Below are 72,089 nucleotides of genomic sequence, written 5' to 3'. Positions count from 1 at the left end.
TTGCCATTGGTATGTTACTTGTCCGAGATTCGATCGTCGATATCTTCAAACCTAATTCAATCTCGTTATCGGCAAGTCTCTTTACTCGTTCTGTAATACATCATCCCGTAACTAACTAATTAATCACACTGCTTGCAAGGCTTCTTATGATGTGTATTAGCGAGAGGGCCCAGAGATACCTCTCCGATACTCGGAGTGACAAATCCTAATCTCGATCTATGCCAACCCAACAAACACCTTTCGGAGATACCTGTTGAGCATCTTTATAATCACCCAGTTACGTTGTGACGTTTGATAGCACACAAGGTATTCCTCCGGTATTTGGGAGTTGCATAATCTCATAGTCAAAGTAATATGTATATGACATGAAGAAAGCTATAGAAATAAAACTGAACGGTCAATATGCTAAGCTAACGGATGGGTCATGTCCATCACATCATTCTCCTAATGATGTGATCCCGTTCATCAAATGACAACACACTACTGCAGGTTGCAGCTAACGCGACACTACAATCAGAGACCCTTCGACGAAACTGTGTGCGATGCATTAATCGCAAACGGTGGTGTAAAAACCCATCAAAAAAGGTGCAAAACAATTGCGATGGAGGATGCATCAAACATGGTTCAGATTATAGTTGTGTGTGCGATGCTGGGCATACGGTTCAGTTCAATTAACTGTTTGCGATGTGGCAACACAAAAGAAACGGGCAGCCAGATGAAGGCGTGTGCGATATACGGCTTACGGTTCACTCGGATGAACTGTTTGTGATTAGGCAACACAAAAAAGGTCAGCCAGATCAAGGTGTGTGCGATATACGGCATGCGGTTCACTCGGATGAACTGTTTGCATTGAGACAAGAGAACAGAAACGGTTCAATATATCAAGATGTGTGTGATACGCGGCAAACAGGTCTGTAATCAGAAATATGTGCGAAGACCGATAATAACATAGACGATTGCTTCTAATAAGACGTATGTGATATGCTCTGTCTACACAACATCTATTGGCCATTGGGCAACGGGCGGTCATCCGGGTACGCTATAAGGATGCGAAGAGGGCATCCTATATCAGGAAGGACTAGTTGTTCCACCAATAGCTCATCTAAGAGAACTCTCAAGTTAAGTGTGCTTAGGCTAGAGCAGCGATCAGATGGGTGACTGTATAGGAAGTTGTCTTGATGTTAATTTAACTGATGGGATGGGTCATCCCGGTCAAATTAAATTACCTTTGTCCTGGATGATCCATCCCATGAGTTAATTTAGCCTCGAGGTCCTTGTTCTATATTTTTTATATTTTTTAACACATGTTAAAGAAGGTCTACCGCATTACTTTTTGACAATGTGTGATATGTGGCATACAGTTGATCCATCCGACCTGTTTGTGATGGAATAAGCCATGTGTGTTGTGGGCAAACGCTTGCTAGTATTCAACCGTTTGCGATGGATGAATTCATCACCGATGGGTTCCCTGGTGTGGTCCGTGTTCATCTGATCATCATTTACTTTTTGTGCTAGCTTGATGTTCCTTCTGTGCTAAGTTTCCATTAATTGATTGCATTTTATGAACACGCCACCGTTTCCCGCCATTTCCTCACCTGTTTCCCGCCACCCAGCGATATTGCGCATAAACCTAGGTGGCGCGCGACGCACGGAGGCGACAAGCACAGCCTGTAGCACATCCACCTTTTCCAAGCATGCCAACCCACCAAACTGCCGCCTCTGCCATCAACCTCATCCACGAGGAAAACGAGCAGGCGCCACGGCCAGTCGAGGCCGAGGCGCTCCCCTGCAACGCGATGGACGATGCCATGATGCGCGTCCGCGCCAATAGGCTGCGGCTCGCCGCACGACGAGACCGTTGGAGCGCCACAGAGCGAGAGGCGCGGCGCGGCGCACAGCAAGAGCGGATCCATCGGCGCTTGCCTGCTGTCGACACGGCGTCGCAGCTGGGTACACGTCCCGTCAGTACCCCCATTCCTCGCCAGGAGTGGTCAGAGATCCTCAGCGCCGTACATGCACCAGAGGCCGGCCGCGCCGTACTTGCACCGGACACCCACCACGCCATTCGCATGGGTGGCACCGTTCGCCTTGTCCGCGGCCCGTTGGATGCCAACGCGCTGGTTCGTAGGCTCGACCGCCTCCTTGGCCCAGGTGTCCACCTGGGCGTAGTAGAGGAACATGGCCGTCGCATCCTCAAGCTGGTGATCTCTGATGAAATAGCCAACTTGGAGCTCGAGATCGCGCTCCAGATGTACCGTGAGCGTGTCGACCACTTGGACGAACGCCTGCACGAGTTCAGGCAGAGCCAAGAGCTATCATAGGCAAGGGGTGCTGGTCATGGTCTCATGGACGCATTTTATTTTGTCGAGTCGTTTCGAAGTGGATAGCTATGTATTCACAACAATCATAGTATTGTTCTGTTTATTCCTCTGTTTCAATGTGTGTACTCTGTTTTCCGTTCTTATATGTTCTGTTTCAATGTGTGTATATACGCTTTCCATTTTGTATATGTGGATGATAACAGCTAGATTCAAATTAGTATACAAAAACAGATAGAAAATGGAATTCATAATATATATATATATATTAATTGTTCATTAGTTCATCACAGAATATAAATATATATATAATATCATCACATATGCGCGATGATACTTAACTACTAGGTACAATGCATAAAATTGAAAATGAACAATACTAAAACTAATAATCCCTCCTGGGGCCAGTATTCCGGCAGCCCCTCGCCAGCAGCTCCCTGGTGCGCGGCGTCTTCCCTGTGCGGAGGCAGTACTCCGCCTCCTCCGCCTCGCAGCGCTTGACGTACCGATCTGCCACTTGCTGGCGGACGCGCGAGAACGATCTTGCCATTTCGTTGGGCACCCACCAGAGCTCCTCGTCGGTGGCACGCTGGAGCTTATCGGCCCACCTCCACGCAGCGACGAGGCGCCCAGCACCTATGACCTTCCTCGCGAAGTACCCGTCTTCGTACACCTCCTCGGCACGACGACGCGCCCGCCCCCAAAGCTCCGCCACCTCCTTTTTCCAGGCGGCATCACAGGCTTCACAGGCCGCCTGGTACCTGGCTTCCTCCTCTACCATCTCCTTCTTGAACGCCACTTGCCTGGCTTTCTCAGCCGGCGGCAGCGACTTCCACAGACAAAGATTGTACTGGCCCCAAAACCAATCCAAAGTTGGGGGGTCCGGCACAACCTCGTCCGGCGGCGCGTAGGGGTCCTCGTCGCTGCTATTCGAGTGAGCGTCCTCGGGGGGCGGCGACTCCTCGTCGGCGTGTGCACAGACCGGCGGCGCCATGGCAGAGATTTGAGAGAGAGAGGGCGAGCGAGGGGAGGATGTAGATGAGAATGCACGCGGGACGACGTGAGCATGGTGTGGAGAGAGAGTGCCAATCGTGTGGGGGCCGGTTATCTTGCCAGATCTTTACATTTTCTTTTTTGAACACCAGATATTTACATCGTCTGATGATTTTTTATTTCGCACACAAGTACACAAAAATATGATTTTTCAAACCGTTATGGTTAGGCGTTGCATGTAGATGTAGTTCAAATTTGAATTACGGTCATTAACTGGCTAGAAAATCACTTAAATGCCTTTAAAAGGCCAAATGACCCCTGAAATTTTCCAAATTTTCAAATGACAGTTGTATTAGTGCATGTTAAACGTAGAAAAAAATTGAAGGCCGTAAGAGGAAGCTATCTCCCGTTGGTCATCAAACATGCATTGTTCCCTCTCAGAACCACGAACCTTCTAGTGAGTTGCTCCGGTTTGTCAGGGGTGTGTGTCCAAATTTTTGTCAAACAGGCCAATTTTTTAACCACATCATCTTGGTGGCATGACATTAAATCAAGCAAGGTTTCATGTTTTTCTGATCATTTTTTAATTTTTTGGAATTAAAATGCCATGGCACTCCATGCATGTGCCCATGCCGTGAGACCAATATGTTTGAAAATTCCTTCTAATTTATTGCACATGGAATTATCTTGCACACAAGTACACAAATATGATGTTTCAAACCGTCATGGTTAGGCGTTGCATGTAGATGTAGTTAAAATTTGAATTACGGTCATTAAATGGCTAGAAAATCACTTAAATGTCTTTAAAAGGTCAAATAATGGCTAGAATTTTCCAAATTTTCACAGTACAGTTGTCGTACTGCACGTTAAATGTAGAATAAATTTTGAAGGCCGTAAGAGGAAGCTATCTCCTGTTCGTCATCAAACATGCATTGTTCCCTCTCGGAACCACGAGCCTTCTAGTGAGTTGCTCCGGTTTGTGAGGGGTGTGTGTCCAAACTTTCGTCACACATACCAATTTTTTACCACATCATCTTGGTGGCATGACATTACATCAAGCAAGGTTTCATATTTTTCTGATCATTTTTTAATTTTTTTGGAATTAAAATGCCATGGCACTCAATGCATACGTATGCATGTATCCATGTCGTGAGACCAATATGTTTGAAAATTCCTTCTAATTTACTGCACATGGAATTAACTCACACACAAGTACACAAATATGATTTTTCAAACCGTTATGGTTAGGCGTTGCATGTAAATGTAGTTCAAATATGAATTCGGTCATTAAATGGCTACAAAATCACTTAAATGACTTTAAAAGGTCAAATGACCCCTAGAAATTTCCAAATTTTCACATTATAGTTGTAGTAGTGCACGTTAGACATAGAAAAAAATTGAAGGCCGTAAGAGGAAGCTATCTCCCGTTCGTCATCAAACATGCATTGTTCCCTCTCGGAACCACGAGCCTTCTAGTGAGTTGCTCCGGTTTGTGAGGGGTGTGTGTCCAAACTTTCGTCAATCATGCCAATTTTTTTACCACATCATCTTGGTGGCATGACATTACATCAAGCAAGGTTTCATGTGTTTCTGATTTTTTTTTAATTTTTTGGAATTAAAATGCCATGTCACCCCATGCATACATATGCATGTGTCCATGTCGTGAGACAAATATGTTTGAAAATTCCTTCTAATTTACTGCACATGAAATTAACTTGCACATAAGTACACAAATATAATTTTTCAAACCGTTATGGTTAGGCATTGCATGTAGATGTAGTTCAAATTTGAATTAGGGTCATTAAATGGCTAAAAAATCACTTAAATGTCTTTAAAAGGTCAAATGATCCCTTGAATTTTCCAGATTTTCACATTACAGTGTAGTAGTGCATGTTAAACGTAGAAAAAAATTGAAGGCTGTAAGAGAAGCTATCTCCCGTTCTTCATCAAACATGCATTGTTCCCTCTCGGAACCACGAGCCTTCTAGTGAGTTGCTCTGGTTTGTGAGGGGTGTGTGTCCAAACTTTTGTCAAACATGCTAATTTTTTTACCACGTCATCTTGGTGGCATGACATTATATCAACCAAGCTTTCATGTATTTCAGATATTTTTTTATTTTTTTGGAATTAAAATGCCATGTCACTCCACGCATACATATGCATGTGTCCATGTCGTGAGACAAATATGTTTGAAAATTCCTTCTAATTTACTGCACATGGAATTATCTCGCACACAAGTACACAAATATGATTTTTCAAACCGTTATGGTTAGCCGTTGCATGTAGATGTAGTTCAAATTTGAATTACGGTCATTAAATGGCTAGAAAATCACTTAAATGTCTTTAAAAGGTCAAATGACCCCTAGAATTTTCCAAAAATTCACATTATAGTTGTAGTAGTGCACGTTAAACATAGAAAAAATTGAAGGCCGTAAGAGGAAGTTATCTCTCGTTCGTCATCAAACATGCATTGTTCCCTCTCGGAACCACGAGCCTTCTAGTGAGTTGCTCTGGTTTGTGAGGGGTGTGTGTCCAAACTTTTGTCAAACATGCTAATTTTTTTACCACGTCATCTTGGTGGCATGACATTACATCAACCAAGCTTTCATGTATTTCAGATATTTTTTTATTTTTTTGAAATTAAAATGCCATGTCACTCCACGCATACATATGCATGTGTCCATGTCGTGAGACAAATATGTTTGAAAATTCCTTCTAATTTACTGCACATGGAATTATCTCGCACACAAGTACACAAATATGATTTTTCAAACCGTTATGGTTAGCCGTTGCATGTAGATGTAGTTCAAATTTGAATTACGGTCATTAAATGGCTAGAAAATCACTTAAATGTCTTTAAAAGGTCAAATGACCCCTAGAATTTTCCAAAATTTCACATTATAGTTGTAGTAGTGCACGTTAAACGTAGAAAAAAATTGAAGGCCGTAAGAGGAAGTTATCTCTCGTTCGTCATCAAACATGCATTGTTCCCTCTCGGAACCACGAGACTTCTAGTGAGTTGCTCCGGTTTGTGAGGAGTGTGTGTCCAAACTTTCGTCAAACATGCCAAATTTTTGACCACATCATCTTCGTGGCATGACATGACATCAAGCAAGGTTTCATGTGTTTCTGATATTTTTTAAATTTTTTGGAATTAAAATGCCATGTCACTCCATGCATACATATGCATGTGTCCATGTCGTGAGACAAATATGTTCGAAAATTCCTTCTAATTTACTGCACATGGAATTAACTCACACACAAGTACACAAATATGATTTTTCAAACCGTTATGGTGAGGCGTTGCATGTAGATGTAGTTCAAATTTGAATTACGGTTATTAAGTGGCTCGAAAATCACTTAAATGTCTTTAAAAGGTCAAATGACCCCTAGAATTTTCCAAAATTTCACATTACAGTTGTAGTAATGCACGTTAAACGTAGAAAAAAATTGAAGCCCGTAAGAGGAAGCTATCTCCCGTTCGTCATCAAACATGCATTGTTCCCTCTCGTAAACCACGAGCCTTCTAGTGAGTTGCTCCGGTTTGTGAGGGGTGTGTGTCCAAACTTTCGTCAAACATGCAAATTTGTTTACCACATCATCTTGGTGGCATGACATTACATCAACCAAGTTTCATGTGTTTCTGATTTTTTTTAATTTTTTGGAATTAAAATGCCATGTCACTCCATGCTTAATTGTGTCATAGCCGTTAGACCAATATGTTTGAAAATCCCTTCCAATTTACTGCACATGGAATTAAATCACACACAAGTACACAAAATATGAGTTTTCAAACTGTTATGGTTAGCTGTTGCATGTACATGTAGTTCAAATTTCAGTTACGGTCATTAAATGGCTAGAAAATCACTTAAATGTCTTAAAAGGTCAAATGACCCCTGAAATTTTCCAAATTTTGGCATGACAATTTTATTAGTACTACAAAATTTCTCGTACATTTAAAATACCATCTGTTGCCACTTTACTCCAAATTTGTCTTTCACAGCTAATAAAAAATATCTACAGCATCACACACAATTGTTTTCTAGGAACCGTTTGCGATGAAAATATCTGGGTCTATTTAAGTGTCCCTCCTTAAGCTTCGCCGGCTCGTCAGCTCCAGTGCCGGCAACCCTCGAATCCACGAATCCCGATCCCCATTCCCGCACCCCCTTCTTGCAAAGATGACGCCGTGGAAACGCTTCGTGAAGGCCCGTACAATGCCCCCCCCTGAGCGCGGCCGCCTATGCCGAGAGTGCCACCGCATCCGCATTGAGCGCGTCCGCTTCCGCCGAGAGGGCGTCTGCGGCAGTCGACAGGGCAGCTGCTGCAACCGAGACGGCTGCAGCTACTGCTGCGACGGCGGCTGCAAACGCCGAGAGCGCTCGAGCTGCCATCCGTGCCACCGATGTCGCCCTGGCCCCGGTCGAGGCCATCCACGCCAAGATCGAGGATGCACATGCTAAGATATTCCAGGCCACCTCGGACTCCAGCATGCAACCCACGTCCAAAAAGGCGGCGGTGGCCATGGAGCACCTGCTTCCTCATGAGGTCGCCGAGCAGGAGCTGGAGATGCAGGAGGCGGCGGAGATCGAGGAGCGCCAGGAGGAGGAGTTGCGCGTGGCCGAGGTCGAGGTAGAGAAGAGTCTGGGCGTCGAGGAATCGGTGATGGAGTACCAACGCGAGCTCTGGCACAGCCACTACTACGAGTACTAAAACCTTGAGGGCGGCGTCGAGGATGAGGACGCGGTCGACTTCAGCAGGGGGGACGCGGAGTCCACCAACGGTGGCATGTCGCCAGGACAAGTCATCGACGTCTCATCTCACACCGGCGATGCATAGGCCGGCGCGGCGGCTGATTTGTTAAAATTATGCGTACTTAGGCTTTGTTTTTAATGCTGGTCTTTTGTTAGAGCAATGTTTAGGTCAACTGGCTCTGTTTAATTACTAAAATTGCTCGATTCAGTAAGTGTGGTTTGTCTGCTGTACGCTCTTTTGTGTGCCCAAATTAGCAAGCGATGTTAAATTATGAATGACGTACCCGGGGAAATTTCCACCAAAATTTGAATTATCAAACTCATCCCATGCGCGTAAAGCAGAAGAATCGTTTGCGATGCACACAATCGTTCAAAGTGAATGGTCCGGCGGCACCGCGCGCAAAGTTTCCCTCCACATTTCCAAAATTTTGGCCTACCGCCAAAATATCTACCCCACCCCCTTTTCTCCCTGACCACAAGTCACATTCCCCTGTTTCCTCCTTCCTAAGCTATAGCCGCTTCCTCGCTCTCGCCGTCTCCAGTGGTTCCTTCTCCGGCGACGACTCCTTCACCACCCGGGTATGCCTCTCTTCTCTCTCTCGGGCTATGACTTGGAATGAAGGATTTTTACCCGGTGGTCGATTTGAGTCATTTCTTCCTCTTGTAGCTCCCTAGGACCATCAGTGGCAACGAATGGAGCGGGGTGGCTGAAGATCTATCTGCTCGTTGTCACCATCAATCTCCATGAGTGAAGCTAGTTGCGTTTGAATCTGTGGACAGTGGGAGGAAGTTTCTGGCATGTGCAGAGAAGGTTAGACCATCTTTCGTTGTTACAAATCATTTGTTAGATGTGATTCAGACACTGTCACAGTCCCAACCCATTCATACCACACCTTCAACCAAACGCATCCTAAGAGAGTGTCACAGTTTGTACCTAGTATCTTAAATTGTTGCCATCTCATCGGCGGTGCCATTAGAAAATTATTTGGCACCGCTTCAGCAGTTTGTGCAGCCAACTTTGGTCCACACATCTGAGCAGCCAAGCAGTAAAATACTAAATCTTTATGGCACGAAGGAACTGGGCATCGGAGCAACTACGTGCTCCGGAGTCCGGGTCCCTGATTTTTTTTCCACTGCATCGGCTCGCCAGTGCAGGGCACCGGTGCGAGATGTAGCAACAGTTGTCTTTACCCTAGTTTTGGCATACATAGTGGACGGCGTTAGTGCTATTAGTTCTATGTTACTAAATTTGTGCATGGACACACCTGTTAGTATCAATTTCTGTCATCCAAACACTGTCGCTATGTTGTTGCAGTTATATTTACCCTCCTCATAAAATGTTAAATTCGTTATTTATTGTACATGAGTAAGAACTTGTAGCGTTGTTTTAGTTAATTATAGCTTCTAATGTTCCAGAATTTGGTTGTTGTCTCAGTAGCAATTAATTCATTTGCACATTGATCTTTTTGAGAAGATATGTCATAATTAACATCTTTCTTCAGTTTTTCAAAATAAGCATTGGTGATTTTCTATGTTGCTATAAACCCATTTCCCCTACAATTGTTATTGATCTAGTTTTAAATATTATAGGATGAACGGAAGTGTTCTTACTTGGAGTGGGTTGATCAAGAGTGGCCACAGTCTTTGAAGATGTACCTAGCGAAGCTCTAGAGCATGTATGAGGAAGAGAACGGACGTAGGCTTAGAGAAACTATTGTCAACGCTGAAGAATATTTGAAGATGCGGGATAAAAAGTGGAAGGTGGAGAATGAGCTCAGATTTTTTAAATAAGACTTTGCTAAGATGGTGTTGGAGAAGGAGGAGGCACTTTCCCAGTTGGCCCATGCAAAACAGGTTCTTACTGAACTGAAAGCAGAGGTGGATAAGACGAGCCTGGATGATCTCGATTAGGGAAAAGAATATATTGTTCTAATATTGTTCTTATGAAGTTGAACTAGCTATATGTTGTACTATGATGTTTTCATGTAGCTATTGTACTGTGATGTTATAATATATTTATGTGCCTGATATGAAATTGGAAAACAGCTGTTCGATATGAAATGTGAATTTGCATAGTACTGGAATTATTAATTGTAAACTAATAAACCTGCTAAATGTGTCATGGAACTTGCAAACGGCTCTAGCAATAAAAGCGCTTGTGATGGATAGCCCAATGCCACACAGTTTTCTTCATCAAATCGTGTGTGATGTAGTTGATAAAAGAAAATAGTTAACCAAGGCAGAGCGTGTGTGATAGTTACACCTTTCACACACGAGCCTACATGTAAAACTATGTGGGATGTACATACGAACGGAAACGTTTTCCCTGGATTGACTGTGTGGGATGTACATAAGAACGAAAACGTATTCCTTGGATTGACTGTGTGTGATATACATACGAACGGAAATGTTTTCCCTGGATTGACTATGTGGGATGTACATAAGAACGGAAATGTATTCCTTGGATTGACTATGTGTGATATACATACCTACGGAAATGTCTTTCTGGGATTCACCGTGTGGGATGTACATACCTATGGAAATGTTTTTCTGGGATTCACCATGTGGGATGTACATACCTACGGAAATGATTGGGGTTCGATGCCTCGCCCGATTGCACACGAGCTCATTTGCTGTCCCAGGAGGGCCTATCCCCGACGATTTCTAGGTCGTGTGGGAAGGACCCCCTATCACCCACACTGACTTGGCGACGGTTCCAAATGCCGTCGCAGAAAAGGTTTAAAAACCGTTTGTATAGCACCGACGCATACTAGTGACACATGTCTATGGTTAGGAAACTTAACCATCTTTGATTAATGAGCTAGTCTAGTAGAGGCTTACTAGGGACTCTATGTTTTGTCTATGTATCCACACATGTATCAAGTTTCCGGTTAATACAATTCTAGCATGAATAATAAACATTTATCATGATATAAGGAAATATAAAATAACAACTTTATTATTGTCTCTAGGGCATATTTCCTTCAGTCTCCCACTTGCACTAGAGTCAATAATCTAGTTCACATCGCCATGTGATTTAACACCAATAGTTCACATCTTTATGTGGTTAACACCCATAGTTCACATCGCCATGTGACCAACACCCAAAGGGTTTACTAGAGTCAATAATCTAGTTCACATCGCTATGTGATTAACACCCAAAGAGTACTAAGGTGTGATCATATTTTGCTTGTGAGAGAAGTTTAGTCAATGGTTCTGCCACATTCAGATCCGTATGTATTTTGCAAATTTCTATGTCTACAATGCTCTGCACAGAGCTACTCTAGCTAATTGCTCCCACTTTCGATATGTATCCAGATTGAGACTCAGAGTCATCCAGATCGGTGTCAAAGCTTGCATCAACGTAAACGACGAACTCTTTATCACCTCCATAACCGAGAAATATTTCCTTAGTCTTCTAAGGATAATTTTGACCGTTGTCCAGTGATCTACTCCTGGATCACTATTGTACCCCTTTGCCAAACTCATGGCAAGGTACACAATAGGTCTGGTATACAGTATGGCATACTTTATAGAACCTATGGCTGAGGCATAGGGAATGACTTTCATTCTCTCTCTATCTTCTGCCGTGGTCGGGTTTTGAGTCTTACTCAAATTCATACCTTACAACTCAGGCAAGAACTCCTTCTTTGACTAATCCATTTTTAACTCCTTCAAAATCTTATCAAGGTATGTACTCATCGAAAGTCTTATCAAGAGTCTTGATCTATCTCTATAGATCTTGATGCCCAATATGTAAGCAGCTTCACCGAGGTCTTTCTTTGAAAAACTCCTTTTAAACACTCCTTTATGCTTTCCAGAAAATTCTACATCATTTCCGATCAACAATATGTCATTCACATATACTTATCAGAAAGGTTGTAGTGCTCATACTCACTTTCTTGTAAATACATGCTTCAATACAAGTCTGTATAAACCATATGCTTTGATCACCTTATCAAAGTGTATATTCCAACTCTGTCCATAGATGGATCGTTGCAGTTTGCACACTTTGTTATCACCTTTAGGATCGACAAAACCTTTTGGTTGCATCATATACAACTCTTCTTTAAAAATCCATTAAGGATTGCAGTTTTGACATCCATTTGCCATATTTCATAAAATGTGGCGATTGCCAACATGATTCGGACAGACTTAAGCATTGCTACGAGTGAGAAAATCTCATCGTAGTCAACACCTTTGAACTTGTCAAAAACCTTTTTCGACAAGTCTAGCTTTGTAGATAGTAACACTACTATCTGAAAAGACATGCGGTGCCCCCATGTGTGGTTTTGGTACTTGATGACATTCTCTATGGACTAATGGTTGCATTGAGTTATATTTGAAGGATTTGTCCATAGGCATTTCTTGAAGTCCATGTGTTGGTTTCAAGGAGTTTATGTCTTGACCAAGGTGCTATTAAGGAATTATCCAAAGATTGATCATGTGAGTGTTGAGCTTATTGCAAGCATGTCTTGAAGAAGAAAATTGTGTGATCATTCATGTCCACCTTCAAGACATCATCCAAACGAAGAGAGTTGGAAAGATTCAAGGTTGATCAAGACTAAGTCAGGAGTGAATCAAGTTGATCAGCTCACAAAGCATAAAAGATGTACCGAGAGGGATCAAGTGATCCCATGGTATGGTAAGCATTGTCCATTGCACTTTGTGTACTAACCCATGGTCTATGTGAGAGTTCTATGTGGGGTTAGGTACGTATCCATGGGCTTGCGTCAAGAGGAAGATATCACTCAACCAATGGAGAGGATGACATCAAGTGGTGATCGTCATCAAGAATTCCGTGCGCAAGTTCAAGTGGAGCATCACGAAGAGATCAAGTGCTTGATGCTTGCCGTCCATTGTGGAGTCAATGGACTTGTGAAGATGTGCCGAAGAGTGGCTCACCCATAGGGGAGTATGGGGGAGCAATCATCTAGTCTTCATTGACCCAACGCAATCAAGAAAGGTGGTCCAACTTGAGGGAGTCAAGATCGTCATCATCTAGCTCAAGTGGACTTCATGCAAGGCAAAGGTTTGCCCTTGATAGGTTTATATTTTACCGGTCTCATGGTGATAGTTTGGAGACCGGGTTATAGGATCGATAGCCGTACTATCAAGGGGGGCTCTCAAGTGAGTAGCGTGATCGTATCGTTTGTTAAGAGCTCAAACCATTGCATCCTTGCATCATCTTTCTTGATTCTTATTTGTATTTTATTTTGAGGTTTTAGAGCTTGTGGTTATCTTCGTGACAAGCTCTAGTACATCAAAAACGGAGTTCACATGCCTCTTCTATTGCGTTTTCGGTGTTGTAGTTTTTACCGGTCTTATTTGAGGAAGGGTTCTCACCATTTTCTCTTGGGCCTTTTCTAATTTGCTTCTTATTGTTATTTCTATCAAGATTCTGTTATCCCTTGTCTCTAGCTTTCCAACAAACTTGGTTTCGTCGATTCGGAGTCCGTTTGCAGAAGTTGTGGTAGTTTCGGTGTTCTGAAAAGGCTGCAGCGGTACTACCACGGATAGGAGCGGATGTAATTTTTTACTACCGCTCTTGGGAGCGGTACTACCGCGGCTACTTCCGTGGCTACTTCCGCTCCGGACCAAAAACTCGTCACAAGTCCAGCGGTGGTAGGCACGGATGTATTTTTTTAGTACCGCTCGCAAGCAGTAGTACCGCTACCCTTAGCGGTAGTACCTCTACCCCTAGCCATAGTACCGTGAGGACGAGCGGTAGTACCGCTCTGTGCGGGCTGTGAGCATAACGGTTGGATTTTTTCCCACCTATAAAAGGGGGTCTTCTTCCCCAATTAACCTTATCCTTTGAGCTCGTGTTCTTCCCCTATTGTTGACCTTCTTCGAGCTTGCTAACTCTCAATCCCTCCATAGATTCTTGCTAGTTTTTTAGGGAAAAGAGAGAGGAGATCTAGATCCACATTTCCACCAATCACTTTCTCCTCTATGTGAGGGGAACCTCTTGAATCTAGATCTTGGAGTTCTTGGTGTTCTCCTTCTTGTTCTTCCTCTCATTTTCCTCCCTAGCATTAGTTGCTTCGGCGGGATTTGAGAGAGAAGGACTTGGGCACTCTGTGTGCCCTTGCCATTGCATTTGGTGCATCGGTTTGAGTTCTCCACGGTGATACGTGGAAGTTACAAGTTGAGAAGCTTATTACTCTTGGGTGCTTGGTACCCTTGAGCTTGTTCCTCTTGGGTGCTTGGGCGCCCTAGACGGTTGGTGGTGTTCGGAGCTCAATCATTGTGGTGTAAAGCTCCGGGCAAGCGTCGGGGTCTCCAATTAGGTTGTGGAGATCGCCTCGAGCAATTTGACGGGTACCGGTGACCGCCCCCAAGGGTTGCCAAAGTGTACGGGTTTGGTGACCGCCCCCAAGGGTTGCCATTTATACGGGTTCGGTGACCGCCCTCAAGGGTCCCTTAGTGGAATCACGACATCTTGCATTGTGCGAGGGCGTGAGGAGATTATGGTGGCCCTAGTGGCTTCTTGGGGAGCATTGTGCATCCACACTGCTCCAAACGGAGATTAGCATCCGCAAGGGTGTGAACTTCGGGATACATCGTCGTCTCCGCGTGCCTCGGTTATCTCTTACCCGAGCCTTTTACTTATGCACTTTACTTTGTGATAGCCATAGTGTTTCATGTTATATATCTTGCTATCACATAGTTGTTTATCTTGCTTAGCATAAGTTGTTGGTGCACATAGGTGAGCCTAGTTGTTTTAGGTTTTGTGCTTGTCAAATTAACCGTTAGGTTTATTCCGCATTTGTTCAAGCCTAAACCATAATTATTTTAAAGCGCCTATTCACCCCCCCCCCCCTCTAGGCGACATCCACGATCTTTCAATTGGTATCAGAGCCTCGTCTCTCTTTGATAGGCTTAACCGCCTAGATATTAAAGATGTCGACTGGGGGATTAGGATTCTCTGACACTCTTAGTTTCGATGGCACAAATTTTGATGTTTGGGTAATTCGCATGCTTAATCTCTTTAGAGTCATGGACCCAAATTTAGAGCGAATTGTAGATATGGGTTTTTCTCCTCCAAAGGATCCTCAACGACTATCTTTAGAGGATGAGAAAAACTCTTATCTCAATGCTCAAGCTTCTAATGTGCTTTTTGATGCTTTGAGCATTGTAGTTATATTTCAACTCATGCCTTTCCGGGATGCTCATGAGTTGTTGACAAAGCTTCAAGATAAATATGGCGTGTCCAAGAATTGTGGGAATGATTGTTCTCCCTCCACCTCCGGTCGTGTTGTGTTCTCAACTTCTTCTACTTCACCTACATGCGGTTTGCCACAAGGTAATGACATGGTGAGTAGTGGTGTTCATTGCAATGATGATAGTGGGCTTATTGTTGATAATCCTTCATCACTTTCTTATTGCAATGCTTCATCTTTGGACTTTAGCACTTCGAGCACTCCAAATGTTTCACATGCTTGTGTTGATAGTCCTTGCATATCATGTCGAAATTGCTTGACTAAATCTCATGATGATATGCTTACTATGTCTTGTTGCCATGATAAAAATGCATATATTTCCTCGAATTGTTGTGCTAACAATGTAGAGGAAACCCAACACTCCATGGAACAAGATGTGGTCTTGAATGGTGCTTCAAGGGATCCTACATCATCATCTATTGCATTTTGCCTTATGGCCAAGGCTTCAAAGGTATCTCCCACTTTGAATCCCAATATATCTTGTGATGATATTGATGATGGCAAGAGTGATGATGATGTTGATTATGATGAAGAGAATGATGATGTTGCATCCTTCAAAATTAAGGGGGAAATGATTTTTAAAGCTCTTCTTAAGAATAAAATTGCTCGTTCCAACTTCATGGAAATCATGTCTATTGCTATTGAGGGCAAGAAATATATTGATGAGTTGGAATCTCGTCTTGAGGAGCATGAGGTCACCATTGATAAAATGGAAGGTCGTGAGCGTGATTACGCTAATGAGATTGCGGACCTCTCTCAAGCTCTTGAACTTGAACAGACCACCAAGGAATCTCTTGAGGAGACTTTTGCTCTAGAATTATCTAGAGTGAAGGAATCTCATGATAGAGCTCTTGAGGTGGCTAATGTTTTTGAAACTAAAAATGCTAAGCTTGAAGTTGCTCATGCTAGACTCCTTGAGGATTTTGAGCACCTCGAAAATGGCTCAAGGGTCATCAAGGGTGAGCTCATCAAACTCACCGAGTCTCATGCACAACTTAAAGCCTCATATTCAAAAGAGCTTGTAAAGTTGCCTTCTCCTCTTGCTATTATTAATGATGCTTGTGCTACTAACTCTATTATATGTGAAGCATCCATTTTGAAGGAAAATGTTGAGCTACGGGCTCAACTTGAGTTGCTATCTAGCAATTATGGGAAATTGGAAGAAAGCCATGAAAAGCTCTCAAGCTCTCATGATGATCTTCTAGTATCCCATAATGTGCTAAAGATAGCTCATGAGGCCATGCTTGCTAAGGTAACATATAATGAGCCTCATGTGGATACTAGCGCTACTTCTAGTCAAAATGCTATATTGCCATGTGCTAGTCCTTGTAATTCATCTACTCATAATGTTGGTGCATCTTGTGATGAATTGCTTTCCTTGCCTTGTTGCTCTAACGATGAAGCTTATACTTCCTCTAGTACTTGTGTTGAGACTAACCATGTAGAGGAAATCAAAGAGCTCAAGGCCCAAGTCACTTCTTTGACGAAAGACTTGGAAAAGAGTCATGAAGGGAAATCCACACTCAACAATATCTTGAGTGTGCAAAAATCCCCCAATGACAAAGGTGGACTTGGATTCAACTCCAATAATAAGAAGAAGTCCAAGATGAACAAAAAGAAGGGCCAAGAACAAGTCAATAATTTGGCCAAGATTGTTTGCTTCAAGTGCAAAGTAGAAGGGCATCATGTTAGATCTTGCCCATTGAAGAAGAAGCCCATTAGTGACAAGCAACAAGGGAAGCGGCCACAAGTTCACTCTCATGCTCAACCTCAAGTTGAAGAAAGGCCTCTTCCCAAGAAAACTCAAGCTAATGCCTCTCAAGTTGAGAAATCAAGTGAGAAGAAAGTGAAGATTAGACATTGCTACCTATGTCGTGAGAAAGGTCACCTCGCTTCTTCATGCACTAGTGGTAACTTATCCAACACAATTATTATTGATGATATCTATTCTCTTGGGAAGGATAAGGTTGGCAATGTGTTTGCCAAAGTTGTTGGTACTCAAAGTGGTGTCAAGAAAAGAACCATTTGGGTAGCCAAGCCTATTGTGACTAATCTCTTAGGACCCAACTTGGTTGGGGACCAACTAGCTCATACTTGATCAATAGGTGTCGTTGGAGGTCATTGGAGATTTGGCTACATTATGAAGAATTAAGGGGACTTCATCATTCTTATTGTCTCAAGCCAAGTCAATTGGGTTATCAAGTTTCTATCTTATATCCAATGTGCCTCCTTGTGGTAACTTGTACATAAATTGCTTACATCGAAAGTTACTTGCCCCTTGCATGTTTTGGTTTTGTTCCTTGCATGTGTTTGTATATGATGTGTCTCCAAATTGCTTATGTGTATGTTGGTTTGCACATCATGTGCATGTGTGTCGTTCGTTGAGCCTCTGTGCATCTTGGTTGTATCTTAGTTGGCTCTTGTGAGAGATTAATGGAATATCCCATTGTGGGGGAGTGATGTGCTTTGTGCACTTCGCAATCCTATAAAGGTGGGTACATGTGGAATACCACTTAGTATTGATATTACAAGATTATCTAGTCGCTATGTGGTATGTCTACTCATGAGAAATTCAAATTCTAAATTGTCCATTAATTATCTCTTGTTGGATCTTTATTTTGCCTCTTGTTTTTCTTTAATTGGTATCACATTATGGGGGAGTAATATGCTATGTGTATATTACTAGCCTAGAAAATGTGTACATTTGAGATATTGTCACCTAGAGTTGATATTGTAAATTATCTTGTTCCTAGGTGGCATGTTAGCTCTACAAGTTGCAAGTTTCTTATGGGTTTGGTGTGAAGATGATGTCGGATATCCTTGCTATCTACCACCGGGAATTATTTTCATTTACTTCTTGTCTTTTGACAATTGGTACTCACTTATGTGTGGTAGAAATTATTGATCATCTTCACATTGGCGTTTGCTTTTTATTTGCCTTATCTCTTGCCAAGTTTGTGTCAACTCCCATTGCCTTCCGTGCCACTTGAGGATCTTGTTGTTTTCTTGATCGTGTCTAGTGTTTTCCTTGATATAGCGAACGTGATGATCCTACCTTGTGCATTTTGTATTCAAATGCAAATTCTCTATAATGCACAACTCGTGGGGGAGCTACCCTATTTTCTATAAAACACTAAACTTGTGATCCATTTTAAGTGTGTGTTGGTGGACGGCAAGCCGTTTCTTTTTTGTACTTGTGCCATCATGAAACTTTGTAGAGAGCTCGGTTTGTTTGGAACCATCCTCTCTTTTGGGAGTTTGATATCATTTTGTGGGTTCCAATGGATATCTCATTCCTTGATGTATCTTTTAATGATATCTTCCAAGTGATGATTTCTCCATTTGGTATTCTTTTCACTTGGTATTTCCTTGTACTTTGGTATCAGTTCTTGAAAGTCTTGAGCATGCATATTAACTTCATGTAGTTTCCTTGGCATGCTTTCTCTCTTTGACCCAATATATAGGGGAAACTCCACGAAGTCTCAAATTGGATGAGATGTGCATGAATTTCATTTCCATATCTATATGCACATATTTATGTGGAGTTTGTCCTATGTATTGTTGGTGTTTCTAACTCTTTGGTCCCAATGAGTTTGGGTACCATTTTGTTTGTGTTGTTGTTCTAGGAAAAATTGGAGATGCATTGGATGCTCAGCTCACTCACAAGGAAGGTGGTGTCATCACGTGCTTATTGGAGTCAAGCTAGAATGCTCAATGAACTACTATCTATTACCTTCAATTGGTTTCTTCTACATCCTTCCAGTAATATCTCGGTAACAAGTATCTATTCATGCATTCTTTTCTTGCATTCAACCTTGTGTAGGTTGCATCTTGGCATGATAGTCATTCCATCTTGTGATACTTGTTTCCTTTCTCAAAGCATCTCAACGATGATCTCATGTTGCTAGTTCTGATGACTTTGATGGTTGTGTGGTAGGAATTCATCTATATACAATAAGACCATATCTAGCCATGTGCTATGCTTCCAAGAAAATATCTTATTGGTATATCTATGACTTCCTTTCGGATATCTTGTTCCTTCGTGTTGTAACTATTACGGGTGTACATCCTTCTTTGTAGATATATATCATCATGATTTCGTCTACCTAGAATCTTATACACCTGAGAGAAGTTGCATATCTAGATGATATCCTTTCTTTCATGTCCACCTTGTCTTTCTTTTTATTTTTTTCTTTGGTGGCTCCGTGAAAGCTTTTGCCTTGAGTGTGTGTCTTATCTCGTTGCATCTTGATGCACTCTTGAGTGGTGAAGTTTATTTTCTTCATGCTTATCTCTAAGAGTCTTTTGCCATCTTAATTGGTATCCCTCGTCTTGATGAGGCTTTCATCTTATATCTTCACCATGGGTTGTAACAAGTGTTGGTTATTCATTTTGCATTTTTAGTGTGCTTGTGAACCCTTTTGCTTGGTGTGTGTGGGGAGGACATGTCATCCACCTTGTATCTCCACTATCCAAGACTATGTTGATGCTTAATGCTCATCCGTACATTAGTCTTCTCAAGTGCTTTGGCATGACTCACACACATCATTTTGGTTGAGCCTACTCTTAAGTTGCCTCTTATATGTTGCTCAACCATTTGTTTGTTGCAAGTGATAGGCTTTGTTTCCTACATGCTCACTTGCACTTGTTGTGAGTTTATATTGATTTTCGGGGAGTGATGATCCTATTTTGTGCACTTGGTATCCTAATGCAAATATTGTAAGGAGTGCACAAATCATGGAGAGCTTCACTAGTGTCTTTAGAACACTCTATTTCTCTCTTGCACTTGTCGTGAGGTTCTATTGATCTTGGGGAGTGACGATCCTATTTTGTGCTCGTTGTATCCAATTACAAAACTAAATTGTGCACAAATCATGGGGAGCTTCTCTAGTTTCTCTAGAACACTCCTTTGCTCATATCATAATTTATTTCATTCATGTGGCACGTAGGATCATTGGTCTAGTTGGCTCAATTGATATCCGTTGATTGCTTGCTTCAATTGGTATCTTTTGATTGCTTGATTACTTGTTTCTCTCTTTGTTATGTCTTTGTGGCATATCATTCTTTTGCAATCTTTGGGCCTCAATATAGTTTGTCTTCCTCCAAGTATTTACCGTTGGACATGTGTATTGCATTCCACTCTCTTGTTGAGAAATACACAATTTATGGAGGAAAACTTTTTACATTGACCTTCTAAGCTTTTCACCCATTTTGGCAATCGATGCCAATGGGGGAGAAGTTTTAGAGAGTTTTGTGGAGAAGTTTAGAGAGTTGTCTCATCTGGCTTTGGTTTATTCGTAAGCATACGCATCTCCCACGCATGCATTATTGGTTGTTGCATGGCATGGTGATGCATAATTCCTTATATAAACTCTCTTGAAAGTGATTGTCATCAATTACCAAAATGGGGGAGATTGAAAGGACATGCGGTGCCCCCATGTGTGGTTTTGGTAATTGATGACATTCTCTATGGACTAATGGTTGCATTGAGTTATATTTGAAGGATTTGTCCATAGGCATTTCTTGAAGTCCATGTGTTGGTTTCAAGGAGTTTATGTGTTGACCAAGGTGCTATTAAGGAATTATCCAAAGATTGGTCATGTGAGTGTTGAGCTTATTGCAAGCATGTCTTGAAGAAGAAGATTGTGGGATCATTCATGTTCACCTTCAAGACATCATCCAAACAAAGAGAGTTGGAAAGATTCAAGGTTGATCAAGACTAAGTCAAGAGTGAATCAAGTTGATCAACTCACAAAGCGTAAAAGATGTACCGAGAGGGATCAAGTGATCCCATGGTATGGTAAGCATTGTCCATTGCACTTTGTGTACTAACCCATGGTCTATGTGAGAGTTCTATGTGGGGTTAGATACGTGTCCATGGGCTTGCGTCAAGAGGAAGATATCACTCAACCAATGGAGAGGATGACATCAAGTGGTGATCGTCATCAAGAATTCCGTGCGCAAGTTCAAGTGGAGCATCACGAAGAGATCAAGTGCTTGATGCTTGCCGTCCATTGTGGAGTCAATGGACTTGTGAAGATGTGCCGAAGAGTGGCTCACCCATAGTGGAGTATGGGGGAGCAATCATCTAGTCTTCATCGACCCAACGCAATCAAGAAAGGTGGTCCAACTTGAGGGAGTCAAGATCGTCATCATCTAGCTCAAGTGGACTTCATGCAAGGCAAAGGTTTGCCCTTGGTAGGTTTATATTTTACCGGTCTCATGGTGATAGTTTGGAGACCGGGTTATAGGATCGATAGCCGTACTATCAAGGGGGGCTCTCAAGTGAGTAGCGTGATCATATCGTTTGTCGAGAGCTCAAACCATTGCATCCTTGCATCATCTTTCTTGATTCTTATTTGTATTTTATTTTGAGGTTTTAGAGCTTGTGGTTATCTTCGTGACAAGCTCTAGTACATCGAAAACGGAATTCACATGCCTCTTCTATTGCGTTTTCGGTGTTGTAGTTTTTAACGGTCTTATTCGAGGAAGGGTTCTCACCATTTTCTCTTGGGCCTTTTCTAATTTTCTTCTTATTGTTATTTCTATCAAGATTGTGTTAGCCCTTGTCGCTAGCTTTCCAATAAACTTGGTTTCGTCGAATTCGGAGTCCGTTTGCAGAAGTTGTGGTAGTTTTGGTGTTCTGAAAAGGCTGCAACGGTACTACCGCGGACAGGAGCGGATGTAATTTTTTACTACCGCTCTTGGGAGCGGTACTACCGCGGCTACTTCCGTGGCTACTTCCGCTCCGGACCAAAAACTCGTCACAAGTCCAGCGGTGGTAGGCACGGATGTATTTTTTTAGTACCGCTACCCTTAGCGGTAGTACCGCTACCCCTAGCGGTAGTACCGTGAGGACGAGCGGTAGTACCGCTCTATGCAGGCTGTGAGCATAACGGTTGGATTTTTTTCCCACCTATAAAAGGGGGTCTTCTTCCCCAATGAACCTTATCCTTTGAGCTCGTGTTCTTCCCCCATTGTTGACCTTCTTCGAGCTTGCTAACTCTCAATCCCTCCATAGATTCTTGCTAGTTTTTTAGGGAAAAGAGAGAGGAGATCTAGATCCACATTTCCACCAATCACATTCTCCTCTATGTGAGGGGAACCTCTTGGATCTAGATCTTGGAGTTCTTGGTGTTCTCCTTCTTGTTCTTCCTCTCATTTTCCTTCCTAGCATTAGTTGCTTCGGCGGGATTTGAGAGAGAAGGACTTGGGCACTCCGTGTGCCCTTGCCATTGCATTTGGTGCATCGGTTTGAGTTCTCCATGGTGATACGTGGAAGTTACAAGTTGAGAAGCTTATTACTCTTGGGTGCTTGGTACCCTTGAGCTTGTTCCTCTTGGGTGCTTGGGCGCCCTAGACGGTTGGTGGTGTTCGGAGCTCAATCATTGTGGTGTAAAGCTCCGGGCAAGCGTCGGGGTCTCCAATTAGGTTGTGGAGATCGCCCCGAGCAATTTGACGGGTACCGGTGACCGCCCCCAAGGGTTGCCAAAGTGTACGGGTTCGGTGACCACCCCCAAGGGTTGCCATTTGTACGGGTTCGGTGACCGCCCTCAAGGGTCCCTTAGTGGAATCACGTCATCTTGCATTGTGCGAGGGCGTGAGGATATTACGGTGGCCCTAGTGGCTTCTTGGGGAGCATTGTGCCTCCACACCGCTCCAAACGGAGATTAGCATCCGCAAGGGTGTGAACTTCGGGATAAATCGTCGTCTCCGCGTGCCTCGGTTATCTCTTACCCGAGCCTTTTACTTATGCACTTTACTTTGTGATAGCCATAGTGTTTCATGTTATATATCTTGCTATCACATAGTTGTTTATCTTGCTTAGCATAAGTTGTTGGTGCACATAGGTGAGCCTAGTTGTTTTAGGTTTTGTGCTTGTCAAATTAACCGTTAGGTTTATTCCGCATTTGTTCAAGCCTAAACCGTAATTATTTTAAAGCGCCTATTCACCCCCCCCCCTCTAGGCGACATCCACGATCTTTCACTATCAGCGTCAGTCTTCCTCTTGAAGATCAATTCATTCTCTATGGCTTGTCGATCATCGGGTGAGTCAACCAAAGTCCGTACTTTGTTCTCATACATAGATCCTATCTCAGATTTCATGGCCTCAAGCCATTTTGCGGAATCTGGGCTCATCATCGCTTCCTCATAGTTCTTAGGTTCATCATGGTCTAGTAACATGACTTCCAGAACAGGATTACCGTACCACTCTGGTGCGGAACGTGCTATGGTTGACCTACGAGGTTTGGTAGTAACTTGATCTGAAGTTTCATGATCATTATCGTTAGCTTCCTCTCTTGTTGGTGTAGGCATCATGGGAACGGTTTTCTGTGATGAGCTACTTTCCAACTCGAGAGAAGGTACAATTACCTCATCAAGTTCTACTTTCCTTCCACTCACTTCTTTCGAGAGAAACTCCTTCTCTAGAAAGGATCCATTCTTAGCAACAAAAATCTTGCCTTCGGATCTTTGATGGAAGGTGTACCCAATAGTTTTTTTGAGTATCCTATTAAGACACACTTCTCCAATTTGGGTTCGAGCTTATCAGGCTGAAGCTTTTTCACATAAGCATCGCAACCCCAAATTTTATGAAACAACGGCTTAGGTTTCTTGCCAAACCACAGTTCATACGGTGTCGTCTCAACGGATTTAGACGGTGCCCTATTTAACGTGAATGCAGCTGTCTCTAATGCATAACCCCAAAACAATAGTGGTAAATCGGTAAGAGACATCATAGATCACACCATATCCAATAAAGTGCGGTTACAATGTTCGGACACACCATTACGCTGTGGTGTTCTAGGTGGCGTGATTTGTGAAACTATTCCACATTGTTTTAAATGAAGGCCAAACTCGTAACTCAAATATTCGCCTCCGCGATCAGATCGTAGAAACTTTATTTTCTTGTTAGGATAATTCTTCACTTCATTCTGAAATTCTTTGAACTTTCAATTGTTTCTGACTTGTGTTCCATTAAGTAGATATACCCATATCTGCTCAAATCATCTGTGAAGGTTAGAAAATAACGATACCCGCCGCGAGCCTCAACACTCATCGGACCGCATACATCGGTATGTATTATTTCCAATAAGTCATTAGCTCGCTCCATTGTTCCGGAGAACGGAGTTTTAGTCATCTTAACCATGAGGTATGGTTCGCAAGTATCAAATGATTCATAATCAAGTGATTCCAATATCCCATCTACATGGAGTTTCTTCATGCGCTTTACACCAATATGACCTAAACGGCAGTGCCACAAATATGTTGCACTATCATTATCAACTTTGCATCTTTTGGCATCAATATTATGAATATGTGTATCACTACGATCGAGATTCAATAAACCATTCACATTGGGTGTGTGACCATAGAAGGTTTTATTCATGTAAACAGAACAACAATTATTCTCTGACTTAAATGAATAACCATTTTGCAATAAACATGATCTAATCATATTAATGCTCAACGCAAACACCAAATAACATTTATTTAGGTTCAATTCTAATACCGAAGGTAGAGGGAGTGTGCGATGGTGATCGTATCAACCTTGGAATTACTTCCAACACACATCGTCACCTCGTCCTTAACCAGTCTCTGTTTATTTTGCAACTCCTGTTTCGAACCACTACTCTTAGCAACTGAACCAGTATCAAATACCGAAGGGTTACTATAAACACTAGTAAAGTACACATAAATAACATGTATATCAAATATACCTTTCTTCACTTTGACATCCTTCTTATCCGCCAAGTATCTAGGGCAGTTCCACTTCCAGTGACCATTTGCTTTGAAGTAGAAGCACTCAGTTTCAGGCTTGGGTCTAGCTTTGGGCTTCTTCATGGGAGTGGCAACTTTCTTCCATTCTTTTTGAAGTTTCCCTTTCTTTCCCTTGCCTTTTTTCTTGAAACTAGTGGTCTTGTTAACCATCAACACTTGATGCTATTTCTTGATTTCTACCTCCGCTGATTTCAGTACCGCGAAGAGCTTGGGAATCGTTTTCGTCATCCCTTGCATATTATAGTTCATCACGAAGTTCTAGTAACTTGGTGACAGTGACTAGAGAACTCTGTCAATCACTATCTTATCTGGAAGATTAACTCCCACTTGATTCAAGCGATTGTAGTACCCAGACATTATGAGCACGTGCTCACTAGCTAAGCTAATCTCCTCCATCTTGTAGGCAAAGTACTTGTCAGAGGTCTCATACCTCTTAACACGGGCATGAGTCCGAAATATTGTTTTCAGCTTCTTGGAACATCTCATATGCTCCATGGCGTTCAAAACATTTCTGAAGTCCCGGTTCTAAGACGTAAAGCATGGTGCACTAAACTATCAAGTAGTCATCATACCGAGCTTGCAAAATGTTCATAACGTCTGCATGTGCTCCTGCAACAGGTTCGTCGCCTAGTGGTGCATCAAGGACATAATTCTTCTGTGCAGCAATGAGGATAATCCTCAGATCACGGACCCAATCCGCATCATTGCTACTATCATCTTTCAACTTAGTTTTCTCTAGGAACAAATCAAAAAATAAAACAAGGGAGCTATACGCGAGCTATTGATCTACAACATAGATATGAAAATACTATCAGGACTAAGTTCAAGATAAATTAAGTTCAATTAATCATATTACTTAAGAACTCCCACTTAGATAGACATCCCTCAAGTCATCTGAATGATCACGTGATCCATATCAACTAAACCATGTATGATCATCACGTGAGATGGAGTAATTTTCAATGGTGAACATCTCTATGTTGATCATATCTACTAAATGGTTCACGTTCGACCTTTCGGTCTCCGGTGTTCCGAGGCCATGTCTATACTTGCTAGGCTCGTTAAGTTTAACCCGAGTAATTCCGCATGTGCAAAACTGTCTTGCACCCGTTGTATGTGAACGTAGAGCTTATCACACCCGATCATCACGTGGTGTCTCGGCACGACGAACTGTCGCAACGGTGCATACTCAGGGAGAACACTTATAACTTAAATTTTAGTGAGGGATCATCTTATAATGCTACCGTCGTACTAAGCAAAATAAGATGCATAAAAGATAAACATCACATGCAGTCAAAATATGTGACATGATATGGCCAACATCATCTTGAGCCTTTGATCTCCATCTCCAAAGCACCGTCATGATTTCCATCATCACTGGCTTGACACCTTGATCTCCATCATAGCGTCGTTGTCGTCTCGCCAACTATTGCTTCAACAACTATCGCTAACGCATAGTGATAAAGTAAAGAAATTACATGGCGTTTGCATTTCATACAATAAAGCGACAACCATAAGGCTCCTGCCAGTTGCCGATAACTTTTACAAAACATGATCATCTCATACAATAACGTATATCACATCATGTCTTGACCATATCACATCACAACATGCCATGCAAAAACAAGTTAGACGTCCTCTACTTTGTTGTTGCAAATTTTACGTGGCTGCTACGGGCTTCTAGTAAGAATCGTTCTTACCTACGCATCAAAACCACAACGGTGTTTTGTCAAGTTTGTTGTTTTAACCTTCAACAAGGACCGGCCATAGTCAAATTCGATTCAACTAAAGTGGAGAAACAGACACCCGCCAGCCACCTTTATGCAAAAGTAGTTGCATGTCTATCGGTGGAACCGGTCTCATGAACGTGGTCATGTAAGGTTGGTCCGGGCCGCTTCATCCGACAATACCGCCGAATCAAAATAAGACATTGGTGGTAAGCAGTTTGACTATCACCGCCCACAACTCTTTGTGTTCTACTCGTGCATATCATCTACGCATAGACCTGGCTTGGATGCCACTGTTGGGAAACGTAGCATGCAATTTCAAAAAAATTCCTATGCTCACGCAAGATCTATCTAGGAGATGCATAGCAACGAGAGGGGGAGACTGTGTCCACGTACCCTCGTAGACCGAAAGCGGAAGCGTTTGATAACGCGGTTGATGTAGTCTAACTTCTTCTCGATCTGACCGATCAAGCACCGAACGTACGACACCTCCGGGTTCTGCACACGTTCAGCTCGATGACTTCCCTCGAACTCTTGATTCAGCAAAGTGTCGAGGGAGAGTTCCGTCAGCACGACGGCATGATGACAGCGATGGTGAAGTGATCCGCGCAGGGCTTCGCCTAAGTACTACGTGAATATGACCGGAGGCGTAAACTATGCAGGGGGCGCTGCACACGACTAACAATGTTTGTTGTGTGTTCTAGCGGTGTCCCCCCCACATATATATAGGTGGGATAGGGAGGGGAGCAACAAGGGGCGCCCCAAGTAGGAGTAATCCTACTTGGGCGCCTCCCACAAGTCGGCCTCCCCCCTTCCATAAGTGTCGGAGGGGGAAGGAAAGAGAGGGGGAGAGAAGGGAAGGGGAGGCCGAATCCTTCCCTTTCCTTTCTCCCTTCCTCTCCATCCTTTTCCTCCTATTCGGTCTATATGGGGGCGCACCAGCCCACTAGGGGCTAGTCTGTCCCGCCCTTGGCCCAATAAGGCCCATATCTTTGTCGGGGTGGGGGTGCCCGGAACCCCTTCCGGTGACCCGATACGTACCCGGTACCCCCAGAACACTTCCGGTGTGCGAATACTATCGTCCTATATATGAATCTTTACCTCTCGACCATTTTGAGACTCCTCGTCATGTCCGTGATCTCATCCGGAACATTCAGCCACCAAATCACATAACTCATATAATACAAAATCGTCATCGAACGTTAAGCGTGCGGACCCTACGGGTTCGAGAACTATGTAGACATGACCGAGACACCTCTCCGGTTAATAACCAATAGCGGAACCTGGATGCTCATATTGGTTCCCACATATTCTACGAAGATCTTTATCGGTTGTACCGTAATGACAACATACATTATTCCCTTTGTTATCGGTATGTTACTTGTCCGAGATTCGATAGTCGGTATCTTCATACCTAGTTCAATCTCGTTATCAGCAAGTCTCTTTACTCGTTCCGTAATACATCATCTCGTAACTAACTCATTAGTCACATTGCTTGCAAGGCTTCTTATGATGTGTATTACTGAGAGGGCCCAGAGATACCTCTCCGATACTCTGAGTGGAGCTACTGTCGCTGGAGTCCCGAGGTGGAGCGGATGGCGCTGGAGCAGGAAAAGGAAACCCCCGCGGCGGGAACGTCAAAATCCTCAAAGTCGCACGGCGGTTGGCTGACAACCGCAATCGAAGCCCCCCTTCCCAGCACTGCAACTGAAGTACCCGCCGTCAGAGGTGCCGTAGTGGAGGTATTGTCCTCTGATGGTCGGTCGATACAGGCTGACCGAAACTTCATGTAGATGGGGGGAGGATCCTTGAGCATCCTCTACAACTGCCCGGGGTTGTAGCCTCCCGTCGTAACGGCCGCGAGCCACCGGTCGTGAGCACTACCACCGACGGGATAAGGAATCGGGCAGCGTGGTGGTAGAGTGTCAACGCCCATCAATGGCAACAAAGGGTGGTGAGAGAGGCGTGTGAATGGGGTTTGGGCGATTAGGGGAGTGGAGTGGGGAGTAATGGTCAATACATTCCACCTCACATGCTTCCCAAGGTGTGCAGACGAAAAGGCAGATTCAATCATTCCTCCTCAGCCGGACCCAAAACTGCTTTGAGCTTCATGCAGACCATAAATTCGATGTAGCCTGGACTAGACCGAATTTGCATCCATAGGATTTGTAATGGCTGCATCTGACCTACTAAACACGTGTGCATCCGAGATGCTCTAACACTGTGTTGCACACCCGTGCGCCCTAACGGCATCTCCATCGTGAACCGTCAAACAATCTGCAATTGTAAAAAATCATCCAATTTGCATGAAAATTTATCTGGTTTATTCAAATTTCATTTGAAATATGTCCAAACGTTTGATCGATAGGGTTGGATGGCCGGCTCCCGTATCAATGTCATGTCCGCGAACGGATCGTTTTAGGGGATAGGGCTGGAGATGGCCTAACCTTCTTTCGATTTTGATCTGCATACTCATCTTAACGGGGAAACTCTGACTTCTGACTTCCTTAATCGCGGGGTCCAGGCGTCGTTCCTGCTAAATAATGGAGCCCACTCACTCTAAGGATAACGGAAGGCCACTGTACGTAGCCGTCGATGTAACAGGAGCCCGGTACAGCCTGCACCTGCACGCTCCATCTCGCTGTCATGTTACGCAGATTTACCTACAAGTAGTATTATAATCTATCATGTTCACATGTACCGCGAATGGCGGCACACTGACAAACGATCATCCGTGACGCAGCCAAAACTGACTTGTTGATCTGGTCCCATTTTTATATCTTCATTGCCCGCCATATTTGGCCCTCCGACCACGTTCAGAAAACGGAGCGAGATCCAAGTTCAAACGCGAGAATCCGCAAAATCTGTGAACTCCACGGAAAGGATCAACAGCGAGCATCTAGCAGCTGGGAAATCCTGCCCTCCGTTGCCAAAGCTTAATTTCCTGGGATGGAGGCCACGGCCGGCGGCAAGATGCACGTCGTGATGCTGCCATGGCTGGCCTTCGGCCACGTGCTCCCGTTCACGGAGTTCGCCAAGCGGGTGGCCCGGCAGGGCCACCGGGTCACCCTCCTCTCCACGCCGAGGAACACCCGCCGGCTCATCGACATCCCGCCGGGCCTCGCCGGCCTCATCCGCGTCGTGGACGTCCCGCTGCCGCGTGTCGACCGCCTGCCGGAGCACGCCGAGGCGACCATCGACCTCCCCTCCGACGACCTCCGCCCGTACCTGCGCCGCGCCTACGACGCTGCCTTCGAGCGCGAGCTCTCGCGGCTGCTCCAGGAGGAGGAGGCGGCGGGATCGAGGCCGGACTGGATCCTCGTCGACTACGCGTCGTACTGGGCGCCGGCGGCCGTGGCGAGGCATGGCGTGCCGTGCGCGTTCATCAGCCTGTTCGGCGCCGCGGCGCTCAGCTTCTTCGGGACCCCTGAGACGCTCCTTGGCCTCGGGAGGCACGCCAAGACGGAGCCGGCGCACTTGACAGTCGTCCCCGAGTACGTCCCGTTCCCGACCACCGTGGCGTACCGCGGCTACGAGGCGCGCGAGCTGTTCGAGCCGGGCTTGGTCCCGGACGACTCCGGCGTGTCGGAGGGCTACCGGTTCGCCAAGACCATCGAAGGGTGCCGGCTCGTGGGCATCAGGAGCAGCTCGGAGTTCGAGCCGGAGTGGCTGCGGCTGCTCGGCGAGCTCTACGAGAAGCCGGTGATCCCGGTCGGCCTGTTCCCTCCGGCGCCGCAGCAAGACGTGGCCGGCCACGAGGCGACGCTGCGCTGGCTGGACGGACAGGCTCCGAGCTCCGTCGTGTACGCGGCCTTCGGCAGCGAGGTGAAGCTGACGAGCGCGCAGCTGCAACGGATCGCGCTCGGCTTGGAGGCGGCCGGGCTGCCTTTCCTCTGGGCGTTCAGGGCGCCGACGGACTCCACCTCGGGCGGCCTGCCCGAGGGCTTCGAGGAGCGGCTCGCCGTCGCCGGCCGGGGAGTCCTGTGCCGAGGCTGGGTGCCGCAGGTGAGGTTGCTGGCCCATGCATCAGTGGGGGGGTTCCTGACGCACGCCGGCTGGAACTCGATCGCCGAGGGCCTGGCGCACGGCGTGAGGCTGGTGCTGCTGCCGCTGGTGTTCGAGCAGGGCCTCAACGCCAGGAACCTGGTGGACAAGAAGGTCGGCGTGGAGGTGGCGCGGGACGAGCAGGACGGGTCGTTTGCCGCCGCCGACATCGCGGCGGCTCTGAGGAGGGTCATGGTGGAAGACGAAGGCGAGGGTTTCGGGGCCAAGGTGAAGGAGCTGGCCAAAGTGTTTGGGGACGACGAGGTGAATGATCAGTGTGTGCGAGATTTTCTCCGGCACTTGTCGGAGCACACCAAAAAGAACCAAGATCAGGACTGAAAATTTCAAATATCATCGACTATCTTTCAGTGAAGTGAAGCATGCTACATGTGATTTCCATAATAAGTGGTCGCCGTTACAAATTTACAACCCCATAAACCGTGCTACTCCTTTGACAGGAAATTTCAACAAGGGGGGTGTGTAGTGGGTACAACCAAAAGGTCAAAATTAGCGGCACATAACCGGTCCCTTCCAGCCAAATTTGTCTGTCACACTGCACCAAAATCCACCAGATCATCGTCACTCGCCGTCACAGGTGGCTGAGTTCACCAAATATGTTGAAAACATAGTAAGGGCGAGGATAAAGTTTACCTTTCACCGTGGAAGCCCCAGCAGAGTCCTTGTTCTGTGCACGAACAAGTCCCGGGATTTCCACATCGCAGGAAGGTGCCCTGGACCGTGGCGAAGGATAGCTGCGCCACGGCATCCTTCTACCGAGTGAGACCATCGGCATTGCTGTCGAATGTTTATATTTCAATAGCTTGCTTTCTTTAGCCCCATGCATCAAAAGCTTTATGTTTTTGGAGACTATCATGGCATGTCTCCGCACGAAATATCCTTGCTCGAGCTCCTATGACAAAGCATGTTCGCTTGACAGGTCAGAACTTTCTAAAACCACATGTGCAGTAGTATATCGACCAAAAGGTACTGTATAAACCAACCTTCTGTTAGATAATGGAAATTGGTAAATGATATGAACGCATCAACTGGAACTTCAACAGCAGAAATGGAAGTACAGTATGAACATACCGGAATGTCAATGATATCACCAGCAGCAAAAATATTAACCTGGCCTTTCACTCTTAGATTTGCATCAACCATCAATCTTCCATCATTGTCCAAGCAATCTTCCAGCTCAGAACCTCTAATCCATGAAGAACTCAGTGGTCTGTCGAGGCACGAGAAGTAGCAATCAGCTGTTATCTCTATCCCCGACGACGTCCTGTAGAGCCTATCTCCCTCTGACATGAACTCTAGATCGATCAACTGCTCCAAATAAACTTCAACATTCTTCGATCTCAGCCAAAGCAGTGCCTTACCACCAGCTTTTTGATCAACAGATTCCAACAATCTTGGTCTGTCATGAACCAGTGTCACCTTGTTGTCTGGATAATTCACAGCTCTTTCAGCAGCAAGCTCAACGCCTGATGGCTCACCCAACAATAAGAATCGAATCGGAATATTTTATCTTCACGTCATCTGGAAATGTAGACGAGATCAGATACTCAAGAGCTAACAATACCCATCACAAGAACAAGTCATACCCAGGAAACATTCACTGTGTCGTATGCAATAGTAAATTTTTACATTTTGAAAGGGTATACAATAGCCTAGATTGATTGTAGGCTTGTGTCTAAGCACTGAGTTATGACATTTGTTTGATATGTGCTAGAGTAGACACGTCCATTGGAAAATAAGGAAGTCATAATTGTTTTGTAGAAATAAGGAAGTCATAGTTGTTTTGTAAAAACATTTTTGTCGCTACATATAAAATATCAAACGATATGGGTTTCACTTTTCCAACGAATAAGGTGTAGATATAGTTTTATATGGTTTGTCTAAGTAACTATCAGTGCATCAAAATGATAGACAAGCCGATACAAATAAAAACACTTACGAAAAGAAAGCAACAATTGGATGAGCATGGTGGCTTGCCTTCTTGAAACTGTTCCAGCCTGTCTCTCCTTGTTCGTGGACACTAATTTGTGTGACCTGTGGCTATGACAAGGTATGTGTACTCCACCAAACGACCCTCTGCTGTGATCACAGCCTCTCCACTTACATCAGTAGCAGAGGCTGAAATGACTTCACCACTCAAGTAATCACTGTGGTTAATTAATGATTTCTCAACAACAGATGGCTCCACCTTTGATCTCATGTTAGTCCATGGAATTTCAAGGTACTCTTTCCTAAAATCAAGAAAAAGAAAGGTGTTCAATTATATTTTGGTTAAGATGAAGAGAGTACAACTTGGGGTTATGGGGAAGGTATCAGGTACTCCCATCCTTGGGGTACTCCCGGTGCTTCAAGTTTAAAAAAACATTCAGAAATATTTCAAAAATTTCCGAAAAAAGGTGAATGTTCGCAAGGAATGTAACTACAACCCCTAAAAATTTCAGGTCCAAACTCGAAATGTACATCAAGAAACAAAAATGTGAAATCTGGCATGAATAGTGTAAGAAAAAGACAAAATCAACATTGACACTATTCACATCTGGATTTCACATTTTTGTTTCTCAATGTACATTTCGAGTTTGGACCTGAATTTTCTAGGGGATGTAGTCACATTCCTTGCGAACATTCCCATTTTTTTCGAAAATTTTGAAAACATTTAAGATTTGTTTTTGAACTTGGAGCACCGGGAGTACCCCATGGATGGGAGTACCAGATATTTTCCCTGGGGTTATGCACTTATGCTAGCATTCTCCAAATATTGTTCTCGAGAAAAAGCATTCTCCAAATATGTTAAGTAAGATTAGGGGCTTGCCAGCATTCCTTCATTGGAAATTACGACTAGTGAGTTTAAAGCACGCATGATGCAAAGCTGACGAGTAACGACGAACATAGACCATTTTTTGGAGACTACATAACATAAGCACTACAATTATAAGTAGTTAAGGTTCACTGCTATTTTTTTACCCAATCAAGTCACATGCACCGAAGGGTGATGGTAGACAAATCCGTCGGCGTTAATTTTGTACGGACATCTCAAGCAGGATGTTGGATTAAAAAATCGGGCTGTTGAAACAAAATCTGGATGTAGATGTATTTTAAAGGGACTATTTTTGTTACAAATTTTCCCCTACTAACTACTAATGTGTCTGCCTTTAAGGTTCACAAACATCTTCTTTATAAGGAGTATATCAACCAAGGACCCCAAGGTGGTGCCTAATGTGGTAACTGAAAAATGTTCCATACATAACAGGTAACCAAAGTCTATTCACACCTCTGTTTTAAAGCATCACACCTCTTTTTTGACTCATTCATTTTGTTTTGGATTCAAAATAACTATTTTTCTATATATTGTGAGCACCCAATGTACAAAGTAACACAGCCTTGGAAACAGTGACGGATATTCCGATTCATTAGGTTCTGTTTCAACGTGGAAGTAGTGGAATAACTGAATATCTGCATCGAGTCGATCAAGACTTCACCCCAAAAAAGTAAAAATGATAGCATATGCAGATATACAGGTCACATCCTCCCGACACCATAGAAATGTTAACCAGTGAGATTTTGGATATTTATTAGTGAAAAAAAAAAACTGGTGAGGGTTCTGATTTGCAAACCAATTCTTTTTTTTTAATAGTCCAGCAAATCGATTCTTATTTAACAAGTGAAAGATCAATCCAGCAAATGACAACCAATTCTTGTTTAGCAAATCAATATCTCGTATTCTCAACGATCTAGCAGGGACTATATTTGGGCGTAACTAATGTTAGCGACTTAGCGTGGCATCTGAATCATGGGGTTAATCAATGGATTTATCTGGATGATGCGCGAAAAAGTAATCAGCAATGCGCACAGTTACATCAAGCACGCCACAGTTTCGGCACCAGCTTATCAACAATCTCACGATGTAACTCATCGTTTAGCCATAGTTTTGGGGATAAATTGTGGCACCGGCAAATCCAGTAACAGGTGTAAAGAAGATATGTGTAGAGAGCACTTACGGGTCGATTATGACGACGTCGGCATAGCTCTGGAGGGAGCTGGCGATGAGCGCGCCGGCGACGCCGCCACCGACAACCACCACGGCCGCCCGCCGGCTCCCGTAAGGATGGATCCATCCGGCACCGCCGGCCGGCGAGCGGAGGAGCGGAAGGAGTAGGGGCCGTTAGGCAGCAGCGGCTCCCGGTGGTGGCGAGTGGTGCCCCGGACGGGTGGTCGGGGTCGCCATTCTTAGGAACAGGGCAGGCAGTGGGGGTTCCGGTGCCATTGCCGGGGACTGCCGATGGCTCCCGCGACCACGAGGATTATTGTTTTTTTCACAACGGGGCCCCTATTTTCCCGGTGAAACAGAGGCGAAGGTTCGCGTGTCCTGTTGCTGCGACATCTCTCGGGGCCCCTTTGATTAAACGAAACTTGTATTTTCCAAATGTTCTGATTTTGTTTTCAGATCCGAACGCATTCAATCCCGTCCGATCTGAATCCGACGTTTCACAGCCTCCCGTGCGATAACCGCTCGATCTAATCACGAGCCAGATGATACCCGTTTCCCGTTCTCTCTATGGTAAGTGGCCCCGCGCCGTTTCTTTCTCCAATGGCCGGCCTCCTCGCGCACGATCCCCTCTCCTCTTCTTCCCCCGAACTGCTCGCTCACTTGTAACGGCAATTGGCCCCACTCCTCCCCACTCCGCGATTACTTCCCCTCTTCCGCTTCCTCCCAGTGAACCGAGGCGGAATCGCGGATCCCCTTCTTCCACGGCGAATCGAGACCGGGGGGGGGGGGGGGGGGGGGGCGCTGGTTGCTTCTACGGCGGTCGGCGACCGATTTGTTCCGGTGAGATTTCCTATCCCCCCCCCTCCCCCTCCCCCGCCTTGTGTTTGCGTCGTGGGGTGAACCCGGGGTTCCGCGGGCGATTTTTGGAGGGTGTAGATGCTTTTTTGATGGTGCAGCGAGTCGTTTTGTTCGGGTGTTAGTTTGCTTGAGATTGGTGTGCAGAAGGGAGTTGGATGTGTTTGTGGGTTCATTCCAATTAGGTCAAACGCGGTTGTGGTGTTGTAGTTTAGGCGTAGATTTGTACGAAACCTTGTGGTTCAAGATCGATTTGGTTGCGGGTGGTGGTATGTGTCTGATTTCCCCGGGATTCCATCTTGTTTTGGTGAATTTTTTAATGTGGAAATGAACTCTATACCCAATCCCTCCCTTATGTGTTTCAGATGCAGATGTGTGATGATGTGTTGCGCAAGGTCCAAGTGTAAATTCGTATTGCGACAATAATCTATGGGTAATGCATATCTACCGGGACTTGTTGATTGAAATTACCACTAAATTTGTTATTTGTTACCATGAAATTGCATGCTAGGTCACATGCTTCAGATCCAGCATAATGCTTAATGTTTTTTACTAGGTCCTTTTTGCTTGTCAATACCACTGTATTTGTTAGTGGTTACCTTGAAATCTCACTCTAGTTCAGTCGTTTCATATCTAGCATAATGCTTGATTCTTGCCATAGCTTATTGCTTCATATTACCACTAGATTTGTTAGTTGTTACCATGCAATTCCTCTCTTGTTTTCAAATTACCAGTGGTTAAAGTAACATTCATATATAACGAACGTTCTGATTTTAGTAGACAGAACTGAACGATGCTAATAACCATGCATGTGTACTTCTCACCTTTTTCTCATATTAGCAACTTCAAGTACGTACTTTCCTCCACCGTTCCCTCATTCCTCACCTTTTATTAGAGCAAATTAATTGCATGCGAAAAAGACAAAAAAGATAATGTCATCATATACTCTCTCAGTTTTGAACTTCAAAAAGTTTGTAGCTCAAATCGTTACTCCATCAAAAAAATGTTTTCACATAAAAAACTCGTCGCGGCGAGGCCTTCAAAACTAGGTCCTATATTGGTATGTTCTGACAAATTTTTTAGGGGTAAAAAGTTACCACGCCAGTGCTACACAAGTTATCATGACAGTTGAGCATAAGTTATCATGTTGTTTATAAATAAATTACCAGGCATAAAAAAAGTCCCTCCAACCTTCTCTTACATGCACATGTGTGTGTGCATACATTAGAGGGGAAATATCTGATGTCATCCTATATTCTCCCCTCTTTTGAAACATCGAAATGTTTTATAGCTCAAACCGTTGGCCCGATTGAAAAATTGTTTTCACATAAAAAATTATAATGAGACCTAAGAAATTAGATTTCATGTTGATATGTTCTGATGATTTTTTTTGTTGAAATAGTTACCAGGCCAGGGCTAAGTAAGTTATCATCTCTGATATGTATATATTATCATGCTATTTACACATGAGTTACCGTGGTACATATTGAACAACATTTTCTCCAGGATAAAGTTATCGCGGTGTTTGTGCGTGACTTACCACGCTTGCGGTCCGTATATTACCACACTATTTACACATTAGTTATCGAGAGTATCTTTTCAAACAACCCCCCCCCCCCCGGGTCAAAGTTATCACGGCGTTTGTATACCTGAGTGATCAAGTCTACAATTTGTATATTACTGTGCTACTTACATGAAAGTTGTCGGGAGGGGATATGTTTTCGAACAACTTCAGCCCCTGACCCAACCTCCATCAAAGTTACGGTGGTGTTTTGTGCGTGACTTATCAAATATATGGTGCGTATAGTATTATGCTACTTACACGGAAGTTATCAGGGGAATGTTTTTAAACAACCCCCGATGGTCAAAGTTATCATGGTGTTTGTGCGTGAGTTATCAGCTCTATTGTGTGTATGTTACCATCTATTTATAAAGAATTTTACCGTGGGTACATTTGAAAAAAATTGCCCCGGTCAAAAGTTATCATGGAGTTTGTGTCTAAGTCAGGTCTGCGATTTGTATATTATCATGCTATTTACATAGAATTTACTGTGAGTATGCTTTCAATAAAAAACTTCCCCGGTAAAAGTTACCACGATGTTTGTACCTGAGTTATCAGGTCTACGGTGTATGTGTTATCATACTATTTCCACATAAGTTAGCAGGGGTATGGTTTCAACAACTATTTTCTTCGGTTCAGAGTTACCATGATGTTTGTACGTAAGTTATCATGCCCGTAGTGTGTATATTATCATTATTTACACAGGAGTGGCCGGGGTAAGTTTTCAATAATTTTTTTCCCTCGGTTCAAAGTTATTGCAATGTTTGTACCTAAGTTATCAGTTATTCGGTGCATATATTATCATGTTATTTTTACAGAAGTTATCGGAGTATGTGTCAACAACTATTTCTTCAAGTCAAAGTTACAGTTGTGTCTGTACGCAAGTAATCAGGTCTACGGTGTATAAATTACCATGCTATTTACATGAAAGTTACTGGGAGATGTTTTAAAAAACTTTTTGATCTATGTGAAGCGGTATGGAATGTGCAAGAAAATGATGGAACTTGGATGCACAAATTCAAGTAACTGGAACCGATGATAATGTTGGTTCAATTCTTTTTAAAACTCGTAATAAGAAGGTATAAGTAGTGTGTACCTTGTGACAAACCAGCAAATTAGCCTAGTTGGTTGTTATCGTGGGATTAACATATGAGGTCGTGGGTTCGATTCCCTGCTACAACAACAAATTTTGCATAATTATAAGAGGCTGCGCACCACAAAAAATCCCCTATAAAATCGGATCTCATTAAAGTGTCATCAATTCCACGGCGCATGATTGGAAAGTCATTAATCATGACCGCAGAAAATTAGGCATGGGATCAAAAAGTCATTAATATCATTAAAGGTGTTAATTGTTTTCATAAAAAGGATCTCATTAAAACAAGAACGATTCTGCGCCATGAGATCGCGATCGGACGACAACAAGATCGTTCGGATCTGATCACAAAATCTGAATGCTCGGAAATTAGATTGTCAACTAAGAAAGTTATCACGGCTGATAAGTTCTGATTACCAGTCTCATGCATACAAATTACCAGTGGTTTTGTTGAGTTGTTGGTTGTTGTGTCTTTCAATTCACCTTTCTCAACTCTTTGATTGTCAGTCCTTAATTGTTTTGTTTCTTTGTACTTGGCAGGGGCACGATGCCAAGGAAGCGCAACGGATATGGTGATGGCCATGAGGGAGTTCCTTCAAAGAAGCCGAAGCGCCCTCCACCTCGTAACAGGGCTTCCCCTAACTCACTTTTGACTGCCTGTAAAGGTTTGTCTGATGGTAGGAAAAATGCTATCGACGAAATGGACTTCAAAAGCCTTCGGGAGATCAAGTGCGGCCACCCATTCAGTTTCCTTAGTGAATGGCTTGCCAGGTTATACGAGCCAAAATCTCGTGAAGTGGTTGTTCCAGGGCGTGGCAGGATCCCTGTTAATGAAGAGTCGGTTCATCGTGTGATGGGTGTGCCCCGTGGTAGGGAGGATGTCCCTTACAATCTACCTACAGAAGCTGATATTGAGTTAGGTATTGAGATGTTTGGTGAGCTTGGACATACGCCGAAGATGACAGATGTCCTTGATCTTATAACAAGTTCTGTCAATATTGATGAGAAGTTCAAGCCAATGTGGCTTATGCTTGCCGGCAATATTGTCATTGCGCCTACTACATCCAACAAGATTAGTCCTAGGTGGTATGGTGTGTTGGTAAGTATTTCCATACTTGCTCATTTTGTATGGTGATAACTTTACGTCTTGTGGCTGATAACTTGCATCATGCTTATATGGAAACTGCAATGCTTTCTAGCATGTTAATTTTTTGTTTATTTTCTTCCTTGTTTTTTCAGCAAAACATTAATAGAGTTAAAGATCTAAACTAGTCCAAGTTCATTGCTGATGAGCTCCACAAGGCACTGTCAAAGGGAAAGCCTACAAAGGGATGCCTTCTTTTCTACAATGTAAGTTTTGCTGCTTTTTTTCTTTTTTGCTTTTGTTTTGATTGTGTATTCTGACGACATTCACCTTTTTACCAGCTTTTGTACATTGACGCGATTGATCTTACTGGTCTTGGTATCGCATTGCCCGATGGTGCTTTTGCTATTAATGTTTGGACGAAAGAGAAGATATCTGAAGTGCTTAGTAGGGATGTCCAAGCGGACGAAATTTCTTATGGGAAACTACCGGTAACTTGTTTTTTCTGATCAGTTCATGTACTTACTGCAAATGCATTTGTTTTCATACTTTTCCTTACTCATTTCCGTTCTCAATAATTCGCCAGTTGAAACCCCAGTTTGGCGCCGATTTTTGCTTGTTTGGCGGTTTACAAGGTCTTGGGAAATTCATGCGTGTGCATGTCCCACCAAACTGCAGTGATGAGGTATGCTGGGTTTTTTTATTTTGTTTGGAGGTATTCTAGTAATTGTAGCTCCTTTTGTTCTTTTCTTGCATTTACATGGTAACTTATGACTGTACACCCTCATAACTATTTTGTATTACACATCTGAAAGTTTTACACACTGTTAACATATGTTGTGTTTATGATGGTAACTTTTGTTGCATTCACATGGTACTTTGTGGTTGTTCTCCCTGACAACCCATGTTTTACCTATCTGAATTTATTACTGTCGATAACTTGTGTTGCACTTGGATGGTATCTTCTGTTGCACTCACATGACAACTTCTGTATGCATATCCTGATTATTCTTTATTTATGATCTTGGTTTGTGTGTTTTGTGTACTTCATGATCCTTTTTCGCATCTGAAAATCATGTCTAGTAACTAAAAGTGTTCCTTGTGTTCTTTGTTTCTTACTAATGAGCAGAAACTTGCAAAGGCTTCTGAGCTTGTCGGTCGGTTTTCGTCTGCCTTGGTTGGCCTGCTTGGCGATCTTGTGCAAGGGTTCATCTCCCTTGATGATGAAGGCAGTTCACATGTGTCTCATCGACTAGACACGGATCTTAGGGGAATTTCTTTTGGTACTCACAATATGGCAAAGCCCCCTCCTGCACGCCGTACCTGTCAAATAGACAACCTTGGAAAGAATATTATTGATGAATCGGATACTGACAATGAGACGCAGGATAACGACGATGACGACTCTGATGATGATGATGATGATACAGACTTTCAAGTTTTTTACCATGGTGAAAAAGGCCATACTGGTTCTTCTTCCTGTAGCGGGGCAGTGAACGTGGCTTCTGGCAGCGGGGTAGCAAATGTGGACGCGCCACCCAAGCCTGCCCAACTATCAGATAGGGATATTCATCTTTCTGTCATGAAATTGGTCATCCAAGAGCTTGGGATCCGTGTGGCTGACAAGGGCGCTGGTGAGGTCATTCCACCCTCAACTCAGATTAAGCAGGTTCCACGCAGGTGAACTATCCTTTGTATTTTTCTACTACTTATATTTCTTCAGTTTCTCTTCTTTTGTCAATTTCTTTATTTTGTTACTGTATTTTTGACACTGCATGGTAGTTTCAACTGTTGGTATGTGATAATTTCAGTAGCATTTCTCTGATAACTTGCAACTATTATGTTCTTATATACATCTTCGCTTTTTGTTTCTAAACTACTGGTCCAACCATTTTGTTCACTACTTTATTTTTATTCAGGTCACCCAGCAAACAAATTGGTACACTTGAGGCGTCATCTAGTATCCCACGATCAAGGTAATCTGTTTTTTATTTCTAGTCTTTCCTTTTGTATTTTTTTATTCATTTTGTGTTGCATAATAGATGAATTCCAAGTTTGTTTTCTTCAGGTTTCATAATGCTACTTCTTATAATTAGCTAACCTTTTTATATAGTATATACATCTGTATAATATATGTTTACCTGGTTGATTATTCGTCGTGATTACCTTTGTTAAAAATATGCTGGTAACTTCATATTGCATGATAGTTTTGAACTGTTTGTCTGGTAATTTCAGTAGTATTACCCTGATAACTTGCAACTATCTCCTCATTTCTATACATCTACATTATTTGTTAATAAAATACTACTCTAATTATTTTTGTTTACTACTTGTATTTATATTCAGTGCACCCGACAAACAAGTCTGTTCACTTGAGGCGTCATCTACTATCCCGAGATCAGGTAATCCCCTTTTTGTTGTGGTCTATATTTTTTGTATTTTTATTCATTTTTTGTTGCATAATAGATGAATTTCCAAGCTTCTTTTATTTTAGATTTTATAATGCTACTTCTATAATTAGCTAGCCTTTTTATATGCTATATACATCCGTATAATCTATTCTTACCTGGTTAATTATTCGTCGTGGTCATTTTTGTTAATATATGCTGGTAACTTTTTGTTATTAGCATGCTTTAACTTACTTTTATGTCATAAGTTTAACTTAGTAAAGATAGCATATGTCCTTGTGACACAATCAACGCATGATAACTTTGTCTGTTCATTTTAACACTACATCTCACTTCTTATCATCCTCCCCCCATTCTTTGGCTTTTATTTTTTGCAGCCAGTCAAATCAAAAGAAGGCTGCTACAAAGGTGCGGTTTCTCAAGACTAGATCTTCTCCTCGACTAAGAGCAACATCTTCACAGCCGGTAGAAGTTGTGGATCTTGACGGTGACGTCTCCTGTTGCCGTTTCACAATCTGATGTGATGGCCTCTTCGCCAGCCTTCGTCGAAGCAGCGGCTACTTGCGAAGTTGCATCTGATGTTGTTGAATCTGTAAAACAACTTGCTGGAGTGGCCACCATCACTTCTGTTGTTGAAGAGCTCGCCTCTGCAGCTGTTAATGATGAATTGCATGCTGAGGAAATTCCTGCTGCAGACATTGGTATGCATGGAGGATCACTACTCTGATGTTAAACATACATACCTGGTTTGTGGATTTTTTATGCGATTCTTTTTTCAATGTGATAAAATATGTTTTTTGTCCTCTCATATGACACAACCCAAAATGTTAATGAAGTCGTCACTGAAGCTGCCCAAGTGTCTGTGCCCCCTGATGTGGGAGCGGCTGTTGCAGCAACTGGTGTTCATGCAGAAAAAACAGCTCCAGGTAATCATGCACTGTTCTGATAGTAACTATAGAATAGTCTGATGGTAACTTCACATAGTTATGTTGGTAAGTTACATATTGTGGTCCCTGGTAACTTGAGTTGCTATATACTGATAAGATCTCTTCTTATTCCCTGATAACCTGTGCCACTATCCTCTCATGCCACAATATGTTCTATGTCCATGGTAACTAACCAGTATGTTGCATGACAACTTCTGCATTTTTTGTGCCCCTGATCAATACCATTTTTTTGTTATTTTTTTGGCCTGAACCAGTGATGTTCTGGTAAGTGTCATTGTTTGGCCTGATAACTTTGACTCTAACCAAATATTATCTTACCCAATACAGTCTTCACAACACCCCTTTATCCCAACATTCATTGTTTGGCCTAATAACTACCACTCTATCCCAACATTATCTTACCCAATACGGCCTTGGCAACACCCCTTTTCTATTGTGGTGATAAGTCATTATTATTGTGCTGGTAACTTTCATTGTTCTAGCTTGATAACTTTCACTATATCCTAATATTTAGTTTACCCAATACGGTAGTGACAACACCCCTTCTGTTATTATTTGATGGTACTTCCCCGTGAAGTTCACCAATGTTATTACTATATATTTTTTAATTTGTTTGTTTATTGTGTATATCCCTTTTCTCATGTCCCATCTTACCTTTTGATTTTCGTTTTTTTTATATAATAATGAAATATCGTTGTGTTCGGGTGTATGATGTAGAACTTGATGATGACGAAGTACTTATGTGGTGGGAAGAATTTGAACATGATAACCCAGCAGCCAAAGGAAAAGCTGTTGCCCAAGGAGGTAATCATTTTTTGTTACTTTGACAATGCCAAAGTTGTGATGCACTATATAAATGTCACCTGGTAACTTTTGCCCCCATTGTTGATAAGTTACTTACAAACTGATTGATAACTTCTGATTTCCCACTTCGTTGAACCCTTCAGATTGTTTAACCTCTGTTTATCATCACCAATCCTTTTTCTAAACCCTTCAGAATGTTTCGCAGAGCATTGTCAAAGCCCCACATTTTCTACACCACACTTACCCCAACCCAAAGAGTATATGCAGCGCAGTGCCATGCCTAGATCTTTAATTCGGAAAGTTATTGTTACCCGCCCATCACAATACTAGTTGCTGCCATATTCGGCACTCATCCCCATCAAAGAGGATGAGGCTGTTTATGATGAAGTTATCAAGCACACAACTGATTCGAACTCCAAGATTAAGGGGTAACAAACGAGCTTTCTTAGTTTTTCATACCTTTATTGCAAAAAAAATTGCCATTCCATTTGTTGAGTTGCTTTCCCCCTAGTATCATAGTTTTAGGGTAGTCGACATCGATGGAAGGTGGGTCACACTCGGCGAGCTTGCTGATTGTGTGAGAAAACGGGGCAGGTTTCAACCAGTATTATTGAGTTGCATGTCCGTGTTCTTCAACATTTGGAAATGCCAAACAAGATTATCTTCCCTTGGTCGCTGTCCATATATCTTCTTGTTGGAGACTTCAAATGTAAATCCGTAATGCATCATTTCCGACGGGACCAACATTACATTCCGAGCCACCAATATGAGGTACTTTCCAGTTTGTTGTCATTCTTACATGTTAATATCCATTGCCTACATTTTTATTGCCAATTTAGCGTTGATATATAATTAGTTTTCTTTCACCCATAATCATGATAATTTTGCACTACCAATCATGGTAAATTTTCTGTTTTCCTACTATTCTCATAATTTCCCAGTGCTTTATTTCATGATAACTTCAGTATACATAGTCCGGTATCTTTGTATTTTTCTGGTATGGTAAATTGAGCATCCAAGGTCTAATAATATTTCTATCTTTTGTGTTTTCATGGTGGCTCCAGCATCCCTATTCTTGTATTTTTTATCTTCAATCGTATGATAACTTGATTGCTTTGCATGGTAATTTAGCATCTAACTTCTGGTAGTTTTTATCTTCTCCCATGATAACTTTTTTATGTGCCTTGTATTTAAGCATGCCTTCCTTTTTCTGTTCATGTTACCATTATTGTAGCTACTATTCCCTGCTCTACAAAAGTTGGGAGCGGCACCACATGACAGTCATTGGTATGTATTATCGCTGAATCTTAAGGCGAAACGATTTGAGGTGCTAGATTCACTTCATGAAGAAGATAGTCCATCTTTAATTGAGCACGCAACAAGGTATATGAACGCTATAAAGAAGGCTTGGTTGATTGCATACAAGGACTCACATAAGCAAATTCAAGACTATGAACTCGTGTACATTGATGTTCTTAAACAGGAGAACGGGTTAGTTGTGTATTTGTTTTTACTTTACTTTTTTGTTGGAGCTCAATTTTTTGTTAGATATCATGCTTACTGTTCTCACTTTGACACTCTGTTTCAGCATTGATTGTGGCTTCTTCACTCTCATGTTTCTGGAGTTATGGAATGGGAAAAATAATCCTGCTTTCACCCATGACCAAGTACCAGCACTCAAAAAAATATTGACATTGAGATGGCTAAATCACACTCATAACAAATGCAAACAGTGGAGCCATCATTTGTTTGGCAACAATTCATGAAGTATCAACTGACATATTTTTTTCCGTTTGTGAGAGTAATTCCAGTGCTGGTCTTAAATTGATGTTAAATACTCGAAAGAAGTAGTTTAACATTTGCTTTGTTGTCACAATGCTATTTTTTTTGGGTTTTCTCACCACACAGAGAAAATCAAGGACCATTTGATAACTTATAGCATTTATGGCTAATATTTTGTACAAAAATGGTCTGATAACTAGTTGTTTTATCATTTTTTTGACATGAAATAATCTGATCACAATTTGTCTAGTAACTTGCAGATTATTTTGCTGATAACTAGCATGTATAAATGCTGATAGGTTACAAAAATGTAGGTATAATAACTTTTTTGATTGCATATAGTGCCGATAACTCACGGTAGTGAAATGACATAGATAAAACATCTAGATACCTGATGATGTCCCACAGTATCAAAGTGCTGACAACTTACACAATATGTTTATGATAACTTCCACCACAAAGTACTTAAAACCTCATCCCACCAAAGTGTTGATAACTTACATAAATATAGGTACGATAATTTGGATTACATTTGCTATTATAATGATCGGCAAACAAATGGAGATAAGTTGTGTCCATTCATTTGTAGTGGCGATCTTCCTTTTTCTTTCATTCATATTGGTAGAGGTAACGTGCAGTTGCGCTTGTCATGGTCCAGGCTGCCGTAGACCCTGCACTTCCTTTGTTTTGTTGTGCAATGTAAAATGGATGTTGAACCTTTTTTTTGACCGCCCTTTCGTGGCAGTCTTCGAGGAATGGGATGTGGCGCCATGTGGTTGCTTGAATGTGGCGGCTGGCACGTTGACGCTAGCTTGTATTGTCACATGGATGCTTGTTTGTCCAGTGTTTGGGTTGTCCACTTGTTGTGTGTTAGGTATGTTTGTTTGCTGTTCAAAATGGATGGCTTCACTCGTTGCGACCACTGGATTAGAACATGGATCTTGTTGTGATTGGAACGATCCTCTATCTTCTTCCATGTCCCTTCTGGCCTTCTTATGCATGCATTTTGTTAGCGCATCCATTTCTTACTTGAAAGCATATAGGTGTTTTCTAGCCACCCTGGCATCATCATATGTGAGGCAAGTGTCCTTGGTTGTTGCCTTGAAATCCTTCAGCATTGACGTATATCGCATGACGCTTTTGCCCCCCTCTGGCATGCTCTTACTAACTGTTGGTTGTTCAAAATTAGGCTTGATTAGTTCTGCTTCCTGATCCCAAATCCATCTCTTTAGAATATACTTCTTAGGTATCTCATACACCCCGATCTGGTCCATCACTCGTATCACGTGTGCGCACAGTATACCATCTCGCTCAAACTTGCCGCAAGTGCATGAATATGTCCCTTAATCCTTGTTTGCTTGCACATGGTAATCCCTCTCCCCATATTTTGGTATGATTCCTCTGACTGAGCCGACCTTGAATGACACATTTTGCAATGTGTCACATCTGTAGTCAGTTTTCACCTTCATCTCCATCTGGAATTTGGAGAAAAGATTATCCGTGTAGAGGCCCCACACCTGTAACTCGAGTGGGTTGAACGAGTATGTTTCCACCTCTTTGTACACTATTTCCAATTGCTCTTTTGCCACGCTCACCATCACCTTCTCCTGGATCACAGTGTACTGTTTTGCAAATTCAACCAGTGAGTTATTTGGGTTGACGTACTTCTTCAACACAACGTTGAATCCCTCGCTCCTTGTCGTGGTCTGCAAGAACGGGAAGAAGTCGTGCATGTAGTACAACGGGACCCAGCATTCCCTGTTTTCCCACAGGCCACAGCCAATGGAATGTTCGTTGTCCATCACGATCATCCACCATTTTTCCTCAAACTCTTCCACTGCATTAAAAAACCAAGGAGATGGTAACTTAAGTGAGATCATGATAACTTTAATGTACTTAACATGATAACTTCCTTCAGGCAACACTAGGTGGTTCTAGTTCATGCAGAATGGGGAACTTTCCTAATGCACATAGATATGATAACTTGAACAAACAACTCTTGGTGACTCTAGCTCAGATAACTCTTCCACTGCATTCAAAAATCAAGGAGATGGTAACTCAAGTGCATAGATCATGATAATTTTGATGTACTTAACATGATAATTTCATTCAGGCAACACTTAGTGGTTCTAGTTTATGCAGAATGGGAACTAGAACAACATGGTAAATATGCTCAAGTGGTCATGATCACTTTCGAACATGAGTGCTGGTAACTTTTTCTGGGTACCATAACAGTCCAGTTTTTACATGAAACCTCTTTTTAAATGTGGAGAAAATTGGTATAATTGGTGATGATTTATTATGATTCAGCATGGTAACTTTGGATGTCGTGACACAATAGCTAGTTTGCGGTTATAGGAGTGAAGTGTGTTGTGTGGAAATACATTACCAGTCAAGCTGTTGTCAACACAATCTTTGAATGCTTTGTTCAGTGGTTGATCATCAGCCATTAGCCTCCCAAGCTTCTCCTGTGCTTTCTTCATAATGTGCCATCTGCAATTTCTGTGTACTATCCTGATGAACACCTCATCAATAGCATTCCTCATGGCAAAGTCCTGATCTATGATTATGTTCTTTGGCGCAACCCCACCCATCGCATGCAATAATGTGTTAAACAACCACACAAAGTTGTTAGTCGGTTTGTTTCGAATGAAACCACAACCAAATTGGATTGATTGCCCATGGTTGTTAATGACAATGAAGGGCGCACACGACATCTTGTATATATTAGTCATGTACGTTGTGTCGAACGACACAATGTCGTTGTTGTGTATGCTCTGCGCGACACGCCATCTATCCAGAACACGTTTTCCACCCTGTCTTTGTCATCAAGTTTCATTCTCTAATAGAAATCTGGATCGTTTGCCCTCAGCTCCTCAAAGTATGTAATCGTGCTCCCCACGTCCGCATTACGGTACTCCTTACGAAATTTGGCTCGTTGATTCGCAAGGTCCTGCGTTGTGTATGGTACATTCTCAGCAGCACCATAGAACCATGAAACTAGTTGCATTTGCCTCGCGGTCTATATGTTGCATTCGTGCAGAATCCATAAGAAGTCCTTCTCGTCTTTGAGAATGTTCCAATGTGATGCTAGAAATTTTGTCAGGGAAGGCTTTCTGATCAGTGGGTGGTTGTGGTTGTCGTCGAAGCATTCAACTCTCCACCACGCATCCTTGTGTGTAAGATAAAGGTGGGCTGGACACTCAGTCATCACAATCTTCGACCTTTTTATCTTCTTCATGATGCCTTTTGGGTTCTGCACATCCTACACCTCCTCCTCCTTCTTCTTTGGCTTGCCGCCTTTCCCACACACCAGGAGTCCTCTGCTCACTGTGTTGTCCTTCAGTGTTCTTGTGTACTCTATCCTTGTCCCAAATTCATGCATGAGTGCATATAGCTCCTCAAAAAGTGTCAAACTTTATTGTTGTATCAGGAGCCTTAGGCGTGGAGTATGCCTCAGTGTTAACCCCTCCTTGATCATCGTTCAACGCTCATGTTTCTAGACTTGCCTGCTCGCTGACCGACACATAAAAAACTTTTCTTCCCCCCAATGCTAGAACTTGCTTCCTTGTTTGGTTCATGGATCCTTGGGTTAGATGTAGGTGGAGCACCTGCATGTTTTTCACATGAGACGGTCTGTCAAAACATGATTTATCATTTGGTGGTAACTTGTATTGAACATGTGTGGTAAGCTGCAGTATGTTGGCATGGTAGCACCTGATGAAGCATTTTCTTTCTTACTTTTGTTTATTTCAGTAAGTCAAGAAAAACATGACTTTTGTTGTTCTTTGTTTTATATTTGCATGCTCAACATTCATTTTTTTGCAAACCCTAAAAGCAGTGCTAGCCAATTGACATAAAATGGAGTAAAAGATGTTTTGCAAATACATCATGGTGTGAAGGAAATATGCCCTAGAGGCAGTAATAAAGTTATTATTTATTTCCTTATATCATGATAAATGTTTATTATTCATGCTAGAATTGTATTAACCGGAAACGTAATACATGTGTGAATACATAGACAAACAGAGTGTCACTAGTATGCCTCTACTTGACTAGCTCGTTAATTAAAGATGGTTATGTTTCCTAACCATAGACATGAGTTGTCATTTGATTAACGGGATCACATCATTAGGAGAATGATGTGATTGACTTGACCCATTCCGTTAGCTTAGCACTTGATCGTTTAGTATGTTGCTATTGCTTTCTTCATGACTTATACATGTTCCTATGACTATGAGATTATGCAACTCCCGTTTACCGGAGGAACACTTTGTGTGCTACCAAACGTCACAACGTAACTGGGTGATTATAAAGGTGCTCTACGGGTGTCTCCGAAGGTATTTGTTGGGTTGGCGTATTTCAAGATTACGATTTGTCACTCCGATTGTCGGAGAGGTATCTCTGGGCCCACTCGGTAATGCACATCACTATAAGCCTTGCAAACATTGCAACTAATGAGTTAGTTGTGGGATGATGTATTACAGAACGAGTAAAGAGACTTGCCGGTAACGAGATTGAACTAGGTATTGAGATACCGACGATCGAATCTCGGCAAGTAACATACCGATGACAAAGGGAACAACGTATGTTGTTATGCGGTTTGACCGATAAAGAACTTCGTAGAATATGTGGGAGCCAATATGAGCATCCAGGTTCCGCTATTGGTTATTGACCGGAGACGTGTCTCGGTCATGTCTACATTGTTCTCGAACCCGTAGGGTCCGCACGCTTAAAGTTCGATGACGGTTATATTATGAGTTTATGTGTTTTGATGTACCGAAGGTAGTTCGGAGTCCCGGATGAGATCGCAGACATGACGAGGAGTCTTGAAATGGTCGAGACGTAAAGATCGATATATTGGACGACTATATTCGGACATCAGAAAGGTTTCGAGTGATTCGGGTATTTTTTTGAGTACCGGAGAGTTACGGGAATTCGTCGGGGAGTATATGGGCCTTATTGGGCTTTAGGGGAAAGAGAGAGGAGAGGCTGGGTGCCCCCCCAAGGCCTAGTCCGAATTGGACTAGGGGGAGGGGCTGCGCCCCCTCCTTCCTTCTCTTCTCTCTCCCCTTTCCTTGACTCCTACTCCTACTACTTGGAAGGGGGGCGAATCCTACTCCCGGTGGGAGTAGGACTCCTCCCAGGGCGCGCCATAGAGAGGGCCGGCCCTCCCCCTCCTCCACTCCTTTATATACGGGGAGGGGGGCACCCCTTGGAGACACAACAATTGATCGTTTGATCTTTTAGCCGTGTGCGGTGCCCCCCTCCACCATAGTCCACCTCGATAATACTGTAGCGGTGCTTAGGCGAAGCCCTGCGTCGGTAGAACATCATCATCGTCACCACGCCGTCGTGCTGATGAAACTCTTCCTCAACACTCGACTGGATCGGAGTTCGAGGGACGTCATCGAGCTGAACGTGTGCTGAACTCGGAGGTGTCATGCGTTCGGTACTTGATCGGTCGGATCGTGAAGACGTACAACTACATCAACTGCGTTGTGCTAACGCTTCCGCTTTCGGTCTACGAGGGTACATGGACAACACTCTCCCCTCTCGTTGCTATGCATCACCATGATCTTGCGTGTGCGTAGGAATTTTTTTGAAATTACTACGTTCCCCAACAGTGGTATCCGTGCCTGGTTTTATGCGTTGATGTTATATGCACGAGTAGAACACAAGTGAGTTGTGGGCGATACAAGTCATATTGCTTACCAGCATGTCATACTTTGGTTCGGCGGTATTGTTGGATGAAGCGGCCCGGACCGACATTACGCGTACGCTTACGCGAGACTGGTTCTACCGACGTGCTTCGCACACAGGTGGCTGGCGGGTGTCAGTTTCTCCAACTTTAGTTGAACCGAGTGTGGCTACGCCCGGTCCTTGAGAAGGTTAAAACAGCACTAACTTGAGGAACTATCGTTGTGGTTTTGATGCGTAGGTAAGAACGGTTCTTGCTCAGCCCGTAGCAGCCACGTAAAACTTGCAACAACAAAGTAGAGGACGTCTAACTTGTTTTCGCAGGGCATGTTGTGATGTGATATGGTCAAGACGTGATGAGATATAAGTTGTTGTATAAGATGATCATGTTTTGTTGAAATTATCGGCAACTGGCAGAAGCCTTATGGTTGTCTCTTTATTGCATAAGATGCACGCACCAAATAATTGCTTTACTTCATCGCTATGCGATAGCAATAGTTGCAAGAGCAATAGTTGGCGAGACGACCATGTGACGACACATTGATATAGATAAAGATGATGGAGATCATGGTGTCATGCCGGTGACGATGGAAATCATGACGATGCTTTGGAGATGGAGATCAAAGGCACAAGATGATGATGGCCATATCATGTCACATATTTTGATTGCATGTATTGTTTATCTTTTATACATCTTATTTTGCTTAGTTCGGCGGTAGCTTTATAAGATGATCCCTTACTAAATTTCAAGATAAAAGTGTTCTCCCTGAGTATGCACCGTTGCCAAAGTTCGTCGTGCCGAGACACCACGTGATGATCGGGTGTGATAAGCTCTACGTCCATCTACAACGGGTACAAGCCAGTTTTGCACACACAGAATACTCAGGTTAAATTTGACGAGCCTAGCATATGCAGATATGGCCTCGGAACACCGGAAACCGAAAGGTCGAGCGTGAATCATATAGTAGATATGATCAACATAGTGATGTTCACCATTGAAAACTACTCCATCTCACGTGATGATCGGACATGGTTTAGTTGATTTGGATCACGTGATCATTTAGATGACTAGAGGGATGTCTATCTAAGTGGGAGTTCTTAAGTAATATGATTAATTGAACTTTAATTTATCATGAACTTAGTCCTGATAGTATTTCCATAACTATGTTGTAGATCAATAGCTCGCGATGTTGCTCCCCGTTTATTTTTTATATGTTCCTAGAGAAAAACTATGTTGAAAAATGTTAGTAGCAATGATGCGGACTAGGTCCGTAATCTGAGGTTTATCCTCCTTGCTGCACAGAAGAATTATGTCCTTGATGCACCGCTAGGTGACAGACCTACTGCAGGAGCAGATGCAGACGTTTGAACGTTTGGCTAGCTCAATATGATGACTACTTGATAGTTTAGTGCACCATGCTTAATGTCTTAGAATCAGGACTTCAAAGACGTTTTGAACGTCATGGACCACATGAGATGTTCCAGGAGTTGAAGTTAATATTTCAAGCAAATACCCAAGTTGAGAGATATGAAATCTCCAACAAGTTCTATAGCTAAAAGATGGAGGAGAATAGCTCAAGCAGTGAGCATGTGCTCAGATTGTCTGGGTACTACAATCGCTTGAATCAAGTGGGAGTTAATCTTCCAGATAAAATAGTGATTGACAGAATTCTCTAGTCACCATCACCAAGTTAGTAGAACTTCGTGATGAACTATAATATGCAAGGGATAATGGAAACGATTCCCAAGCTCTTCGTGATGCTGAAATCGACGGAGGTAGAAATCAAGAAAGAGTATCAAGTGTTGATGGTTAACAAGATCACTAGTTTCAAGAAAAGGGCAAAGGGATAGAAGGGGAACTTCAAGAAGAACATCAAGCAAGTTGCTGCTCAAGTGAAGAAGCCCAAGTCCGGACCTAAGCCTGAGACTAAGTGCTTCTACTGCAAAGGGACTGGTCACTAGAAGCGGAAACACCCCAAGTATTTGGCGGATCAGAAGGATGGCAAAGTGAACAAGCTATATTTGATATACATGTTATTGATGTGTACCTTACTAGTGTTTATAGTAGCCCCTGGGTATTTGATACTTGTTCGGTTGCTAAAAATTAGTAACTCGAAATAGGAGTTACAGAATGAACAAAGACTAGTTAAGGGTGAAGTGGCGATGTGTGTTGGAAGTGGTTCCAAGATTGATATGATCATCATCGCACACTCCCTATACTTTCGGGATTAGTGTTGAACCTAAATAATTGTTATTTGGTGTTTGCGTTGAGCATGAATATGATTTGATCATGTTTATTGCAATACGGTTATTCATTTAAGTTAGAGAATAATTGTTGTTCTGTTTACATGAATAAAACCTTATATGGTTACACACCCAATGAAAATGGTTCGTTGGATCTCGATCGTAGTAATAGACATATTCATAATTTTGAAGCCAAAAGATGCAAAGTTAATAATGATAGTGCAACTTATTTGTGGCACTGCCGTTTAAGTCATATTGGTGTAAAGCGCATGAAGAAACTCCATGCTGATGGGCTTTTGGAATCACTTGATTACGAATCACTTGATGCTTGCGAACCATGCCTCTTGGGCAAGATGACTAAAACACCGTTCTCCGGAACAATGGAGCGAGCAACAGATTTGTTGGAAATCATACATACTGATGTATGTGGTCCGATGAATATTGAGGCTTGCGGCAGGTATCATTATTTTCTGACATTCACAGATGATTTGAGCAGATATGGGTATATCTACTTGATGAAACATAAAGTCTGAAATATTTGAAAAGTTCATATAATTTCAGAGTGAAGTGGAAAATCATCATAACAAGAAAATAAAGTTTCCACGATCTGATCGTGGAGGAGAATATTTGAGTTACGAGTTTGGTCTTCAATTAAAACAATGTGGAATAGTTTCACAAACTCATGCCGCCTGGAACACCACAGCGTAATGGTGTGTCCGAACGTCATAACCGTACTTTATTGAATATAGTGCAATCTATGATGTCTCTTACCGATTTACCACTATCGTTTTGGGGTTATGCATTAGAGACAACTGCATTCACATTAAAAAGGGCACCATCTAAATCCATTGAGACGACACCGTATGAACTGTGGTTTAGCAAGAAACCTAAGCTGTCGTTTCTTAAAGTTTGGAGTTGCCATGCTTATGTGAAAAAGTTTCATCTTGATAAGCTCAAACCCAAGTCGGAGAAATGCGTCTTCATAGGATACCCAAAGGATACATTTGGGTACACCTTCTATCACAGATCCAAAGGCAAGACATTCGTTGCTAAGAATGGATCCTTTCTAGAGAAGGAGTTTCTCTCGAAAGAAGTGAGTTGGAGGAAAGTAGAACTTGATGAGGTAACTGTACCTGCTCCCTTATTGGAAAGTAGTTTATCACAGAAAACTGTTCGTGTGACTCCTACACCAATTAGTGAGGAAGCTAATCATGATGATCATGTAACTTCAGATCAAGTTACTACCGAACCTCGTAGGTCAACCAGAATAAGATCTGCACTAGAGTGGTACGGTAATCCTGTTCTGGAGGTCATGTTACTTGACCATGATGAACCTGCGAACTATGAGGAAGCGATGATGAGCCCAGATTCCGTGAAATGGCTTGAGGCCATGAAATCTGAGATGGGATCCATGTATGAGAACAAAGTGTGGACTTTGGTTGACTTGCCCGATGATCGGCAAGCCATAGAAAATAAATGGATCTTCAAGAGGAAGACGGACGCTGATTAGTGTTACTATCTACAAAGCTAGAATTGTCGCAAAAGGTTTTCAACAAGTTCAAGGTGTTGACTACGATGAGAGTTTCTCACTCATATCTATGCTTAAGTCTGTCCAAATCATGTTAGCAATTGCCGCATTTTATGAAATCTGGCAAATGGATAACAAAACTGTATTTCTTAATGGATTTATTAAAGAAGAGTTGTATATGATGCAACCAGAATGTTTGTCAATCCTAAAGGTGTTAACAAAATGTGCAAGCTCCAGCGATCCATCTATGGACTGGTGCAAGCATCTCGGAGTTGGAATATACGCTTTGATAAGTTGATCAAAGCATATAGTTTTATACAGACTTGCGGTGAAGCCTATATTTACAAGAAAGTGAGTGGGAGCACTACAGCATTTCTGATAAGTATATGTGAATGACATATTGTTGATCAGAGATAATGTAGAATTATTCTGCAAAGCATAAAGGAGTGTTTGCAAGGAGTTTTTCAAAGAAAGACCTCGGTGAAGCTGCTTACATATTGAGCATCAAGATCTATAGAGATAGATCAAGACGCTTGATAAGTTTTTTTTTCAATGAGTACATACCTTGACAAGATTTTGAAGTAGATCAAAATGGAACAGTCAAAGAAAGAGTTCTTGCCTGTGTTACAAGGTGTGAAATTGAGTAAGACTCAAAACCCGACCACGGTAGAAGATAGAAAGAGAATGAAAGTCATTCCCTATGCCTCAGCCATAGGTTCTATGAAGTATGCCATGCTGTGTACCAGATCTATTGTATACCCTACACTGAGTTTGACAAGGGAGTACAATAGTCATCTAGGAGTAGATCACTGGACAGCGTTCAAAATTATCCTTAGTGGAATAAGGACATGTTTCTCGATTATGGAGGTGACAAAAAGGTTCGTCGTAAAGGGTTACGTCGATGCAAGTTTTGACACTGATCTAGATGACTCTAAGTCTCAATCTGGATACATATTGAAAGTGGGAGCAATTAGCTAGAGTAGCTCCGTGCAGAGCATTGTTGACATAAAAATTTGCAAAATACATACGGATCTGAATGTGGCAAACCCGTTGACTAAACTTCTCTCACAAGCAAAACATGATCACACCTTACTACTCTTTGGGTGTTAATCACATAGCGATGTGAACTAGATTATTGACTCTAGTAAACCCTTTGGGTGTTGGTCACATGACAATGTGAACTATGGGTGTTAATCACATGGTAATGTGAACTATTGGTATTAAATCACATGGTGATGTGAACTAGATTATTAACTCTAGTGCAAGTGGGAGACTGAAGGAAATATGCCCCAGAGGCAATAATAAAGTTATTATTTATTTCCTTATATCATGATAAATGTTTATTATTCATGCTAGAATTGTATTAACCGGAAACATAATACATGTGTGAATAAATAGACAAACAGAGTGTCACTAGTATGCCTCTACTTGACTAGCTCGTTAATTAAAGATGGTCATGTTTCCTAACCATAGACATGAGTTGTCATTTGATTAACGGGATCACATCATTAGGAGAATGATGTGATTGACTTGACCCATTCCGTTAGCTTAGCACTTGATCATTTAGTATGTTGCTATTGCTTTCTTCATGACTTATACATGTTCCTATGACTATGAGATTATGCAACTCCCGTTTACCGGAGGAACACTTTGTGTGCTACCAAACGTCACAACGTAACTGGGTGATTATAAAGGTGCTCTACAGGTGTCTCCGAAGGTATTTGTCGGGTTGGCGTATTTCGAGATTAGGATTTGTCACTCCGATTGTCGGAGAGGTATCTCTGGGCCCACTCGGTAATGCACATCACTATAAGCCTTGCAAGCATTGCAACTAATGAGTTAGTTGCGGGATGATGTATTACATAACGAGTAAAGAGACTTGCCAATAACGAGATTGAACTAGGTATTGAGATACCGACGATCGAATCTCGGGCAAGTAATATACCGATGACAAAGGGAACAACGTATGTTGTTATGCGGTTTGACCGATAAAGATCTTCGTAGAATATGTGGGAGCCAATATGAGCATCCAGGTTCCGCTATTGGTTATTGACCGGAGACGTGTCTCGGTCATGTCTACATTGTTCTCGAACCCGTAGGGTCCGCACGCTTAAAGTTCGATGACGGTTATATTATGAGTTTATGTGTTTTGATGTACCGAAGGTAGTTCGGAGTCCCGGATGAGATCGCAGACATGACAAGGAGTCTCGAAATGGTCGAGACGTAAAGATCGATATATTGGACGACTATATTCGGACATCGGAAAGGTTCCGAGTGATTCGGGTATTTTTCGGAGTACCGGAGAGTTACGGGAATTCGTCGGGGAGTATATGGGCCTTATTGGGCTTTAGGGGAAAGAGAGAGGAGAGGCTCGGCGCCCCCCAAGGCCTAGTCCGAATTGGACTAGGGGGAGGGGCTGCGCCCCCTCCTTCCTTCTCTTCTCTCTCCCCTTTCCTTGACTCCTACTCCTACTACTTGGAAGGGGGGAATCCTACTCCCGGTGGGAGTAGGACTCCTCCCAGGGCGCGCCATAGAGAGGGCCGGCCCTCCCCCTCCTCCACTCCTTTATATACGGGGAGGGGGGCACCCCTTGGAGACACAACAATTGATCGTTTGATCTTTTAGCCGTGTGCGGTGCCCCCCTCCACCATAGTCCACCTCGATAATACTGTAGCGGTGCTTAGGCGAAGCCCTGCGTCGGTAGAACATCATCATCGTCACCACGCCGTCGTGCTGACGAAATTCTCCCTCAACACTCGGCTGGATCGGAGTTCGAGGGACGTCATCGAGCTGAACGTGTGCTGAACTCGGAGGTGCCGTGCGTTCGGTACTTGATCGGTCGGATCGTGAAGACGTACGACTACATCAACCGCGTTGTGCTAACGCTTCTGCTTTCGGTCTATGAGGGTACGTGGACAACACTCTCCCCTCTCGTTGCTATGCATCATCATGATCTTGCGTGTGCGTAGGATTTTTTTTAAAATTACTACGTTCCCCAACATGGTGTTCTACTTGTAGGAAGCCTGGTAGTTTACAAGATGTAGCATGGTAATTACTATGCATTTATGATGGTAATTGCTCAGATGTGGAGCTGATAATAGTATAACATTTTTGGCGCTTCATGGACAGAGAGTTAACATTTTTGTGTGTGAATTGTCTCTTACCTGCAACTTGGCGGTTGATGTTGGCAGAACCAAAGCTAGTCGTACGTGCATCATCATCATGCCGGTTCTCTTGCCCACCATGCTCTTTGACATTCATGTTATCTCTGTGGATTTCCGCCATCCTACAACACCTGCATACAAATTTATGAGGATTGGTCACACTATTGAACATTAATTTTTCATACATCAATAGTATTTTTTCTTGTATTATTTTTTGTGATTTTTGAACTGATTTTGATATTATCATTTTTTATAGGTTACAAAGTGATAGTCATTTGGCAGTCTATTCCACTTGGCAACATTAGTGACTGCTGCAACTCTCTGTTCTACTTTCTGGTGGTAGCATATATTCGGAATGTGTGGCAACCTGCACCATGTTGGTATGGTAACACATGATAAATCATTCTTTTCTATTCCACTGATGATAACTTTGTATGAAACAAGATGGCAGCTTTGTTGTTGCTCTTCATCCCTATACAATAGTGGAATAATTGAAACAAGTATGGATCTAGTTGGGGATTTGTAACCTTTTCTATTTTTGATACAATAAGTGTTTTGTAGAAGAATTACATGGTTTTGTGAAATAAGTTGAAAAGGAGTTGCTTTTTTTCAAAAAAATCGTATATGCCCTGATAATTCTTCTATTGTACACATTATTATTTCCCCTGGTAACTCATTTGAATCAGGTTGGTAGCTTATATGCACACAATATGGTAAAAACGGGGAAAATGGCCCCCTTTTCTTCACTTATTTTTCCGTGTGTTTCTTTTTTCGTGGGGGCCTTGAGTTTGGACTGAATTGAAATATATGTCTTGTAGGAGTACCTTATTCTTCTGGTTTCTTGCTGGATCCCAAACGCCTGGTAAGATATGGTGTCCCTGGTGGTAGTTTCAGGCAAGATCTCGTGGTAACTTCAGCACCTCAGGTGCCCTTGCATGGTTTGTGGATCAAATCGGGTGGGGTGGTGGTGGTGGTGGTAGGGGGACAGAGATGAGTGTGTTGTCGCCGGCTTGAGGGCATCGCTAGGGAGATAGAAAGAGGAAGAGGGGTTTGATGGAGATCGTGGGGTGCCTTTTCTTGCTCCGGAGGTAAGAAAGTTGGGTTAGGGAGGTGGTGGCGCGTGGGGGGGGGGGCAAGGTCACGTGCTGCATCGCTCGGGGATGGGGGGGGAGTTAGCTAGTCGAGCCTCGTCGCGATGGCTCGGAGTACTATGGAGGTTTGATCGTTCGGAGCTATCCTATAGGTACGAACGTTGGGAACATACCGTTGTCCTTGATTAAAATAACAATGATTTCTAAAAGAAATTTAAGATGATTTAAATCTTCTGGATTTTTCTACATGCCCCGGTTGATTTATAGAATTGCAGATCATATTTTTTTCCCCTAGGATTCATTTGTATTTGATTTTGTACGAAATTTCACATCCATTTCAATCTCATGTGAAGAAACCTTTATTTTTCCTGCACCATCAGACTACATGCAATAGTTAGTATTGAATGGTTTCTAGGCTCGGACGACGCTTGGACGGATGGCTGCACTTCATCTTTGAGTTGGTTTTTTAGGCTCCGATCCTTTTCGAGTTCGTTCATTTGAACGGATTAAACAGAGCTCATGTGTAGATTCCTATCGGCTCCTCGGGGTGGCGAGGTTATGGTTTCTCACCGTTTGTCGCGATGCCACGATTTGGCATCAAAGTCTTCAAATCAATTCTAGAGTTCAATGATGACAACTGCAGCTCCCGGACGTTGATCCTTTGGGGCACATGCATGAGGAATTCCTAGTTGTCATCGGTAGGGTTAGACCGTCTTCAATGTGGGAACCAGGGACGGAGCTGGCATGTAGGTATTGGGGTCAATTGACCCCCATGAAATTACTAAATCCTTCATTAACTTAGTACTAATCATTGTTGATTTATAAAAGATGACCCCGTTGCCATGGATATGGCCCCATCAAGCTTTTTTTCTAGCTTCGTCCCTGGTGGGGACGGCGACAACAACGCATCGACGTCTTGACAACGACAATGTCGTTCGATGGTTTAGGGGGCTTGATGTAATTTTTATTATATTTAAGATGCTTCATACTTTTGCTGATCTTTTATTGTTATAAAGATCAAAGTTTTCACATGTTTATAAGAATCGTCTGAATCAGAGAGGCCCTAAAACATCTAAGCGTCATCCGGGGTAGTGCCTGGTGGCTTCTCTCTCCATAATCTCGGGAGCCTGGCATCATCCACGTATCGGACAAAGGCACACATACAATCTACGACTGAGATCGCGTCATGCTAGTATGCGACGAATCTAAAAACATATTTGCTATGACATGAGCACAACGCATTTTTTCTTACTATAATCAATCAAAGACCTGAAAATCAATGCCCGATTTGTATTCTCAAGAGGGAGTACTTGTGTTTTGGTTCAGCCTCATCCCACGCAGTCAAATGGATCCACACACAACACATGAACACAACGCTCACGCTCACGTTATCAGCGACCGGGCTGGTACAAGCAACCGAAAGAAGAAGAAAAAGACAAGCATCATCGCCCGCGGCACGAGGGAGAGCGCAAAACGATGTGCTGCAGCTGCTACACGGAAACAGTGTGCAGGGCAGCGGTTTATCCTTGGCATGCTACGTGCATACCAGCAACGTGGACCGGGCAATGAATGACGAAGCGGCCCATTTGCATAGCATAGCAAAACCTCGACGGCGTCAGAGGCGGCGACCTGCGCAACACACGGCCGACGAACGAGAGTGACACCACGACGGGCATCTCGCCGACTGCGCGCGGTCCCCACATGGCCACACATCCCCTCCCTCCCTCTACAAAAGAAGCAGTAGCACTCCCGTGCGCGTCACTTCCGCCAGCGACCGATCCATTCCCACTTCGCACAGACGCATCCGCATCCGCATCCACCCCCGGTAGTACAGATCGGATCCCCACCCATGGCCGGGCACTTCGACCTCCAGGGCAGGCATGGCAAGTCCCGCGTCCGCGTCTCCCGCGTCTGGCGCCGCCCCGCCGATGCCGGCGGCCACCTCTTCGTCGAGTGGAGCGTCGCCGTCAGCGTCGTCTCCGACTGCCTCCCATCCTACACCTCCGACGACAACTCCGCCATCGTCGCCACCGACTCCATCAAGAACACCGTACGCCCCTCTTCCCTTTCTCTCTGTGCCCGGCGCGGCGATGCTCCCCAGTACTCCCGGTCCTAGTTCCTTGATTGATTCGCCGCGGCTTTTGTTTGCTTGATCAGGTGTATGTGAAGGCCAAGGAGTGCACGGAGGTGGTGTCCATGGAGGAATTCGCGGTCATCCTCGGGAGGCATTTCACCTCACTGTACCCGCAGGTAGGGAATGGTGCAGTGGATTTTTTTAAAAAGAAATTTAGAGTGGAGCCCAGCCATTTATGGTGTATTCTTTGTTCGAGCAGGTCTCAGAGGCTGCAGTGACAATCGTGGAGCGCCCATGGGAGCGTGTGGCTGTGGACGGGAAGCCCCATTCGCATGGTGAGAAGAGTTTCATTGCTTACGCTTGCTGTTTACTTGTGCCGTCGTAAGCAAAATGTGCTTTCATGATGCCATAATAAGTTTCATTCAAATGGAAGCCCAAGTCAGGATGGCCAAACCACCCAGCTTTACTTAGCAATATGAGAGTACAGCTGAGTATGTAGAAGCAGAGATCAGACGCCAGGGATTATACATCCCCGAATGGCCAAACTTGTGTACAATCTGTATTGAAGAAGTGGCATAAAACAATTTGACATATGCTCCATCCTCCAGTCTTGTTTCAGTGGTCACCTGCCATAGAAGTTCTGAACCCCTTTAAAGGAAATGCTGATCTGACTCTTTTAGTAGATCAGCACGGTATCCGATCCATGTGCAAATAGGATGAATTGCAGCTGTTCTGGGCCATTAAGATTTTATGACAAAAAGTATGTTATGTGTGTTTCTTCCACATTTCTGAACACTCTGTCGTTCATTATGAACAGTTTTTAGCGACAGTCTATGCATTGAAAAACATTGTAAAGATCAACAAGCAGTAGCAATTGAAGTAAAGCTAGAGAAAAGGGATGCTAGATACTGAAAGCCTTTGGCAATGTATATTTATCAACAACTCAGCCAACAAGGTAGAATATGTTGTCAAGTGCCAACAAACATCATGTTGCTTTATCTAGCATGAGGATGCACAATCATCATTTAACTGTTTTTTACTGAACATATACTCTACTTGATACTTAATTGGCAAGTGAATATTTAAGTAGTGTAATGCACAAATTTGTTTGCTGTTTGGAATCCCTCTTCTAAGTAGTGAAATGTATTCCATTATTATTAGAGAACAGAACCAAATGGGGCTTAACCAATAAGTTAAATACCAGAGCCACTCATCTTTAATCATGTACTCCCTCTGTAAACTTCTATAAGATGATCTTATAAAAGTTTACAGAGGGAGTAGTTACTATTGGCCAATAATAATTTTCCTATGGAGCTCTCAAATAATTTCACATCATTATCATTGTGATTGCAAGTTGGATAGTGCGGTGCATAAATAGTACCCTTACCTGTATGTCTTCCATTTTCTCCTTGAAACTTAGATTCCTGGTAGATCCACTGATAGTCAAAAAGGAGGATTATGATAATCGAGCACACTGTTTCTTACCAACTACTTGCTGATTATTTTTTAACGAATAACTTTCTCACATTTATTGTGGTAAATATTCACATTTATACAGCTTCCTTGCAAAATGTCCTGGTAAAGGAAAACAGTCCCTCCCTGACGATTCATTTCAGAGTTATTTGATAACTTATATAATGGACTTCTTTGCAGGGTTCAAACTTGGTTCTGAAAAGCACACCACAGAGGTCACGGTGAAGAAGTCTGGAAGCCTGCTTATAAATTCTGGGATACAAGGATACTCCCTGCTAAAGACAACTCAGGTGCTTATTTCACTCATTTGTCTTGGTCCTCTCCATATTTCTCCAACTCTGGTTGAGTTTGCTAGTCACAGTACATAGTTGAATAAGTTATAGTTCTGATATGACAGAGATTTATAGGAGATTATTAAGTAGGAAGATATATTTAGTCTTATCAGAAGTTTTTCCCATGGTTGATGGGATATGAGACAGTCCTTGTAGAAGACCGTTGAAATAGGAATGGACATGCTACAGCTATGTCAATATGTCTGTATTCATGCTTTTGGAGTCAAATGCAGCATGTCATCAGGCAGGAATTTTGTTAGATGTAGTGTCACCTAAGCAAAATAATTTACTCAGAACTGTTTAGTTTAGCATTACAGAAATAGGCTGCAGGTGCAAGTAATAAATGCTAAATTCTTATCACTGTCTATCTCAGTCTGGATTTGAAGGATTCATGAGGGACCGCTACACTCTTCTTCCTGAAACAAGAGAAAGAATTGTAGCAACAGAAGTAACTGCTTGGTGGAGGTTTGCGCACTCTTCCCCATCTGCCTGAAATGTTCTCTTTTCCACGATGCTGATAGTCATTCTACCCTTTTATTATTGTCTATAGTAATTCTTAAATTCAAGGCGATAAATCAAGTGTCAGTATTACTATAGTATTTTAAAGTTGAACTGTCGCTTGTTTGTCTAGTGGAGTAGCACTTCTATTGCTGATGGTCTTGGACAAGCATAGTTCTTTACAAATACGGAAATACTGTTGCCAGTATCTTTTGGGTTTTAAAGCTAATATGAGCTCATGTTACAAGTCACAATTCACGATTTCCTAGTCTTTTAAATAACAAAACATGCCAGAATCCATCCAATTGATTACCATAATGCTTTCTCTTTTGTATTCAGGTATCCGTTCGAGCATATTTCCCAGCTTCCGTCAAAGCCATTTTGCTTCACACAAAGATACCAGGATGTAAAGAAGGTTCTTGCAGACACATTCTTTGGTCCTTCTGATGTTGGTGTATATAGTCCATCCGTGCAGAATACATTATACCTCATGGCTAGGGAAGTTCTTACCAGGTTTGCAGCTGAGATTTGGCCATTACTTTGTTACCTGCTGTAGCTTTTTGTCAGCCGTATTTAGCCCCTACTTTCAAGTATGCCTGAACATATGATGTCAACTCCCAGGTTCCCAGACATAGCATCCGTTCAGCTTAGGATGCCAAACCTCCACTTTCTTCCCGTGAACCTAGGGGGGAAAGAAAATCCAGGATTGGTGAAGGTGAGAACAATGGGTACAACATGTATTTGTCCTGTTTTCAGAATATTAATACTTGGTAGTCCAAAAACATTCTTGAGGTATATATATTTAACTGAGTCATTTCTATGTACAGTTTGCTGATGATGTGTACATGCCGACTGACGAGCCGCATGGAACCATCGAAGCAACGTTGAGCCGTGCCAACTCAAAGCTGTAATTTCACTTGATGCTTGTGGCCAGGCTCATGATTTGGTTTGGTTTCTTGAAGATCACAATCGCCAATAAACAAAGTGATAGGGGGAAAGCTAGCACAACCACCCCTTGCAAAAGGGTAAAAGGACGTAAACTTTGCATATGTATTCAGCTAATTGACTTGTACATGGCTAGCTAGAGTTCCCCCATCGTAAATTTTACTGTTGTACAAAACCTTCAATGTTTCGTTGTCTCCACAATGCTATAATATAGCCTGTTTTTTCTTTTCTTTTCGAGAAATAGAACTTCTCGGCAGAATATGATTTAGAGTAAAGGCCGTGTACACAAAAGTATCGCATGGGCCATGAATATGGGCTACAGTAGACAAAAATGAGGAATGGAAAAAAATTCAATTATCAAAGCTTGACACTGAACCCAGCTTCTGAGATATAATGATCGAGAGTCGAGACTACTTCCTCCGTTCTGAATTACTTGTCGCAGAAATGGATGTATCTATTTCTGTGACAAGCCATTTCTGCGACAAGTAATTCGTGAAGGAGGGAGTACTTTTTTAAGTTCCCGAAGCACAAATCACCTTGATATCTACTGCTACCAGAGTGATACAAACTTGCACGAAATTCTTTCTCACAAAAAAAATTGTACGAAATTAAAATACAAAAGTATTTGAAAATTGTGGAAAAATGTGAACGTTTGCTGACATATGTGTCTATAATCCTACAAATTTCAATAAAAACAGAAGTCCAACATGTCACATCGAAAGACAAAAGCCGTGGCATCCGACCATGTCCATCATACAATCAAGGTTGATAGATTCATCATGAAGTATATTTTTATAATATTGATAAAGGTGTTTGCCTTAGAACAAATGTAGAACCACAAGGATTTTGGGATGAATGAGATATTTTTATTTTGTTTTTGTTAAGAATAAAGCGACGTCATTAGCACTAAGAGTCGTACGTGTGTCCAAAGCGCCGTACGGACGCGAACGTCCGTACAGGCGTCTTCTCGCGTCACAGGCGCCTATTGTAAACGGACGCCTCTCCGGAGGCGCCCCAAATCCTTGTATAAATAGGGCTTTGCCCAGAATCAATAAACACAAGTTTTCTTACAAATTCTTACACGTTATCAGCACTGCTCTCTGGCGAGAGCGATTCCGACGAGAAACACAGAGCACGAAGAGGACGAGAGAGAAGATTTCTACGGGAGTCAATCTAATGGAGGAGGAAATGTGCCTTGTGGACAGTGGCACCACAAACTCTATACTTAGGGAAATAAAGTATTTCCAAACTCTTACAAAATTGAATGGAGATATTTTAACAATCGCTGGACGCGATGCGGTAATTGTTGGCAAAGGACGTGCCATATTTACCCTCCCTATGGGTACACAAATTGTAATTGAGGATGCTTTATTGTATCCCGATTCAACTCGTACCCTCATAGGTTATAGAGATATCCGCAAAAATGGTTTCCACGTTGAAACTTATGAAGACAACAAAGAGGAATATCTCCTCTTTACCAAAGACAACGGATATGGCAAACATATATTTGAGAAAATTCCCTCTTTATCATCAGGATTATACTATACGTACATAAAACCCGTAGAGCATGTTGCGTATAAGGTAATTTTTCAGAATGTAAATGCATTCCAAACTTGGCATGATCGCCTTGGTCATCCTGGTATAGGGATGATGAGGAAAATTATCTGCAATTCCAATGGTCATGACTTAAATGAAGCTAAATTCCCACAATCTTCAGATTTTATGTGCACTGCATGTGCTACTGGGAAACTCATTTTAAGACCCTCATATCTTAAAATTCAAGCAGAACCACTACAATTCCTTGAACGAATTCAAGGCGATATTTGTGGTCCGATCCAACCATTGTTTGGACCTTTTAGGTATTTCATGGTTTTAATAGATGCATCTACACGATGGTCTCATGTGTGTTTACTATCTACATGAAACCATGCATTTGCCAAAATAATGAGACAAGTTATCAAATTACAAGCTCATTATCCTGAGAATCGAATTAAATCAATTCGAATGGACAACGCTGCTGAATTTTCTTCACATGCTTTCAATGATTATTGTATGGCATTAGGCATTGAAGTTCAGCACTCAGTCCCATATGTCCACACTCAAAATGGATTGGCAGAATCTCTAATTAAGAGAATTAAGCTCATTGCACGACCCTTACTAATGAATTGCAATTTACCAACTTCTTGTTGGGGTCACGCAGTTTTACACGCTGCTGACTTAATCCAATTGCGACCAACTGCATATCACAGCACTTCCCTGTAATTAGTACGTGGAAACCTACCAAATATTTCCCATCTGCGTAAATTCGGATGCGCCACATATGTGCCAATCTCACCACCGCAGCGTACATCCATGGGCCCACACAGAAAATTGGGGATCTATGTGGGGTACAAATCACCGTCGATAATCAAGTACCTTGAACCCCTCACGGGGGATCTGTTCACAGCCCGTCATGCTGACTGCATCTTCAATGAGGACCATTTCCCGGCATTAGGGGGAGACATCAAGTACCAAAAAGAATGCCCGGAAATCGATTGGAATGCCCAAGACATTTCCTCCTCTGATCCACGTACTCAAGAAACTGAACTTCAAGTTCGGAAAATAATTAATTTACAACACATTGCAAATAACCTGCCAGATTCATTTACTGACTATAAAGGTGTTACCAAATCCTACAATCCTGCTAAAAATGCGCCCGAAAGAGTGGAGGTACCAACAAAAACTACTCAACCCCCTGTTCAAAGGAAGAGGGGGAGAAGTACGGCCACAGAACAAGATTCAGCTCCTCACAAGTAACAAAGGAAACAGAGAAAGAAACCCTCTGAACCAGTAAATGTAAAACAACCTAGCGTTGATAATCATCAAATGGGTAATATACACCCAGTGAGAGAACAACCTCCACAACCCATCTCAGTTGTGCACAAGCTGACTGGGACATCGGAACACCCAAACTCAATCGTATTGGGAAATCACGAAGAGTCACTAGGGGTGCAGGAAATTTCCATCAACTATGTTGATTCTGGAGAATCATTTGACCGTAAGACTACGACTGTCGACATATATTTTCCTGAAAAGATTGCAGATACCCTTCTCACTGATCATGATCCAAAGACCATGGCAGAGTGCAAGAAACGCTCCGACTGGCCTAAATGGAAGGATGCAATCCAAGCAGAATTAGCCTCGCTCAATAAACGAAAGGTATTCACTGAAGCAATACCTACACTGTTGGGAATCGTAGCATAATTTTAAAATTTTCCTACGTTCACCAAGATGCATCTATGGAGTATACTAGCAACGAAGGGAAGGGAGTGCATCTACATACCCTTGTAGATCGCGAGCGGAAGCGTTCCAATGAACGTGGATGACGGAGTCGTACTCGCCGTGATCCAAATCACCGATGACCGAGTGTCGAACGGACGGCACCTCCGCATTCAACACACGTACGGTGCAGCGACGTCTCCTCCTTCTTGATCCAGCAAGGGGGAAGGAGAGGTTGATGGAGATCCAGCAGCACGACGGCGTGGTGGTGGATGTAGCGGGTCTCCTGCAGGGCTTCGCCGAGCTTCTGCGAGAGAGAGAGAGGTGTTGCAGGGGAGGAGGGAGGCGCCCAAGGCTGTTGTGTTGCTGCCCTCCCTCCCCCCCTTTATATAGGCCCCCTGGGGGGGCGCCGGCCCCAAGAGATGGGATCTCAAGGGGGGGCGGCGTGCACAAGGGGGGGAAGGGGTGCCTTGCCCCCAAGGCAAGGGGGAACCCCCCCTCCCTAGGGTTCCCAACCCTAGGCGCATGGGGGGAGGCCCAAGGGGGGCGCCCCAGCCCACTAAGGGCTGGTTCCCTTCCACTTTCAGCCCACGGGGCCCTCCGGGATAGGTGGCCCCACCCGGTGGACCCCCGGGACCCTTCCGGTGGTCCCGGTACAATACCGGTAACCCCCGAAACTTTCCCGGTGGCCGAAACTGGACTTCCTATATATAATTCTTCACCTCCGGACCATTCCGGAACCTCTCGTGACGTCCGGGATCTCATCCGGGACTCCGAAAAACTTTCGGGTTTCCGCATACATATATCTCTACAACCCTAGCGTCACCGGACCTTAAGTGTGTAGACCCTACGGGTTCGGGAGACATGCAGACATGACCGAGACGCCTCTCCGGTCAATAACCAACAGCGGGATCTGGATACCCATGTTGGCTCCCACATGTTCCACGATGATCTCATCGGATGAACCACGGTGTCGAGGATTCAGTCAATCCCGTATGCAATTCCCTTTGTCAATCGGTATGTTACTTGCCCGAGATTCGATCGTCGGTATCCCAATACCTTGTTCAATCTCGTTACCGGCAAGTCTCTTTACTCGTACCGCAATGCATGATCCCGTGACTAACGCCTTAGTCACATTGAGCTCATTATGATGATGCATCACCGAGTGGGCCCAGAGATACCTCTCCGTCACATGGAGTGACAAATCCCAGTCTCGATCCGTGCCAACCCAACAGACACTTTCGGAGATACCCGTAGTGCACCTTTATAGTCACCCAGTTACGTTGTGACGTTTGGCACACCCAAAGCACTCCTACGGTATCCGGGAGTTGCACGATCTCATGGTCTAAGGAAAAGATACTTGACATTGGAAAAGCTCTAGCAAATGAAACTACACGATCTTTTATGCTATGCTTAGGATTGGGTCTTGTCCATCACATCATTCTCCTAATGATGTGATCCCGTTATCAATGACATCCAATGTCCATAGTCAGGAAACCATGACCATCTGTTGATTAACGAGCTAGTCAACTAGAGGCTTACTAGGGACACGTTGTGGTCTATGTATTCACACATGTATTACGATTTCCGGACAATACAATTATAGCATGAACAATAGACGATTATCATGAACAAATAAATATAATAATAACCTTTTATTATTGCCTCTAGGGCATATTTCCAACAGTCTCCCACTTGCACTAGAGTCAATAATCTAGTTACATTGTGATGAATCGAACACCCATTGCGTCCTGGTGTTGATCATGTTTTGCCCTAGCGTCGACGTAACCCTTTACGACGAGCTCTTCGTCACCTCCATAAACGAGAAACATATCCTTAGTCCTCTTCAGGTACTTCAGGATATTCTTGACCGCTGTCCAGTGTTCCTTGCCGGGATTACTTTGGTACCTTCCTACCAAACTTACGGCAAGGTTTACATCAGGTCTGATACACAGCATGGCATACATAATAGACCCTATGGCCGAGGCATAGGGGATGACACTCATCTCTTCTATATCTTCTGCCGTGGTCGGGCATTGAGCCGTGCTCAATTGCACACCTTGCAATACAGGCAAGAACCCCTTCTTGGACTGATCCATATTGAACTTCTTCAATATCTTGTCAAGGTATGTACTTTGTGAAAGACCAATGAGGCGTCTTGATCTATCTCTATAGATCTTGATGCCTAATATATAAGCAGCTTCTCCAAGGTCCTTCATTGAAAAACACTTATTCAAATAGGCCTTTATACTTTCCAAGAATTCTATATCATTTCCCATCAATAGTATGTCATCCACATATAATATGAGAAATGCTACAGAGCTCCCACTCACTTTCTTGTAAACACAGGCTTCTCCATAAGTCTGTGTAAACCCAAACGCTTTGATCATCTCATCAAAGCGAATGTTCCAACTCCGAGATGCTTGCACCAGCCCATAGATTGAGCGTTGGAGCTTGCATACTTTGTTAGCATTCTTAGGATCGACAAAACCTTCCGGCTGCATCATATACAACTCTTCCTTAAGGAAGCCGTTAAGGAATGCCGTTTTGACGTCCATCTGCCATATCTCATAATCATAGTATGCGGCAATTGCTAACATGATTCGGACGGACTTCAGCTTCGCTACGGGTGAGAAAGTCTCATCGTAGTCAACCCCTTGAACTTGTCGATAACCCTTAGCGACAAGTCGAGCTTTGTAGATGGTCACATTACCATCTGCGTCCGCCTTCTTCTTAAAGATCCATTTATTTTCTATGGCTCGCCGATCATCGGGCAAGTCAGTCAAAGTCCATACTTTGTTTTCATACATGGATTCTATCTCGGATTTCATGGCTTCTAGCCATTTGTCGGAATCCGGGCCCGCCATCGCTTCTTCATAGTTCGAAGGTTCACCGTTGTCTAACAACATGATTTCCAGGACAGGGTTGCCGTACCACTCTGGTGCGGAACGTGTCCTTGTGGACCTACGAAGTTCAGTAACTTGATCCGAAGTTTCATGATCATCATCATTAACTTCTTCCCCAGTCAGTGTAGGCACCACAGGAACATTTTCCCGCGCTGCGCTACTTTCCGGTTCGGAAGGGGTGACTATCACCTCATCAAGTTCCACTTTCCTCCCACTCAATTCTTTCGAGAGAAACTCCTTCTCTAGAAAGAACCCGTTCTTGGCAACGAAGATCTTGCCTTCGGATCTGAGGTAGAAGGTGTACCCAATAGTTTCCTTAGGGTATCCTATGAAGACGCATTTTTCCGATTTGGGTTCGAGCTTTTCAGGTTGAAGTTTCTTGACATAAGCATCGCATCCCCAAACTTTTAGAAACGACAGCTTAGGTTTCTTCCCAAACCATAATTCATACGGTGTCGTCTTAACGGATTTCGACGGAGCCCTATTTAAAGTGAATGCGGTAGTCTCTAAAGCATAGCCCCAAAATGAGAGCGGTAAATCGGTAAGAGACATCATAGATCGCACCATATCCAATAGAGTGCGATTACGACGTTCGGACACACCATTTCTCTGAGGTGTTCCAGGCGGCGTGAGTTGTGAAACTATTCCACATTTTCTTAAGTGTGTACCAAATTCGTGACTTAAATATTCTCCACCACGATCTGATCGTAAGAATTTTATTTTCCTGTCACGTTGATTCTCGACTTCACTCTGAAATTCCTTGAACTTTTCAAAGGTTTCAGACTTGTGTTTCATTAGGTAGACATACCCATATCTACTTAAATCATCAGTGAGAGTGAGAACATAACAATATCCTCCGCGAGCCTCAACACTCATTGGTCCGCACACATCGGTATGTATGATTTCCAATAAGTTGGTTGCTCGCTCCATTGTTCCGGAGAACGGAGTCTTGGTCATCTTACCCATGAGGCATGGTTCGCACGTGTCAAATGATTCGTAATCAAGAGACTCCAAAAGTCCATCTGCATGGAGCTTCTTCATGCGCTTGACACCAATGTGACCAAGGCGGCAGTGCCACAAGTATGTGGGACTATCGTTATCAACTTTACATCTTTTGGTATTCACACTATGAACATGTGTAACATCACGTTCGAGATTCATCAAAAATAAACCATTGACCAGTGGGGCATGACCATAAAACATATCTCTCAAATAAATAGAACAACCATTATTCTCAGATTTAAATGAGTAGCCATCTCGAATTAAACGAGATCCAGATACAATGTTCATGCTCAAAGCTGGCACTAAATAACAATTATTGAGGTTTAAAACTAATCCCGTGGGTAGATGCAGAGGTAGCGTGCCAACGGCGATCACATCGACCTTGGAACCATTCCCGACGCGCATCGTCACCTCGTCCTTTGCCAGTCTTCGTTTATTCCGTAGTTCCTGTTTTGAGTTACAAATATGAGCAACCGCACCGGTATCAAATAC

The 72,089-nt window shown here is 43.1% G+C and overlaps 4 protein-coding genes and 1 non-coding gene across 7 annotated transcripts; 3 read left to right on the top strand and 2 right to left on the bottom strand.

Annotated features, from left to right (window-relative positions):
- Positions 1-29,548: 29,548 nt before the first annotated feature.
- Positions 29,549-31,264, top strand: LOC109743865 (putative UDP-rhamnose:rhamnosyltransferase 1). The gene has a single exon (XM_020302948.4). It carries the CDS (start codon positions 29,748-29,750, stop codon positions 31,179-31,181), a length of 1,434 nt encoding a protein of 477 aa, XP_020158537.1. The 5' UTR covers positions 29,549-29,747; the 3' UTR covers positions 31,182-31,264.
- LOC109743866 (uncharacterized) lies at positions 31,181-35,171 on the bottom strand. Of its 3 annotated transcripts, none has more exons than XR_012205414.1 (5): positions 34,856-35,171; positions 32,800-33,091; positions 31,932-32,381; positions 31,494-31,752; positions 31,181-31,395 (listed from the first exon to the last, which is right to left on the bottom strand). It is a non-coding gene; the product is annotated as an uncharacterized protein (transcript). The 3 variants fall into 3 exon arrangements; XR_012205413.1 differs by having other exon boundaries at positions 32,838-33,091; positions 34,856-35,160; XR_012205415.1 differs by lacking the exon at positions 32,800-33,091 and having other exon boundaries at positions 34,856-35,153.
- A 463-nt stretch (positions 35,172-35,634) lies between these two features.
- LOC109743856 (uncharacterized) lies at positions 35,635-40,856 on the top strand. Its single transcript, XM_073510901.1, has 6 exons — positions 35,635-35,685; positions 38,898-39,456; positions 39,597-39,707; positions 39,783-39,932; positions 40,028-40,126; positions 40,571-40,856. Exons 2-3 carry the CDS (start codon positions 38,905-38,907, stop codon positions 39,627-39,629), a joined length of 585 nt encoding a protein of 194 aa, XP_073367002.1. The 5' UTR covers positions 35,635-35,685; positions 38,898-38,904; the 3' UTR covers positions 39,630-39,707; positions 39,783-39,932; positions 40,028-40,126; positions 40,571-40,856.
- Positions 40,857-46,725: 5,869 nt separating this feature from the next.
- Positions 46,726-47,976, bottom strand: LOC141043042 (protein FAR-RED IMPAIRED RESPONSE 1-like). Its single transcript, XM_073511959.1, has 2 exons — positions 47,772-47,976; positions 46,726-47,219 (listed from the first exon to the last, which is right to left on the bottom strand). The coding sequence occupies exons 1-2, from the start codon at positions 47,974-47,976 to the stop codon at positions 46,726-46,728; spliced, it is 699 nt and encodes a 232-aa protein (XP_073368060.1).
- A 12,815-nt stretch (positions 47,977-60,791) lies between these two features.
- On the top strand, positions 60,792-64,660 carry LOC109743862 (uricase). The gene is made up of 8 exons (XM_020302947.4): positions 60,792-61,159; positions 61,267-61,359; positions 61,443-61,518; positions 62,837-62,946; positions 63,362-63,453; positions 63,826-63,999; positions 64,108-64,201; positions 64,314-64,660. Exons 1-8 carry the CDS (start codon positions 60,959-60,961, stop codon positions 64,395-64,397), a joined length of 924 nt encoding a protein of 307 aa, XP_020158536.1. The 5' UTR covers positions 60,792-60,958; the 3' UTR covers positions 64,398-64,660.
- Positions 64,661-72,089: the final 7,429 nt, after the last annotated feature.

This window comes from Aegilops tauschii, chromosome 3 (assembly GCF_002575655.3).
Source record: "Aegilops tauschii subsp. strangulata cultivar AL8/78 chromosome 3, Aet v6.0, whole genome shotgun sequence".
In the NCBI taxonomy this organism is placed as follows: Eukaryota; Viridiplantae; Streptophyta; class Magnoliopsida; order Poales; family Poaceae; genus Aegilops; species Aegilops tauschii.
The sequence above is the reverse complement of the archived record's forward strand: the minus strand, read 5'-3'. Positions and strand labels throughout refer to the sequence as shown.

Bases quoted from the DNA above. Each gene is read 5' to 3' on its own strand.
- LOC109743865 (XM_020302948.4), top strand. From the start codon at position 29,748: ATGGAGGCCACGGCCGGCGGCAAGATGCACGTCGTGATGCTGCCATGG.
- LOC109743856 (XM_073510901.1), top strand. From the start codon at position 38,905: ATGCCAAGGAAGCGCAACGGATATGGTGATGGCCATGAGGGAGTTCCT. The intron at 39,457-39,596 runs GTAAGTATTTCC...TTGTTTTTTCAG, and splicing joins CTAGGTGGTATGGTGTGTTG to CAAAACATTAATAGAGTTAA.
- LOC141043042 (XM_073511959.1), bottom strand. From the start codon at position 47,976: ATGGGTGGGGTTGCGCCAAAGAACATAATCATAGATCAGGACTTTGCC. The intron at 47,220-47,771 runs GTAATGTATTTC...TTTTTAATGCAG, and splicing joins TGTTGACAACAGCTTGACTG to TGGAAGAGTTTGAGGAAAAA.
- LOC109743862 (XM_020302947.4), top strand. From the start codon at position 60,959: ATGGCCGGGCACTTCGACCTCCAGGGCAGGCATGGCAAGTCCCGCGTC. The intron at 61,160-61,266 runs GTACGCCCCTCT...TTGCTTGATCAG, and splicing joins CCGACTCCATCAAGAACACC to GTGTATGTGAAGGCCAAGGA. The intron at 64,202-64,313 runs GTGAGAACAATG...TTCTATGTACAG, and splicing joins AAAATCCAGGATTGGTGAAG to TTTGCTGATGATGTGTACAT.